General features: G+C 46.5%; 3 protein-coding genes across 5 annotated transcripts; 2 read left to right on the forward strand and 1 right to left on the reverse strand.

Annotated features, from left to right (window-relative positions):
- Positions 1 to 283: 283 nt before the first annotated feature.
- On the forward strand, positions 284 to 17635 carry CNDP2 (carnosine dipeptidase 2). 3 transcript variants are annotated; one of them, XM_054723921.1, is made up of 12 exons: positions 284 to 337; positions 2954 to 3076; positions 4330 to 4473; positions 6321 to 6483; positions 7903 to 7991; positions 9477 to 9677; positions 11163 to 11247; positions 13440 to 13600; positions 14104 to 14268; positions 15637 to 15778; positions 16015 to 16162; positions 17012 to 17635. In XM_054723921.1, the coding sequence occupies exons 2-12, from the start codon at positions 3017 to 3019 to the stop codon at positions 17079 to 17081; spliced, it is 1428 nt and encodes a 475-aa protein (XP_054579896.1). In that variant the 5' UTR covers positions 284 to 337; positions 2954 to 3016; the 3' UTR covers positions 17082 to 17635. The 3 variants fall into 3 exon arrangements, with proteins under 3 accessions (XP_054579896.1, XP_054579897.1, XP_054579895.1); XM_054723922.1 differs by lacking the exon at positions 284 to 337 and adding an exon at positions 962 to 1112; XM_054723920.1 differs by lacking the exon at positions 284 to 337 and adding an exon at positions 1668 to 1850.
- Positions 17636 to 21477: 3842 nt separating this feature from the next.
- Positions 21478 to 48139, forward strand: CNDP1 (carnosine dipeptidase 1). The gene is made up of 12 exons (XM_028139336.2): positions 21478 to 21530; positions 31605 to 31730; positions 32353 to 32502; positions 33185 to 33347; positions 34264 to 34352; positions 37513 to 37713; positions 39271 to 39355; positions 42028 to 42188; positions 43151 to 43315; positions 45062 to 45203; positions 47331 to 47478; positions 47663 to 48139. Exons 1-12 carry the CDS (start codon positions 21507 to 21509, stop codon positions 47730 to 47732), a joined length of 1524 nt encoding a protein of 507 aa, XP_027995137.2. The 5' UTR covers positions 21478 to 21506; the 3' UTR covers positions 47733 to 48139.
- Positions 48140 to 58577: 10438 nt separating this feature from the next.
- On the reverse strand, positions 58578 to 63383 carry LOC114230030 (uncharacterized). Its single transcript, XM_054724296.1, has 3 exons — positions 63338 to 63383; positions 60906 to 61125; positions 58578 to 60448 (listed from the first exon to the last, which is right to left on the reverse strand). Exons 1-3 carry the CDS (start codon positions 63381 to 63383, stop codon positions 60043 to 60045), a joined length of 672 nt encoding a protein of 223 aa, XP_054580271.1. The 3' UTR covers positions 58578 to 60042.
- Between the last annotated feature and the right edge of the window lie 7042 nt (positions 63384 to 70425).

Consider the following 70425-nt stretch of genomic DNA (forward strand, 5'->3'; position numbering starts at 1 on the left):
ACCTCATTATAAGCCACCGGGTCAGATCCCAACATTGAGGCCCCGGTCCAAGGCGCCAAGTCAGGAGAGAGCCAAAGACACAGAGGGAGGTCACGCCACGGGCGGGCGCTCGCTCAACCCGGGATCCTGCCCTGAGAGGGCGGGGCGAAGGCGGGGAGGGGCGGGGCTACGCCTGTTCCCGGAAGAGTCCGGGGATTGGTAGGCGGGCCGCGCCGGGCGGGTGACGCTAGTCCTATAGAAGCGGAGATTGGTGAGCGGGGATTGGTGGGCGGGGCTAGCCCCGCCGGGGGCGTGACTGGGGCACGTGAAGCGGCCTAGGCGCGGCGGCAGCGGGCGGGTGAGGGTCCTTCCCTGGCTGGGCGGGCGGGCGGGTTGCCCCCGGGCCCCCGGGCCCCCGGGCCTCCGGGAGTCGCGCCTCGCTAGGCATGCAGAATGGGTGCCGAGGCCGGAACGGAGGGCTCCGGGCGCAGCGGGTCGGGTTGGGGGTTTGGAGGGGCGGCGCCCACCGCCTGGTCTGTGTAGCCGGCGGTGACTGAAAACCATGGTGTCTCGTTCAAACAGGGCCGGCGCGGAATCCGGGCTCCGCGGGCGGGGAAGGGCGCACCCTCCGTCCCTAGGCCCGCAGCAAACGGAAGCCTGTCTCTCGCCCGCAGAGCTTTTGGCGGAGGCTCTGGATGGCGCTGCATGGCCCGGCCCCGGGTCAGGGGTCTCTAGCTGTCGCCGGCATTAAAGGCGGGGGTCGCAGCTTGCGGGTCTGAGCAGGTCGGGCTCAGTTTCCTTACCTGAAACATGGAGGTGATCCCTGGTCCCGGGACACTGGCACCACGTCCCTGAGGCCTGGGTCTCGCAGACAGGGCCACCGATCCGCCCGCGCCGCCAACATGGGGTCCCGGGCGTCATCCTGGAGCTGAGTCGGTGTCAACTCATGGAGCACCCGCACCTGTACGGGGACCTTCCATTCACACCTTTGTCGTCCCTGGTGTTTGCACGGAGGAGTGAGGAAAGATAATGTGTAAAACTGTGTTTGGGATAAAGCTCTAGATTGGGCAAATTGGAGGTTCCTGCCCGTTTTAGTGGAGGGTTTTTTGCAAAGACTCGAAGCCATGATTCAGGTATTGATATATGGTAACGTATGCCGTGAGTTAATGGGGACAAAGATTGGTTTGTAGGTATTGTAGACGGTTCCAGGGGCTCCCAGGGTCACTCCTCCTTCCGTGCCCGCTAGTTTCACTAGTGAAGTTTTGTTACTCCCCAGGAACTTCAGGTTTCAAGAGGGAAGTGAAAGGGGTACTTATTTGGAAAGGATATTTGCTTTTGTTCACTCCAACTCAGCGCTTTTACCTTCACAGATTCCGATCAGCAGGTCCCAGTTAATGTGGGGGAGGGGAGGACAAGAAATACCCAGAAAGTGAGTGGGAGGGAGAAAGTAGCCCGGGGCCTCGCCTGCTTTGACTGGTAGTTCAGATGCTGCTTTTGGCCCAACCCTGGAGGGTTGGCTTTGCAATCTGGTCTGCTGACTCTCCTTTGATGAAAGGTGCAGTGTAAGTAGTTCTGTCTTCCAGTGGCTCTACTGGAAGGCCATGGGTTAATTTGGCTGCAAAGAGCATACTATGAAAGAGAAGATACCGCAGTGAGTTGGGGACTTGTGGTATTTGAGGACCAGGAACCCAAATAAAAGTGCCCAGCATAGCATGCTGTCATAGACATCCTCCTGTTTACATTTTTGGTGATCGATGGATGAAAATTTGACTTATTAACATCCGTGAAATCCCTCTGCGGCATTTGTGGACTGTCTTGCTGGGCTCTTTCAGATGAGAGCCTCAGCTGAAGCCATCTGAGTTGGCTGGGAGGTTTGTAATAATTTATGGCTGGTATTTGAGGAGGAGGAAGGAGGCACTGAAAATAAGCACTTTGATCTCTTCTCACTGAACTCACACTGCACAGCTCTGGCAACTTCCTCAGTTGCTGAGCAGCTTCCCGCTTCATGTCACAGCAGATACAGTCACTCCCCTTTCCAGAAATCACTTTGGAATCTGATACCAAACAAAACATGCTCTTTAACCAGTGTGTCGGTGCCCAGGCATCAGCACTCCTGGATGTGGTGGGATCTTATGAGTTTGCAGCTCCAGGTCTGAAATACTGCCTAACTCTGGGGTATAACAGCCCTTTCCAACCACTGGATGGGATTCGAATTGTCAATTGAAGGAGGGGACAAGCAATTTTGAAAGTCCCAATATATAGCAGAATCATTTTTGTTTCATATGCATTTCAGATTTTAAAGGTGAGGCATCAGAGGATCCTCCACCCCGCCCCTCGTATTTGTGGGGTGGAGTGGGATGTGGTGGGTCTCACACATGGGAAACTGGGTGTTAGAAAATGCACAGGGGGATGGGGTGCAGGTAGATGGAGCTGCTTATTCTAATCAGGCCTTCTTTCCCATGTTGCCTTTAGCAGTTTCTGGACTCAGATTGTCAACTTCCTTAAACAGGGCTTATCAGCCTGTCCTGGGGCTTTTTTGCTGTGTTGTGCCCTTGTGACTGTAAGGGGTAGGCTGTGACATTTTTGCTGGGATCCTTGGAGTGATGGTTGCCTCTGTGGTCATAGTAAGTGGAAAGTTCTCTATGTGCTTCAGGAGAGTAAAATTAAATTTTTAAGTGCTGATAAGTCAGCATTACTGAAAACTACCTACTTTTAGTTTTCATCAGATTGTCTTCAACGCAGGCCCTTGCTTCTTTATCTGCCATTGTGACATAATCTTGGGTACATTTTCCTTCTGAAAAAGATGGGAGATCAACCTGAGCCTCTCACTGCATCCCAAAGCTTTCATTTCTGCCTCTGCGGTCACTTCCTGGAGTCCTCGTGATGACTGCTGGCACTGCTGGCCAGGAAGGTGGGGTAGGAGTTCATGACCCTGAGCAGCCGAGTGACTTTTCCTCATTCCGGCCCTGTGTAGAGGCAGGATTGACAGGTCGCTCTTCCCTCCAAGAATCTCCAAGGCCTGCCCTTTGGTTGGAAGATGTCGGTCCTCGCTACCCTGTTTAAGTATGTGGATGAAAATCAGGATCGCTACATCAAGGTAAGGGAATATTTATTTATTCTAATGAACTTAAAATCCAGTTTAGTCCTTTGGGGCTCAGGGGAACTAATGTGAGTTATGCTGTTTAAATCAAGTATTAAAGACAGACAAACACTTAATGACCTCATTTCTATGTACAATCTGAACAAGGAACTCAGAGAAGCAGAGGGTAGAATGGTGTTTGCCAGGGGCTACAGGAAGTGACGAGTTCCTGATCCTAGATCCTAGACAAAAGGCACACACTTTCAGTTATAAAAAGAGTAAGTTCTGGAGGCTTAATGTACAGCATGGTTACCATAGTTAACAATACTATGTTGTAAACTTGAATCTGCTAAGAGAGTAGTTCTTAAGTGTTCTCACAGAAAAAAAAAAAAGTGTGTGTGTCTGTGTGTGTGTGTGTCTGTGTGTGTGTGTGAGAGTGAGTGAGTGTATACAGGGTGGGGCAAAATAGGTTTATAGTTGTTCATATGAAAAATAATACAATAATAAATGATATGAGAATAAACTGTTTCCTTACAACTGTAAACCTACTTTTGCCCCACCCTGTATATATAAGTCTGGAGATCTTTTCCTTTACCTCCTCATTACAGTATAGAAGTTATAATTTTGGCTTTTGACAGAAAGTCTTAATATATGTTTCTAGAAATGGCAGAGCTAATTGAAATTTTTGTTTAATCTTCATCTATAATTTCTTGTAGTAGATTAAAGACCTCTTTTGCATTTAGGATGTTTTCAATGATTCAGTAGCATTATAGATTAATCTGTTACTTGAGTTTAATTTAAAGAATCATCATTTAAAGTTATTCTTGGTAGCCACATTTCAGATGAAATCTTTAGAGTTCTCATTCTAAAACTTATACTTTAGAGAACCTGCCATTATAAGGATGATAACTAAGCTAACCTGAACTGAAAATCTTGGGTAGTTTCTATACCCCTCATTTGTAATTTTGTTAGATTCAGATATAAAGGTATTTATGGACTCTGTACAATTTATATTCACCTCATGCTTAATGGTTAAAAATATGCATTCTGACATGTTTCTGTTATGCTATATAGTTCTTGCTACAGGGTCAGTAAAAGTAGGGTATCTGTTGATTGATCTGTTCTTCCATGTGTGGTCAACATGTGCAACATGGAGTGGCCACAGGTAGCAGGTCTGCGTTGGGTGCCTGAAACACGGCAAAAGTATGGATGCCTTTCTTCCTTTAGGAGTATCTTTTGAGAATCCCTTTTTGCTTATTGTCCACAAACAGAAGCTTGCGGAATGGGTGGCCATCCAGAGCGTATCTGCGTGGCCCGAGAAGAGAGGGGAAATCAAAAAGATGATGGAAGTGGCCGCTGCGGATATCAAGCAGTTGGGCGGCTCCGTGGAACTGGTGGATATTGGAAAACAGAAGGTATGAGTGTACGCTCAGATACCCTGCTTGTCTTTCACCAGAAAGGCCTGATTTGGATATAAATCTCTGTGTGGTTTCTTCAGTTGGACTGGGGCACAGGTTTTTGTCATTCTCGGCATTTCTCTCCAGGAAGGAGAACTGCGGAGGGTTACCCAGTAAGTTAGCGTAGAGGCTGTTCTTAGAAAATAACTGAGATTCACCATAAATCAGTCTCCTTTCAAACTAGGCAGCTACACTCTATCCATGTAAGTGTAAAAACACGAAGACTCCCAAGGTCCCCACACTCTGTCTCCAGCATCCTGACTGCAAGGAATAGCACTTTTTCTTGAAAAAGAGGAACTTTGTGTGTGAGCTGGATTCTGACAGGAAATTGGTTTCTTTCTAACTGGAGTGAACAGTCCACTCATGCTCAGTCATTCCAATGATTTCAGTCCCATGTGAATTACATGTTTCATGCCATGTATTTTCGAAGATGCAGTATCATTTTCTATTGCAGGGTGTGGCGAGGTTAGCTTTATCTCACTTTTCTTGCCTGATGGTGTGTCAGTTGAGGTCATTGTCCCTGGATTGTACTGTGGACATTTAGCTCTTTTCATGAGTGGAAGCACCCGAGGCCCAGGTGGGCTTTGCCTCCACTGGGAACCACACCAGTTCCCAGTGGAGATAAAACCTGGGCCTCCTGATTCCAGTCCAGCAGTGTTTGTGAGGGCAGCACAGGGGTACCTGTGGGGTTACTGAGAGTTACTTACGCTGAGTATTTATGAGTGGAGTTTACTGGAAAGACAAATCTGAGGACCTGGAAAAACCCCGCAGCCTGGTGCATTCCTGAATATATGGTATGCCTAGGGGTGCTCAGAGCCCCTGGAGCTTGGGGCGGACACTTTCATCAGCCCATCACTCATCCTGATAGGCTCGTCATTTTTACTAGTTGCTCATTTACCTCTTGATTATAAATCGTTAGTTTAGTTTCATTACCAATTTAGTCTGTGAGTTTATTAATGTTTATTTCACAAAGACTGTGTTCTAGTAACTAGACGTATGTGATGGTTCTAGCATGAGTAATCCTTACCCAGCAGCGACACAAAATTATGTGAACTTTTCACCCTCCTGCAACCCTTACCTCCCCCCCCCCCCTCATTTTCTGGTGGTACTTTGTAATGGTGACAGTTTTCCCTGTTGGAATAGAGGAGCTGGGAGAGCTGTTACAGGGTGCAGGGCCGGATTTTAAAGTGTCGGCTGGAGAGTTGAGCTGTTGTAGGCGTAGGAGAAGCACTGAGCCTGCCTTCGCTTCCTGCATTGCTATTCTAGAGAGAATGCCGTGGTTGATGCATTGGCCCCGTTCTTACGGGATCGTTGGAGACCAGAAAGCCTTCCAGAGGACCTGCTCCAGTGCCTACTCGTGCAATTTCCTGGGACTTACTCACTGCATCCTGGTCTACAGCCCTTCTGTGCAGAACTAATGTGATTTGCAAACACCCATCTTCTGCTTTAAGATTGTAGTAGTTTTTATCCATTATTTAGAAAATACTGAACTAAGTTGCATCCCAAACTCACCTCTCATAACATGTTTTGTTGTATAAGAGTTAAAAACAACAACAATCTGCCTTTAAAAATCTACCAAATTGCCTGCAATTGGTGAACATAATTCAGTCTTTGTACTCTGGGTTATAGCAAAGTAATTTCTTGTTAATTAAATTACTCAGTTGAGCAATATGATCTTAAACCCTACAATAGAGGGAGGTTGATGAGAAGGGATAAGAACACTTAAGGTATTTTAATAATATCTGCCATAAACACCAGGTTTTTAAACAAAGGCTGTCTTCATATGCTTCTCTTTCCTCTTGCAGCTCCCCGATGGCTCAGAGATACCACTTCCTCCCATTTTACTTGGCAAGCTGGGCTCCGACCCCCAGAAGAAGACAGTGTGCATCTACGGCCACCTGGACGTGCAGCCGGCAGCCCTGGAGGATGGCTGGGACAGTGAGCCCTTCACCCTGGTGGAGCGAGACGGTAAGGACGCTCTCCTGGCAGAGCAGCGCTTCAAATCCTGCTGCTTCTTCACCAGCAGCATCCCCGGCACTCCCTTGGCCATCCTCCCAGAACAGGCTGTTGGGACCTAATGTAGAAATCGGCTTCCAGAAGTTTACACGTGTGCACCAGACAGGAACATGAGAAAGCCTTGCCGTCCTGTGGAAACGGGGGTTTTGGCCTTGGGTCAGTGAGGCTTCCCCAGTTCTGAACTGAGGCAGTGCAGCCCTCACATGCTGAGTCTCCACTTGACAACTCTCTGGAGACTTGGTGGCACTGGGACCCCTTCCTCCTTGAGTTGTCTTCCTCATCACTCCTCCCCCACCTGCACCGCCAGCTTAGAACACAGCCCCTCCTGATCGCACCAGACAGAAGGCTCCCTCAGCAGACTGGGCATCAAGGATGCTGGAAGGAGCCTGGGGGGTGCATGCCTCTTTGTCTTGTACACCTCTGTGCAGCGTGGTCCGCACACCCCCATCACCTCATCAGCATTCCTCACAGAACAGTGATGCTTTTAGGAGAGATCTTTAGCTTTTGTGAAAAGTTGGGTTCAATTTAAAAGTAAATTCCCAGGGTAGTGATGGCTTTAAGCCTTGTACTACTTTGGGGTGGGTCATGTTAAAACTGCCAAACATTTGAAAACAGTCTTAGGAATGAGGAAGTCAGAGAGCTGACCAGGACAGAGGGAAGCTGAGCCCCTGGCAGGCATGGCCATCCGTGCTCTGCCCTGGTCGCCCTCAGGTGCTCTGTGTCACATGACAGCAGGCCAGGGGGAGGCCTTGTTTCCCCAGGAGGGGTCCCAGGAGCAGGGGTGCAGAGGGGAGGGACTGACTCCCTACACTGAGGGGAAGCAGTATTGTGCTGTTAGATTTCAGTGATACCCTGGAGAAATCAAGGACAAGCATAAGTCCCATTCTTAATCAGATTAGATGTGAAATTGGGGTGGGATGAGATTTGTCATTCTCTTGATAAGGGTGTATCGTGCTTCCCGGCCCTGCCCAGGTTTTCCACCCTTATTGATACCAGCTGGTTATGGAAGTCGATTTTAACCACTGGCCCACTGATAGTAAGCTCCTGGACCTGGGTCTGAAGTTTGTGCCCTGAGTCAGCAGGATCGTGAGCACTGGCTAACTGCCATATCCATGGGGGACGGGAGAGGGACTTGGAGGCATCCACATGGCTGCCTTCAGTGATGGCAAATTCTCCCATCATTTTAGCAATAGTGCCGGGTAGAGACTTGGGGCTCCTGATAACAGGCAAATGGGCTTCCAATGTCAAGAGACGTTCTCAGGGCAGACGTATGTGGTTTCGCCAAGATGTTACCAGATGTTCACCGAGGGTTTACTCTCCATCTGTCTCCTTGTCATTGTAATGCTATGAATTTGCTGATTGCTGTTCCAGGCAAACTGTACGGGAGAGGTTCGACTGATGACAAGGGGCCAGTGGCCGGCTGGATGAATGCCCTGGAAGCCTTTCAGAAAACAAGTCAAGTATGTCACCCTCCTTGAGCCTGGTTCACCCCGTTCCATCTGAGCGTAACAAGGCCGGGCTTCTCAAGATCAAAGATCACTAGGATGTGAGACAGCAGGCTCCCCGCAAAGTGTCAGCCCAATGACTCAGATTTTAGATGAGAGGTTGTGTTCCAGCTTCAGGAAACACTGCAGGTGTAATTGTTTTACAGTGTTCAAGGGCCGCACTATTGATGACTCGGCAGGAACCCAGGCCACACACAAATGGCCCTCCCACCTGGGCTGTGATAGCGGACAAACCCCTTACTTTCTCTGCATGGTTTACAGCCTCCTGAAAATACATTTTATTTTTAGAAATATACTTCCTTAACTAGGAAATCTCCACTCCTTGTTGAAAGTTTGTAAACTTTAGAGAAGTAGAGAGAAAAAGTTGCCTAGAATCTCAACCCTAAGAGACTTAATGTTTTGGTACTTACCAGTCTTTTCAACTGTTTTTAACCTAATTGTGATCAAGTGTACAGATGGTTTTTGCATCTTGCCTTTCTCTTGTATCATGATAAAATAAGAATTGTAAGACAAGCATGTTTGTTAGAGCGTGAAATGGTAGATCCGAATAGGGCCCAGGGGTCCATTTTACACAGGAGAAAGCCGCAGCCCAGAACCACTGGATGGCAGTGCTCCCATGGCCGCCACATGCTGGGCGCAGGGACTGAGGGCAACTGAGAGAAGGGGTGGCCGTGTGCAGGGCAGAGCCGCCCAGAGCACCTCCACTTACCTGTTCCATATACCAAAGTCCCCAGAAGGAATCCATCTGAGGGGCAGAGGAGGGGGGTGTGCCTGAGCAGTGCCATCTGGGGGCAGTTCTGAAAAGGACTCTGCAAACTTCAGTCCCAGTGAGGCCCTGCCATGCCACAGCCTTCATTTTCTCATGTGTGGAAGGCCACCTGCCTCACCGCACAGCGCTGGGGAGACCTGGTAAACTGCAGAGAGGAGCCGGATGGACAGACGGCAGCATCCACTCTTTAAGAAAAGGTACTTTAGTGCGAGCAGGAGGTCATAGTGCAGGAGTACCTTCTAAATTAGGAAGAGGCTTTCCCTCTCTCGAGGGCCCTGGTGGTGGCCACAGGGTGCAAATGAAGACTCCTGTGGTTTCTTTGCGTACAGCCTTCAGAGAGCAGCTCAGGCCTTAATGGAGACTCCTGACCTGCGCTGGGTGAGCACATAGATCCCTGTGACTCAGAAGTGTGGTCACCTGAGGAGTTGCTGGCAAGGAGCTCTCAGTGAGGATGTAGCTGTGGCTGGAGCCAGGCTTGTCCCCTGACACAGCCCAGCACCTGGGGACTGAGGGTCACTGGGAACCGCACACCTCCTGCCAGAGTGCTTGGTCTGGAGGAAGTTGGGTATTTGAAATTGGTGATTTCACATTTGGTGACTTCCTGTCTGTTGTCTCTAAGAACTAAACGTATGTGAAAGCTGAATGCCTGCGACACTCTTCTCCTATCACAGGAAATCCCTGTTAACATCCGATTCTGTCTGGAGGGCATGGAGGAGTCGGGCTCCGAGGGCCTGGATGAGCTGATTTTTGCCCAAAAGGACACCTTCTTTAAAGACGTGGACTACGTCTGCATTTCTGACAACTACTGGCTGGGGAAGAAGAAGCCCTGCATCACCTACGGCCTCAGGGGCATCTGCTACTTTTTCATCGAGGTATCGGCCGCGTTCCCCCTGTCCCATGGTGATTCCCCTGTGGTGCTCCATGCCCAGTGCCATCAGAGTCAGCGTCATCCACCTTCACGCTAGGGTGTATTCTTTGCAGGATTGTCTTGTGCAGTTGAGAAAAGATGAAGTGCTAGTCCATGTAGGAAGATGTGAGACTTATGCAGAGCATTTTAGGAAGACTTCCTTTCAAAAGTGACAGTGTTCGTATTTTAGCCCCTAAGCTCTTATCCCATGACTGAGTGATCTTAAGGGAACTGGGACGTTACCCTCAACACAGAAGCTCAGGAGGATGGACGTACCACTCACTGGTGGGCTGAGTCTCGGTCTTCTCCTCTACACAGAAAGGTGGGGGGTTCCTACCGCACAGGTGACTGATGATTAGTTCCTGCATGTGAGGGTGGTCTATAGACTCAAAAGTTCTGGGAATGATCATAGTTGCTGTACTGAGCACTCACCCTGTGCAAGGCACCTTTCTACCTGCTGTATGAATAACCAACGGGGACACAGTAGCTGGGAGGTGAGCGGTCTTACTCTGCTACAGGTGAGGAGGCAGAGGCCCAGGGCTGTTACTGCCTTATCCTGGTTACATAGCGTGGCAGCGGTGGGGCGGACACTGACCCCAGGTCCTTGGGCTTCAGGTCCCTGCTGGCTCTTTTTCCTGGTTGTTGTTGCCCTTTTAGTAGCTCTTGCAAGGTATCCCTGAAACCACTGCAAAAGGCTCTGAGAGCTGGGGGAGTTGCCCTGCTCAGTACTGCTAGCTCACCTGTGCTCAATACTCCTAGTTCACCTGTGCTCAGCACTCCTAGTTCACCTGTGCTCAGTACTCCTAGCTCACCTGTGCTCAGTACTCCTAGCTCACCTGTGCTCAGCACTCCTAGCTCACCTGTGCTCAGTACTCCTAGCTCACCTGTGCTCAGTACTCCTAGTTCACCTGTGCTCAGTACTGCTAGCTCACCTGTGCTCAGCACTCCTAGTTCACCTGTGCTCAGTACTCCTAGCTCACCTGTGCTCAGTACTCCTAGCTCACCTGTGCTCAGCACTCGTAGCTCACCTGTGCTCAGTACTCCTAGCTCACCTGTGCTCAGTACTCCTAGCTCACCTGTGCTCAGCACTCCTAGCTCACCTGTGCTCAGCACTCCTAGTTCATCTGTGCTGAGAATTCCTAGCTCACCTGTGCTCATCAGTATTCCTAGTTCACCTGTGCTCAGTACTCCTAGTTCACTTGGGGTCAGTATTCCTAATTCACCTATGGTTATATTCCTGGTTTACCTGTGGTTGGCATTTCCAAGGGTATTTTCTGTTTTTTCAGGTTTTATAATTTAGGAAATGCCTTGCTTTGCTCATTGAGGGAGCAAATTTTGATTTTAAAATTGCCTGTCAGGTCTTATGAATGTTCTTGGTTCAATTTACTGTCACATGATAAAAATAAGCTCCTGCTAAGCAGCCCAATAGAGTGGTCTTTGTTCCTTCCAGGTGGAATGCAGTGACAAAGACCTGCACTCTGGGGTGTACGGGGGCTCAGTGCACGAGGCCATGACGGATCTCATTACGCTGATGGGTAAGCCGGGTTTCAGTCACGATTTGGTGATTTGGGAGACCAGCTGGTGGGCTATTTCCAGGCTGTCATCAGCATTTGGTGCATTCCAGCATTCTTCATGAACCACTTCCCTGTTACTCTGCAGCTCCCTTGCTCTGCTCACTGTTCCCTTTAAAAGATTGGGTCTGGATACCTGGTTTCTGCCTTCCTCTTCCTCACACCCTTACCTCCCTGTGTAGCTAAACTCTGTCTTGCCTCCAGGACCCAGCTGGGCACCCCTGGCTCCTCAGCCCTGTCTGGCCCTGTCCAGCCTGTCCCCTAGATTCCCACAACTGTCCTTCCTCTGAACACGTACTAGGTGTACCAGTTAATAATGCAGATTTTTTTCAATAGATGGAGTTACACATATGTTGATATATATGCGATGTGATTTGATATATATGCTATTTTGTTGTATTGACAATAAGCTTCAAAACTTCATATGTCAAATTTTCTGAAGGTGTTAACATCACAGATATTTTTACACTTAAAAATGTCGAATTTCGTGCCAAAATAAAGAGCATTTGCGGGAAGTTTTAATTCATTACTTTATTTTGAAGAAAAGTGCTGCTGAATACTTTGGGAAGCTTATGGGGAACATGCTCCATTTCAAGATACTTGTGAACGCTGGATTAAACGCTTTAAAAGTGATGCTTTCGATGTGAAAGACAAAGACGTCTAGGTCAACTGAAAAAGTTTGAAGACCAACAATTACAAGCATTATTGGATGAAGATGCGTGTCAAACTAAAAACAACTTGCAGAAAGATTAAACGTTGCTCAGCAAACAATTTCTGATCGTTTACAAGCAATGGGAAAGATTTTAAAGGAAGGAAAATGGGTGCCACATCAACTGAACGAAAGACAAATGGGAAACAGAAAAGTCATCAGTAAAATGTTGCTTCAACGGCACGAAAGAAAGTCTTTTTTTGCATCGAATTGTGACTGGCGATGAAAAGTGGATTTATTTTGAAAATCCCAAATGCACAAAGTCATGGGTTGATCCAGGTCAACCATCAACATCGACTGCAAGGCCAAATCGCTTCGGAAAGAAGACAATGCTCTGCGTTTGGTGGGATCAGGAAGGTGTGGTGTATTATCAGCTTCTAAAACCAGGTGAAACCGTTAATACTGATTGCTACGGACAACAAATAATCAATTTGAACCATGCTTTGATTGTGAAACGACCAGAATGTTCCAGAAGACACGGCCAAGTAAGTTGCTTCATGATGATGCACCATCACACACTTCAAAACCAGTTAAAGACACGTTAAAAGATCTTGCCTGGGAAGTATTAATCCACCCGCTGTATTCACCAGACCTTGCTCCTTCAGATTCCTACTTGTTCTGATCGATGGCACACGCACTTTCTGAGCAGCACTTCAAAACCTGAAGAAGTGGAAAATTGGATCTCTGAATGGTTTGCCTCAAAACAAGAAAAGTTCTATTGGGATGGTATGCACAAATTACCGGAAAGATGGAGGAAATGTGTAGCTAGCAATGGACATTACTTTGAATAAAGCACCTTTGATGTTTCTCTTGAAATTATCGTGTTTTCTTTGATTACAAAATCCACTATTATTAACCGGTACACCTAGTATGTCACATCTCTCAGACAGCATCTGCTTCAGCCCGTTTGACATTGTAACTGGCCATAGTGAGGGGTCTTGCATGGTCGGCTCCTTGAGAGTGAGACCCCAGCTCACTCTCCCTGGCATCCTGTTGCCTCACCATATGGTTTGTTGTGCTGTTTCCTTCCCAGATGGATGGTGGCTGCCATCTGTGGAGTCTATTGCTCCTGGGACTGGAGTCTACTCTGTCCCTCTCTCTAGTTCTCTCTCAGCTTGGGAACAGCTATTTTCTTGTGGAAAGTGCATTGAAAAGGCAATATTGGAGAGTGTCATGGTTTTTAGAGGAGGCCTGGGACCACTCTGCTCAGTGTGTCCTGGTCTGTGACTGTGGACAGTTCACCTGCCCCTTTGTATCTAAGTCTCTTTGTCTTAAAATGGGAAGATGGTACTGCTCACCTCACTGGGTTATTACGGTAGTTAACTGACGTATGAGCACAGGTACCCAGGCGCTCACGTGTGCCCAGGAAAGGTGACCACAGGGCTCTTGTGCCACAGGACTCCCTGCAGCCTGTGCACTGGCACCCACCGTTCCCTTTCTTCTCCAGGCTGCTTGGTGGACAGGAAGGGGAAGATCCTCATCCCCGGCATCAGCGAGGCTGTGGCACCTGTGACGGAGGAGGAGCTGAAGCTCTACGACCAGATTGACTTTGACCTGGAGGAGTACGCCAAGGACGTGGGAGCACAAACCCTGCTGCACAGCTGCAAGGTGCTGCCTTGGCCACGCCAAGACCTGTCCATCCCCAAGCCTCCCAACTGCAGGGGCCCCTTGGGAAGGAGCAGAGGGGCTGGCAGAGATCTGGGCATTTCTGTGGGCACCTGAGTCATCAGAAGGTGCAGACCATTCCCGGGCTGGTTGCTGAGAGGTTGTTAGAAATGTCAAATATTGACTGATGACCACTTGGGCCCTGGAATACATGCAGAGAAAACCTAGAAGCAGGTAGCTCTCGCCTGTTTACGTGTGTGGGATGGTCTCTAGGACAGGCCAGAGACGGTGTAAGGCCTACCTGGCAGAGCCCGCTCAGTTCCTGGTTTATGAGGTCTGTATGTAAGCTCACATTCAGGTCAGCCAGCATTAACTGAACTCCTGCGGGGTCTGCATCTCCTTCCTGTGCTCAGGAACAGGCCAGCTGTGACTAAGAGGGACCTCCCAGACAACATTCCTGTCTCCTCTGAAAGCTGTCCCCTGAACTTCTCTGTCATTTTCTCCAGAAAGACATCCTGATGCACAGATGGCGGTACCCGTCCCTCTCCCTCCACGGGATCGAAGGTGCCTTCTCCGGCTCAGGGGCCAAGACCGTGATTCCTAGGAAAGTGGTTGGCAAGTTCTCCATCAGGCTCGTGCCCAACATGGCTCCTGAGGTTGTCAGCGAGCAGGTACACGGGCAGTGGGACTCAGGGAGGGGGCTGCTGTGAACCGGCAAAGATTCAGGAGCCAAAAGGTTTTCCTCTGAACAACTGAAAAACACAAACCCAAAACCACATGTCCCCACCTCTTGGCTATGGCCAACTCAGTAATTACTAGAATAAGCAGTTCAGAAACTGATCGAAGATAAAGGCCACATAAAAAAGCATTACGTGTAAGTGACCTTTGTCAGTGCTGAGGCATGCCCAAAGCTGATCTCTGACTTCAGGTCAGATGCTGACTTTGGGTCCAATATGTTATGGTGAGGATCCAAGGGAGCACCCTCTGGGCAGGGGTGAGAAGCGGAGGGGAAGACTCCTGTCAGGGAAGATTTCAGAGGGGCAAATTCTGATTGCTGCAGGCCCGCCAGGCTTCCCAGGAGCAGTCACCCAGACGGGAAGGTTTGGAGGATAGAAGCTTCCCTATGGGGAGAGAATGCTGAGGACTGGCATTTTGTCATCAAGAGGTCTCCCTGGGCCAGCACCTGGCTCTGTTTTTAGTCTGGATGTGATCTTTTTGATAAAGCAAGTCAAAGAACAATTTTGAAAACTTGGTTTAAATATTATCATTATATGGGAACATCTATATAAAGGGTGAATTGCTTGACATAAAACATTACCTTTTACCTGCAAATAACTGGCTTTTGATTCTTGATAAAATCCCCTTTTCTATTAACACAGTTATGCAGATCAGCATTTAGCAGCAGAAAATTCACTATAGACTCACTCTAGACCCATTGTAGACCTGTTATAGTCTCACTGTAGATTCATGGTGGACTTACCGTAGGCTAATTGTAAACCACTGTAGACTCACTCTAGACCAGTGGTTCTCAACCTTTCTAATGCCGTGACCCTTTAATACAGTTCCTCATGTTGTGGTGACCCCCAACCATAAAATTCTTTTTGTTGCTACTTCATAACTGTAATTTTGCTACTGTTAATGAATCGTAATGTAAATATCTGCGTTTTCCGATGGCCTTAGGTGACCCTGCTAGCGGTTCTCAACCTGTGGGTTACAACCCAGAGGTTGAGAACCGCTGCTGTAGAGCCTAAAACCATCGGAAAACACAGATATTTACATTACGATTCATTAACAGTAGCAACGAAAATAATTTTATGGTTGGGGGTCACCACAACATGAGGAACTGTATTAAAGGGTCGCGGCATTAGAAAGGTTGAGAACCACTGCTCTAGACCCATTGTAGACCTGTGTTGAGTCTCTGTAGACTCCTGGTAGACTTACGGTAGGCTACTTACAAGCCATGTGGACTCACTGTAGATCTGCTGTGGGTCAGGTGCAGAGCTTTATAATACTTTGTGTCTCTTCTGTTTGTGGTTCAGGTTACAAAGTACTTGACAAAGAAGTTTGCTGAACTGCAGAGCCCCAACAAATTCAAGGTGTACATGGGCCATGGCGGGAAGCCCTGGGTGTCTGACTTCAACCACCCTCATTACATGGCTGGGAGAAGAGCCCTGAAAACAGGTCAGACATTCTCCTGGGGACGATGCCAGGGCCCTCAGCGTGTCTGCTAGGGCTCTGCCGTATCATATTACAGGTAGCTATATAGTCATGCTCTAAGGAGCATCGACGCTCAGGCTGGGCCGCACCACCAGCCATCCTTGAGAGGGGCTGCTGTCCCAGGGTCCGACCCAGGTAGTAGGTATGCGGGGGAGCCTCAGCCCCCAAGCTAACTATTTCTTTTATTTCATTCCCTCCAGTGTTTGGTGTTGAGCCGGACTTAACCAGGGAAGGTGGCAGTATTCCTGTGACTTTGACTTTTCAGGAGGCCACAGGCAAGAATGTCATGCTGTTGCCCGTGGGGTCCGCTGATGATGGCGCCCACTCCCAGAATGAAAAGCTCAACAGGTGAGGCTCTGGATCCTCAGTCCTGAATCTGGGTTAGTTTCCTTGTGGATACCAGTGAGAAATCCTGTGAAAGCCAGGGCGTCCCCTGCAACCCTTCCTCCTCCACACCTGCCCCTTTCCTGCTGCTAAGAGGTGATTTCTGGGGTCCCCTCCTCCTGTGCTCTCTACCATCTGTCCTTGGTGGAGGGAACACTGGTGGGAGGTAGGGAAGGAAGCCTGTGGGAGGTGGCGGTTCTTCAGAACAAGGTTCACCCAGTGGTCTGTTGATCTCTGTGCTTCCCCGGCGACTCCTGAAGGACCCCTGCACCTTCCTGTTTGGAAGTCCTCATGTCATTACTGGCTCCATAAGCTACTTTTCTCCTCCCTGGCTTATACAGACGTGATGGGGTCTTTAACCAACAAAGACGGAAGTTGATCTCTGAGTTGGAAGCTGTGAGGAAGGACCCAGGAAGAGCAGAGGAGGATAGGAAACTGGGGTCATCTTGGGGTCAGGGACTAAGAGGCAGAGTCCCTGCATGGAGGGTGGAAGGGAGGGACAGAGACCTGGGTCCTAGGACACCAAGTGGTGGCTTCAGATCCAAACAAATAACGGGAGGGCCATGATCAAGGCAAGGCCTTTTGTAGTCGGGGGCTAGGTGAGATCCCGTCTATTCGATGAGTCCAGGGCCAGGACTGGTCCCTGCTGGGACACTTGGGCTGAGCCTACATTTGAGAACTAGGTACCCAAATTCTAAAGGCAAGCAGAACTCAGGGCCCGCACACCAGGACGGTGGGATGCTCCCAGAATGCCACATGTGTGCCTGGACCTCGGGACACCAGCCAACACCATGACTTGTTCCTCTCCATCAGGCACAACTACATAGAAGGAACCAAAATGCTGGCTGCGTATCTGTATGAAGTGTCTCAGCTGAAGAACTGAGAGGCCCCGTGTCCTATGGAGCACCTCTGAAGGCACCCGCCCTCCACCTGCACCCTCTCTGATCGCTCCAGAAAGCAGTCTGTCTTCCTCCTCTCTTGTCAGACCACACACACACATCCAGGAATGGACACAGGAGCACCAGCCTGTCCCTGAATGACATGACCTACACTGGGCAGTTACACACGTTCAGTCCTGGGGTATCAGTGACCCCGAATGTCAGCTGAATTCTCCGAGATGCTCAGCATGGCTTCGTCTCCAGGACTCACAACAAGAGTTCTTCTGTAGAAGGTTGTGGTTGACATCTAGTCAGACTAAACAGAGGCCTTGCTGATCCTGGCCCTACCTCTGCCTCTGATTCAGGGTCGGGCACACGGATTATCTAGGTGGGGCATAGGACGAGTGAGGGCCTCCCTTTCTGGTCCCTTGCTGCCCTGTGGTTCTGTCCTTTACTGAACACTGTAACTCTCCTGTCTTCTTGCTAACCCTCCAAACCTGAACCTAACTGGAAGGATCATGTAGTCTGTCTGTGCCAATGAATAAAAAGTACAAATGGAGCCTCTGGATGCGTCCCTGCCCCCTGACTTACCTAGGAGCACCCTGCGTGTGGAGGGTGGTATGTTGTGGGGGCTTCAGGTGGGGGTGGGTCTTCTCTCCCAGCCCCCCAGGAGGAGTGGGGACTCACGGCCCCTCCATAGCTGTTAGGGAAGTGTCTGTCCCCATCCCCATGCCTTATGCTGCCTAGACACCAAAAATCAAGTCAGATTGGTTTAAACAAATGGAGAGTTTATTGGCCCCGCTGGTAAAAAGCCCAGAGTAAATGGGAAGCAGGGCTTAATTCATTTCATTCAAAGTCTATATAGTTTGTCCACATTGCTGACCATCTTAACTCAGATCAGAACTGGGATGTGAAAAGGGGCTGCTATATATTGAGCCCTCATACCCATACTGATGGAACAGAATGATGACATTAAAAGTCTTTGTTTTAGCCCAGCCAGTGTGGTTCAATGGTTGAGCTTTGACCCATGAACCAGAAGGTCATGGTTTGATTCCTGATTAGGACACATGCTCGGGTTACAGGCTCAGTCCCCAATAGAGGGCATGCAGAAGGCAGCTGATCTATGATTCTCATCATTGATATTTCTCTCCTTTCTTCTCTGAAATCAATACAAATATATATATATATATATATATGAACACTCATTGTTTTGGCCCCCATGCCCTCTCTGACACCTTCACTCCCCAGGTCCTCCCTTGCCCTGGAGTCACCTCCACAGCGTCCTGAAGCCTGTGTTCTGCATTCTCATCTTCCTAACCAGCCATCCTTGTCCTCAGGGAGGCTTACCCTGGGAGATGGTGCTCATCAGGAAAGTACTGTGCGCAGCGGAGGCCTTCTCAGGATTGCCTATTTTAAAGTTGTCCAGGATTGCTTCCCTGTTACTCCACCAGGAGCTGGCCATTGACAAAAATACAGCTGCCTGTTATTTGGAAAAAGGCAGAACTGCTGGGCTGAGGAGAGGAGGGGCTGAGAGGAGCTTTTGGACCTGAGAGAGAGAAGTTCATCTGCTCTTGTTGGTATCTGGGTCAGAAAGGTGATGCTAGGCATGTGAGGATCCTTAAACCACAACGTGTTCACTAGTGAGGATATAGCAAGGTTAATGTGCCTGAACCAACCAGGGCTTTCCCCATTTCTCTGCTACACGGCCTCGCAGCCAGGCCGGGGCTGGAGTGGGCGCCTCTGCCCTCAGTGTCATGGCCCATGACCTCTGCTCCGCACCTTGCAACCCTACTGCCGTCTCACCCAGAGACCAGGAGGAGGCAATCCAGAATGAACAGATGTTTCTTCCTTTGGCATCTTACTCAGAAAGTGCTCCCAGAAGTGGGCAATGGACCTGGCTGACATTCCTACCGCTCTGCAGGAGGGAGACAGATCCTAGGGAGTCAACCTTTAAGTCTATTACACCATGATGATACTATGACATTTGTCCCAAGGAAGACTGAAAATAATAAATAAATAAACAGTAGGTAGCATTAGCTAAAGGAAGGACTCGTGGGACTTCGTTTATCACTTTTCAGAGAAAATTGTAACATCTGCGTCCACCCTGGGGCTTTGGGGAACACCGTGAGTGGTGAGGGAGGCAGTATTAGTCCGAAGTAGGCCTTTTTTGAAATGTTGGTTATTTTAAGCTGGGTATCTTCAAGAAATAAAAGACACAGGAAGAACCTTTACCTTCCCCCTAACTGCCTTTGACCTTCCCCCTACCTGCCTATAAGATTTAGACAGGAAGGGAGCTAGCATCCTGGGCAACTACAGTTCACTATGAACTAGATGTGATAGACAGGAAGGAACCTGGCAAGCCCTTTACCAAAGTCCTCTCAGTGTTCCCTTGTTGAAGATGGCCCAGCAAACATTTACTTACCAAAGTTTGCTCTTCCATCTCCTTGTGAATTACTTCCCTGCCCTTTGAAGTTCCAAACCCACCCCTCCTCTGCTCCTTAGCTCTAGAGGGCACACAAGCCTGAACTGCCCGATGTAGCCTCAGGTCTCATATTCTTAGGAGACATCATACATACCTAATAAATATGCTCATTTAGTCCAGCCCAAAGAACTTAGAAGGGTAGAAGGAAAATTAATTTTCTGTCACTTTGGGACTGTCAGATGAGACCCTGGGCATCTGACATAGGTCGGCACATGGTGAGTAAGAGTTCTTCCTGTCTCAGCACCCCCAGAATCCCCGAAAGTGGGGTCCGTGGAGCGAGAGGGGTAAGGATCTTTTCTTCCCCTCTTTCTAAATTTGGATTAGCAGGAAAAAATTTGTGAAAGAAGTTTCTTGAGCAAACATGGTTCCGGTGAAGGTTTGAATACTCTTGTTTTCTGCTGGTCCTGTTCCCCCTAGAATGGTCTGGTTTTCTTTGTCTATGCCATTTGTCTTGTTTTAAGAGCTTGGTTTTGATCTTGTCTTTGGTCTCTGGCCTCAGAAGGTGCATATATCCGAGAGCATTTGGCATCCAGTCAAATAGCCTGGGGCTTCCAGGCAGCTGTAGCCAATTAACTGTCATCTTTTCGCCTTTGTGCCCAACTGTGCCAGCTCTTGGGGGAATTGGTCCTGAGGGATCCCAGTCCATAGGGGCCTTTGCCATCTCAACCTTCCTGTGTTACAGCTTGAAGCAGCAAAGGGCTTTTACTGTCTTAGACTATCCTGGGAGTGAACCTTTGGGTCTTGTGGAAATGTCTTGCTTCCTTGGTTAAAATAAAAGGCTAGGGCAGTGATGGGCAACCTTTTGAGCTTGGTGTGTCAAACTTCGCCAAAAAACTGAGCATAACTCGGGTAGTGTGTCACTTTGAGGAAAAAACATTATTTCATGATATTTATAGTTTAAATAACATAAATGTTTCATCCTTGGCATGCGGCCACCTCAGCGGCCGCGTGTCATCAGAAATGGCACTGACACGCGTGTCAGAGGTTCGCCATCACTGGACTAAGGGATTTGGAAGTTCACAGCCTGTTGGGGTTGAATTATATCCCCCAAAATTTGTATGTTGAAGTTCTAATGCCCATCACCTCAGACTGTGATGATTTGGAAATAGGTTTTTGCAGGTGTAGTCATAATGAAGCCATTCTGAGTAGCCTAGGCCCGACTCCAGGATGCCTGGTGTCCTTGTGAAAGGGGGAGTTTTGCACAGATTAGAGATGCCATGTGAAATGAAGGCAGGAATCGGATGCATTTGAAGACAGCAAACCCAAAATTGCCAGTGACTGCCAGAAGCCAGGAGGGAGGCCAGGGACCGGCTCTCCCTCACCGCCCTCAGAGGAACCGGCACTGAGGACACCCTGGTTTTGGACTTTTGGCCTCCAGAATGTGAGACAATGGGTTTCTGCCCCGCTTGTGGCAGCCTGAGCAACCCAACAATGGCAAGTAACCCTGACCTAGCTGCTAGGTGGCATTCCATCACGAGGGCCCAGCCATAGAGCAGGGCTCTGCCAACTGCTCAAGGTAACAGTGAGCATTCGCATCACCTCTATCTCAGCTGTGCTGGCCTGGGCCTGTGCACCCACTCACTCTTAGGGTGACACCTGCACACATGCACAGTGATGCTCCTGGGTTGTCATGCACAGCCTGAGCGGCCCCGATGGCCTTCAGTAATATCAGATGACTTCCAGGCCACTGCCTCATTACATGCCTGTGCATATGAGACTCATTGTTTCTCCTCCCCCAAATTGGCTGACTGCCTCTGAAGCGTCTTTGTTTTCCAGTGTGAATGGCCCACTATCCCAGCCTTGTCTTCCTTTGAGGCAGATGGTGGAGCACAGACAAGCATTTGCACCGCGGTATATAATGTGACCGCTGAGGGCCTTGGTGAGGTTTTCTCTTCCGCTCTTCATTGAGGTCCAGAGGAACTGCTAGAAGCTTCAGAAATCCTGCTCGATGGACCCCAAACTGGGAAGAATGGTGAGTGAGCCCTCCGGTGTTTGGAGAGCAGGGACCAGAGTGCTGGACGTGTATTCGCCCAAAGAGTGGGGGTGACATGCGGGAGCCAGGCAAACAGAGCAGGTGCTGCATGAGGTCCATGAGCTGCTGCTGTTTAGAAGTGCTCTCAGGTGCCACTGTCTCTCCTGAGAAAGCAGCCGTGTGGAGGTGGTTTACAGTGCGCTCTGGGTGGCTACCTGTTCTTATAAACACGTGGCTTTCTTTTCAGGTGGTTTCCTAGTGCTGGAACGCAGTCATGCTAGGTGGATGGTGGCAGCCAGAGTGTGGACTCGAGGCCCAGGCAGATTCTCTGGTGCACTGGGACCTACCACAGCACACTTGTCTGTGCTCGGTTTTTCTTCACACAGAAAGCAATATTATTAGTAAAACTGTGGCAGAACCTCTAGCTGCTGAATACAAAGGGTGAGGTATGACTTAGAGGAAGAGGTGGAGAATAGTATGCATGCAGGTACAGTTGGTGCCTTTCTCACTAAACCCTGAACTCTGCTCCCCAACCCCAATCCCAAACATTAGTGTGAAGAGTTTGGGGTGGGGCCCAGGAATCTGCATTTAAGTGTATGATTGCATCACTTTTACCCATTCACAGATGTATGCAACCATCACCATGATTGATTTTAGGATATTTCCATCTCAGAAAGGAACCCAGTGCTCTTAGCATTACTTCCCTCTTCATCCCTGCTCCCAGCCCTAAGTGACCACTATATCTCCCTGTGCTTCATTTAATAATAAGCATTTAATGAGAAGCATTCCCAGGGAAGCAAAAATAAGCATTAATGATTAGAACAGACTCCAGACTCCATTTTTTAGTCCAGAGGGCAGTTGGTCAAGATTTCTAGCCCTCACCAGGTAGTTCAGTTGGTTAGAGTGTCGTCCCGATATACCAAGGTTGTTGGTTTGGTCCTGGTCAGGGCACATATAAGAACCAACCAATGAATGCATAAATGAGTAGAACAACAAATCCATCAATTTAAAACAAATATTTCTAGGTGTTGGGCTTGAAGCATCTTTAGACAGTGGTGTGAGGGTGATTGATGAATTTCCCGGTTTGTGGGTTCATTGACTCTGGGATGTCATGGGTGTTCCAGTGAACGTCCCGAGTGGCCCTCACAGCAGCAGGGCCTCCGTTTACGGTTGTCCCTCCGTGACCCATTGCAGTGACGCCTCTGGACTTTATATCCAGTCGCCCAGCTTCAGTGTGGGCTTCAGGAAAAGGGGCAAGAGAAGACTGGTAACATTAGTGTGGAGAGTTGTAGCCAGACATTGGAGGAAGCTTGAAGACTCCAGGACCTAGTCCAGTTTACAGGCAGATCACATTGCCTCGCAGACAGTGAGAGGGCTGAGATCCAACAGTGGTGCACTAGAGTTTCCAATATGGCCAAAGAACACATTTACTAACAGACCAGACACCTTTAGTCTCTGTAATGAGAAGCCATTAATGTTTCAGTATTTTATCTTATCTAGAAATGATCTGAACATTTATCGAATGCCCATCATTTAACGTAACTGAGTATAATTTTAAGGTTTCAAGTTACCAAAAATATTTCGAAACTAATTTTAAGCAGACATATTTTATGAAACATTATCATTGTTTGGGTGACTGGTGCCAGGAGGGGGCTCCTGGAGATGTCACCGGTAGACACGAGATGGCGTGTGTCCAACCTCAGTCCTCTGACCCTGTCTGGGCACCCAGACTATAAGTGGGGTATCTTCATTTGGGGGCAGGCCAGGGAAATGTTGGAGCAGGACCGTAAGGACAACCCTACCCCACTCCTGCCCTAGTCCTGCGCACAGGACGTAGGTTACACCTACACATCAGGATGCTAGGCGTCTGTCCCCAAGCACCTCTCCCTGCTGGCCCACAATGCATCAGTGTCCACCCTCTCAATCGCTCTTTCAGGCAATTACAATCCGCCCCATTCAGAAGCTCTTTGGTTGGGACAGAGGTGCCTTTGGGAGGCATGGCACTGACAGGGAGCATATGCAGCTCCCAGCAGCAGCACAGGAAGCTGGGGGACTGTCCCCATGGACCCCTAAAGAGTGGGATCCAGAACACCCAGAGGGATTAGGGACTTTGAGAAAGGAGAAGAGAAGGGAGGGATGAGCAGAGCTGGAGCTTTTGGAAGATTGTGGGAGCAGGGAACCCTGCATGGCCTGGAGCCCCGTTCTAACAGGTATCAGCCTTCAGTTTGCCTGGGGCATCCTGTTCCCTCACAGCACACTCTGCCCTGCAGGTGCGCTGCTGGAGCCCAGCGCCTCTCCCTGCCTCGCACCTGGGTCCCGATCCTGAGCTCACCCTGCTGGGCCCCAGTTTTCTATCAGTCCTATGTCCTGGTCCTAGAGCCTGAGGATTTCTGGGACTTGGGCCTATATGCCGGTTAAGGTATACTGGCAGGACACACAAGCTTTTAAGGGAGATTTTCCCCTCTTTAAACTAATCCTGCTTCCCCTCATTTTGGGAAAGTGTGTGGGACACGCGCGCGCGCGCACACGCGCGCACACACACACACACACACACACACACACACGAGCTTGTACACTGCAGCTGGCTCCGGGCCCAGCCGGGGACTTTGCCTCCCAGAAGGGAGGTCACTGCAGGGATTTCAGATCAACGCTCAGGAGTTCACTCTCAAACCTCCCATCCACTTCCATCAGCACAAGTACACATACTTTAAATGTCTAATTAAAAAGGTAGACTCAAAAACATAATAAATATCTCTACTGGACAAAAGCAAAACAAAAACATTCAGTGGTGAGTGGGATGGGGGCAGGGCAGAAGCATCTAGAAATGAGGCTGCCACAGGGTCACAGGGACCCAGCACAGAGGGCAGCGGAGCCGGCACCACTGCCGGAACCAGGACTGGTTGGGTCTCCCGGCGGGTGACAGCTGGGCGCCCACAGCATTTCTCCGCAGAAATAATGACCGAGAGGCGGAGAACACAACTGGTGTTCAGGTAGAGCCTGCAAGTTACTAGTAAAAGTATACGTTAGACTAATAATATCAGACTAGCAATAAGAAAGCTCACAATATTAATTGGGAAGTGAGTTTACTGCCACTGAAATGCAAACAGTAGAACATGTTTAAATGGATGTGAATGAAATATGTTTACAACCTTCATGGGATAAATGAAGGACTAAAACCATAGAGAAGAGGCAGGCAGATGTGAGTGGAGAATAGGTGGACACAGAGCACAACCAATGAGAAATCCTGAAAATGAAAAATCGTTATTGAGAAACTCAGTAGTTCATGTGCATTCTAGACCAGCCATAATCAAAGAGAGAATGAATCAGCTGGAAAACATGACTGAGGAATTTAGCCAGAAAGCAGAGAAAAAATGGACAGAAAGGATCAGAGAATAGAAGGATACATGATAGATCAAAAGATTTCAACTGTAGTAGGAGGTCTACAAAAGGAGAAATAGTGAAATGGTGGAGAAGTGACATCAGAAGAAAATTACTAAGAATTTCACAGAATAAACAGACACAAATGAAAATGGGTGCTGAGGACTGAGTATATCAGTCAGACCCATTGTGACGAAGCTGTGAGCATCAAGGAATAAAATCTGAGATCAGTTAGGGAAGAGGGTAGTTGAACAGCTAGCCCAGATGCTCTGAATTGTGAGACACTGGTGTGAGCACCAGGGAATGTGTGGGATTGGAGGGTTGGGGGGCGGGTGCAGAGAGGCTGCTGTGCTTTGTTGATGAAGGACTTGGGGGCCAGGAGGCTTTGGGTGGTGGAGAGAAGCAAGGACTCCAGGCAGCAGCACAATGAACAAAGCCCCTGTGGTGTGTTGTCAGGAAGCTGGAGCCTCCTGAGACTGCTAGGAGGAACAATCATCTGACTCACTTAAATTTTGTGGGTTTTTTCCCCTTATCCATGCTTACAGCTCAGATAGTTTTGTTCATCAACACATTTTGCATTTTCTGCACAATGTTGAAATAGAAAGCATTACACTGGTGAACATTAGCTACTCCTGGTGTCTCTCCTCAGACTGTGCACTTAGCAAACACCAATTGGGATTTTAGTCTAGGACAGGCACCTCTCAGGACGTGGGAATATGGAGAACACGGCCTGACCCTGATCCAGCTTAAGTTCAAGTGAGTGAGGCGGAGAATATTAAGTGAACAAATAATAGAATATTAGTAACGACAAGGAAATAAAGAGCAGGGTGTGCTGGGGGAATGATACCCCCAAAATGCATGTCCACGTGGAGCCTCAGAACCTGAGCTGACTTGCAAGCAGGGTCTTTGCAGATGAAATAAAATGAGGTTGTACTGGATTGGGGTACTCCATAATCCAGAAACTGGTGGTGACCTTCTAAGAAGAAGAGAGGACACAGGGACACACACAGGAGGAGGCCAGGTGAGCTGGGGCACAGACCTCAGCAATGCAACTCTGGGCCAGTGAGCACCAAGGACCACCGGCCACCACCAGAAGGTGGGAGGGAGCTGGGTTTTGGTACCTTTGCCAGCTGGACCAGCCCGCAGAACTCTGCCCACCAATTCCTCTCTGACTGTCCTCTCCCTGCCACCCCTCCCCTGTCCCTGTCTCCAAGTCCTCTGTGGCTCAGTTCCCACTGCCTTGCCCCTCCCCCCAACTCTCCATGTCCTCTCTGTTGTTTTGCCACCTGATTTTATCTGTTGTCCCCTGAGATCACTCAGTCACTCCTGCAGGTATCTTAGGTTTATCCTGCTAACCCTTTTACACCCAAATCACACAAATGAGATTTAAAAGAAGGAAGCAAAGGCAGTGGCTGTGGCCCAAGCATGGTTAGAAGACCTTGAGTTGGCCGTGGGTCTTGACTCCAGGGTCTGCACCCAATCCATGGTTTGGGGTTCACACCTCTCACCCCTCGAGAGTGAAGGGTGTCCCCTGTCCCAGGCTCAGAGCCTAAGACAATGCAGGCCTTGGAGGAGCTCAGGGTCCAGCCCAGTGGTGACACCTCTCTGTGTGACTTCACCACAGTTAGAGACCTGCCTGTGGGAGGAGCAACAGGCACCTCTGGCAATGTCACTTTTTTAAAAAAAAAAAGATGGTTAGTGTGTTTTTTTAAAGAAACTCTTTTAAAAATATATATATTTTTATTGATTTCAGAGAGGAAGGGATAGGGAGAGAGAAATAGAAACATCAATGATGAGAGAGAATCATTGATCAGCTGTCATCTTCATGGCCCTCACCGGGGAATAGAGCCCGCAACCCGGGCATGTGCCCTGACCAGGAATCAAACCGTGACCTCCTGGTTCATAGGTTGACACTCAACCACTGAGCCACACTGGCTGGGCAGATGATCAAGGATCTTGATGAGAGGTTCAAGGAACTTAGTGAGACTTTCAAGGATCTTAGTGAGAATTTCAAAAAACATGAACAAGGGCCAGTCAGATATTAAGCATACACTAACTGAAATAAAGAATAATTTACAGGGAATCAACAGTAGAGTAGAGGATTCCCAGAATCAAATCAATGATTTGGAATATGAGGGAGCAAAAAAGACCCAATCCAGAAGAGCAAAAAGAATTTAAAAATATGAAGATGGTATAAGGAGCCTCTGGGACAACTTCAAGTGTACCAACATTAGCATTATCTTTCTGGGCCTCCCCAAATCATCGATCGGCTGCCACTGGCACACCCCCTACTGGGGATTGAGCCTGCAATGTGTGGGCATGTGCCCTGATCAAGAACTGAACCGTGACCTCCTAGTTCATAGGTTGACGCTCAAACACTCAGCCACACGGGCCGGGCATCACTTACACTTTTTTGGTCAGGTTTGTCATGTTTGCAGATGACATTAGGCTCCGGAGGTGGTGCAGAGCCAGGGCAGAGTCTGGGGAAGCCCAGATCACTGGCCAGTATGGAGGGAAGCAAAAGGATCTCAAGAGTCCTTTCTAGGTGACACACACTGACATTGCTGCTTTCTACTTGCCTGCACCTGTGCAGTCAGGGGCATGGTCCTCAGACCAGCTGGCTGCCCCTAGGATGGCGCACCATCCAAGCAGGGTCCTCGAAGGGCCGGATGCTGTGCATGCATGACCTCTGGCCTCCTGCTGCACAGGGCAGTGCTCTGTGCCTGTGTCCAGCCTGCAGCTCCGGACCAGGGAACACCAAGCCAGCGGTCAGTGCGAGCTGAGCCTGATTCCGAGCCCTACCTGCACCCAGGATTGCGCTGGGCTCCTCCTGCACCCCTTTATCCGGTGATGTCTTTCTCCAGCCATCTGCACCTGGGGAGTGGGCTTCACCTTGGGTTTAGGAGTGAGCCTGAGCTAAGCTCTTTTTTTGGGGTCAGACTGCCGGTCAGACCCTGACTAGAGGATGGTGGAGAAACTCCTAGCTCTTGGGACTTTCTGGGGAATTCTGTTGCTGGAAATTGACCAGGCTGCTCTCCAAAAGCCACTCCCTGACCGCTCCCACTTCAAGACTGGCTGCCAGAGTTCATCTGCGCAAGAATGCTTGGCTCAGCCCAGCTCTGCGGGGGAATTAACAGAATCCAGAAAGGCTGTGGGGGGAGGGGAGGTTCAGCTTTTATTTTTAATCCCGGCATGGTGAGATAGACCAATAAGGCATTTTTCCTGCATTATACCAAACCCATCAGCTCAGTCCCGGGCAGAGCACCTTCGTAAAGCAATCCCATGGGACTCTAGGTGACTTGGTAAGTGGGGTCTTGGCATACAAGTTGACCCAGCACAAAGTTTCTCAGAGGCAGAAAAGGGTTTGGCTAAAGTGTACCGGAGGAACAGGCCTAGCCCAGGCCCCGTGAGGGGAAGCAGGAAGGCTTTCATTTGGATTCTTTATTCTGCTCAGCAGCAAACAGTGCAGGAGGGGATTTATCAACAGCACACCCCACCCAGCCTCCTGTCGGATGCCTGCTGCTTTCAGGGCAAGAGATAGAAGTGTCCTAAGTGTCATTGGCTCTGTGCCTGTGTCCAGCCTGCAGCTCGGTCGAGGCCACCATCAGTTAAGCACACAGACCATCTAACTGTCCTGGTTGTTGCTGAGAGCTAGGAGAGGAGGAGACCCCGAGGCCAGCCCTGTGGGAGGAGAGGCTCTTGGGATTGAAGCTGAATTGACTGGGAGAAGGACGGGGTGGGGGTGGGTCCACTGCAGAGGATGTGGACACGCCTTCAGAAAGTCTTAAAAGTTAAAGTATTTAAAAATAAGGCTTAGTGTAGGGGCACTTAGGGCTTTTGTTCCAAATCTAAGAACAATGAGCAGGAATTATCAGAATCTTATGGGGGGTGGGGGGTTCCTCTGTGAGGGTCCCGAAGCGGGGCTTCTCCAGCTGGGCTGGGTTACCTGCCCCGCCAAGATAACACTAGGACCGGGCCTCCCGATCTCCCTGCCCCCTTCACCTTCCTATCCTCCAGCAACTTCTTTTGCAAAGGCAAAAGCCAGGAATAACCCTTCTCAGTCTCCAGGTTGCTGCTGTGCAATTAATTCTAAGTCAAGTGTGACTGTAACCCAAGAAAAGAAACAGAAAGAGAAAGGGGTGTGGGAGACTGGGGAAGCGAGTGTGTATGCAATGCGGGGACCCCATCCAAGATCCTACAGGCAGGATCAGTGTCCTCAGCCCATCTCTGTGGCAAAGGGACACAGGTGCTCCGTCCACTCTGCGGGCACTGCGGGGAAGTGCAGTCCTGCAGACCCTGTGTGAGGACCCACCACCAGGGACAATCCTTCAGGAAGCTGGGCCCTGCCTGTGCTGTTCCTGTTGGGAGGGGAGGGGACTCCTGCTGAAATACGAACCATTCTTTCTCCTTAAAATTGCTGTTTTCCTTCTTTTCTTGTGGCTTCCTTTTCTTCAAATTTCCCCATTTTAGTTTTCATTGGAGTGGAGCACCAAATTGTTTTTTAGTGGAAATTGAATGCATGAAAAGTAAAAGTAACAGCTCACATATTAATTTAGATGGATGGCCTACAAAAAATATCCTACTTCATTTCAAAGAGCCTTTCCCGGGCATCCAGAGCTTTTTTGCTGCTGCTGTCAGTCCTCAAGAGTCCTTTCCTCCTGATTTGTTTGCAGCCCCTAACCCTAACCCTAACCCCCCAGAGCTTAGCTGGATCCAGCCTCATTTGGATCAGAATGAGGCAAAGGGTGCTCAGGGACGGCTCATTAGCGCCATCTTCTGGACCAAGTTCTTAACTCGCTTATGAATGAGCAGGGTACACTTTTACCTGAAATTTACCCACTTCTTAGCTTCCTTTTGAGACATTTTTCATATTCAATAATATATTTATACTTTTGAACAAGTGTTCATATTTATGATGATTATTTTTATAGTGACCATATTGCAATGTAATTCACGGAACTTACAATTTACCAATTTAAAGTGTGCAATTCAATGGTTTTTAGTATATTCAGAATTGCACAAACGTTGCCAAAATGAACTTTAGGACTTCCATCATCCCACAAAGAACCCCTTACTCATTATCATCAGTCACTCCCCTCAATTCTGCCAGCCCTAGGCCACCAATATACTTCTGTCTCTCCGATTTAACTATTCTGGACATTTCACATAAATGGACTGATACCATATGTAGTCTTTTATGTCTGGGTTCTTTTACTCAACACAATGTTTTCAGGGTTCATGCATGTTGTAGCATGTATCAGTGATTCTTTTCATGGCTGAATAATATTCCATCTTATGTATACAGCACATTTTGTTCATCCATTCATCCACGGATGGCTGGGTTGCAGCCATTTTGAATAATGCTGCTGTAAACATCCCTGTTGAGTTTTTGTGTGGACACATGTTCTCATCTTCCTTAAAAACATATCTGAGAGGAACTGCTAGGTCATATATTTAATCATTTGAGGACTGCCAGACTGCTTTCCAAAGCATTTGCACCATCTTGCATTCCCTCCAGCAATGTACGAGGGTTGCAATTTCTCCACATCCTTGCCAACACTTATTGTTACCTGACTTTTTTTATTTTAACCATAGGAATAGGTGAGAAGGTATGAAGTGGTGACTCATTATTTGATTTGCATTTCCCTGATGACTAATGGTGTTGAGCATCTTTTCATGTACTTAGTTCATCATTTGTAGATTTTCTTTGGAGAAATGTCTATTCAAATTTATTTTATATTATTGACTTGTATAATTCTTTATAGTCTAGACACACATCTTTACCTTGGCTCTGTTGGTGCCCAGGGCTGGAGGCCTAGAAAAGAAACTGCCTAAACCTAAAATGGCTCCAGAAAATAAAGTCTAGCTTCGAAATGTGCAAAAGTCCACAAGGAAGAGCTGGTTCGGAAGAAGATGATGAATTAGTTCTGAGCCTGGAAGTCCTGCCCTCTGGTTTTCTGCTCTGCACCCAGCCTGGAGCTACCGCGGGGTGGAGGGATGAGTAGGAAGAGGGTGTGGGGGAGGAGGAGGAAGCGGAGAGCGAAGATTGGGGTCATGGACAAGTCCCACATTTATGGGCCAGGAGAGGAAAGGAGCCATCAGGGAGGGAAGCAGAGGCCAGAGAGGTGGGAGGAAAGGGAATGTGGCCAACAGCGCCTAAATTATCTTTAGTTCTTCCATGTTACCTATCACACTGTGCTTTTATGTTTCTTTTTCAAGTGCTCTAGCCTCAGCAGCTGATGGAGGAAACCCCGCACGCTGCCCGGGATTCTAGGCAGTCCTTACAAAATATTCTTTCTAATAGAGTGGCAAATCACACATACAAATTTTATTATTTTAAAAATTACAGCACACTTCTCTCCCTTACAAACATTGCCCTTCACACCATATGTGTGTGTTATGACGTAAGGGGAAGTCAACCAACGGGAAAGATGATCACAGGAACAGACTGAGGAAGGCTGCTTCCAGACAAGCTCGTCAGCCTGCTTTCTGTCTTATCGCAATCCGTTAGCACTGAGAAGGCCGCGCTTGGGGAAACGGAGCACAACAGAGATTTCCCGTTCTGCTACCTGGTGTTGTTTTAGTCTGAGTGACTGCACGCAGCTGTGTCGGAGAACAGACTTCTTGAAGTATTTGCGAGGTCGAAAGTCCAAACCCTGGTACTTATTTTGCTTCCTCCCCTGTGCCTGCCCACAGGCGTCAGCTCTCCTTGCTCTTCTGCTGCTGCTTTTGGGAGGCATGTCCTCTCCATCCTCCCCCCACGCTGGGCTGCTTGAGAAGGTCTTCCGGTACATGGATCTGCATCAGGATGAATTTGTGCAGGTTGGAGAAACTACAGGCGGGACACTTGCATGAGATCCCTTTTGGTGTCTGAGTGAAAGGTGGTTTGCTGGGAGATGTGGGGATTTTTGCCTGATAACTTAATTCCATTTAAAATGCCTGTGGTTCTTCATTGAGTTAAAATAGTCACTATTAGTTAGGTTGAGGGAAGAGATCTCTCCAGGCTATTTTCTGGAAAGTGGCTCTCTGTTACTTTCCAGCACACTTGATCTAGAGCAGTGGTTCTCAACCTTTCTAATGCCACGACCCTTTAATACAGTTCCTCATGTTGTCGTGACCCCCAATCATAAAATTATTTTCGTTGCTACTTCATAACTGCAATTTTGCTACTGTTATGAATCGTAATGTAAATATCTGTGTTTTCCGATGGTCTTAGGCTCTACAGCAGCGGTTCTTAACCTGTGGGTCTCGACCCACAGGTTGAGAACTGCTAGCAGGGTTGCCTAAAACTCCTTTTAACCCAGCCAGCTCTGGCTTCTATGTTCCTGATTACACTTTCAGCTTGGCCAGTGACTTTTGATTATCAAGGTCAAATGAAGGACATTGGGGATTCTGTGCCTCCTGTGCTGTGTCATGCTAATCACCCTGTGGCCTGTCCTCACAGAGGCTGAAGGAGTGGGTGGCCATTGAGAGCGACTCCATTCAACCTGTGCCCCGCCTCCGACAAGAGCTCTTCAGAATGATGACTGTGGCCGCAGAGGAGCTCCGGCGCCTGGGGGCCAGCGTGGACCTCCAGGACTTGGGCTCTCAGCAGGTGCTGGCGGTCCCTCCCTCCCCCATGAGCTGCCACTTCCCTGTGCATTGGCCATGCCCTCCCGTGGTGGTGGCAAGATCCTCAATACAAACACCCATAGAATTCCTCCTCATCCCAAACGAGGTTGCCATGTTGATTTCTCATCATGTCAGGACTTGGGTAGGGGTGGGAGGGAACACAAGTGAAGGAGGTGAGCCAAGGCGACTCATCCTGGAAAGGCCCCTGCACGCAAGATTCAAACTTTCCCAAGCTCTAAGGCATCTTTCTGAGGCTCCAGCCTCTCATCAGAATCACTTCCTGTTACTGCCCCTCGGTCACAAATGGCAATCTTAAATCTTAGCGCCCAGTGCTGCCTGGCTTAGCATTGAAAGTCTCCCAACGGTTTGTTTCCAACACCCAATTCAAGGTAGTTGAGTCTGAGTTCCTATTGAAGAGCATGCTCAACTAAGTTTCCTATTTATCAATGGTATCTGAGGAAGTGCTTTGCTTTAATTACACTTCATGTTTTAATTAAAAGTGTCTTGTGATACCATGTTAAAGCTGGATAAAGGGTGATCAGAAAATTATATGGGCTCTGCCAGGACCCAGGGGTAGAAGCAGGACTCCCAACATCATGTCTTTGAATTGTCAGGAAGAACTAAACAGCATTTACTTAAAACTACAACCCATTGTCCTCCTGCAGCTGCCTGATGGCCAGACTCTCCCGATACCTCCTGTCATCCTGGCTGAGCTGGGGAATGATCCAGGGAAACCCACCGTGTGCTTCTACGGCCACCTGGACGTGCAGCCGGCCACACAGGCCGATGGGTGGCTCACAGACCCTTACACGCTGACGGAAGTAGATGGTTAGTGATGTGCTGATGCACAGAGCTGGTGCTTCTGTGGATAAGGGATGCTCACAGGGTTAAGGATTTAAGACGGGCCTCCCATCACTGGCTCCAGGTCTAACCTGTTGTTGTTAAGAATGAACTAAATGCCACTCTCATGGTCTACAAGTCGGTCCAATGTAGCCAATTTTATTTCTTTTTTTTTTTAAATATATTTTTATTGATTTTTTACAGAGAGGAAGGGAGAGGGAAAGATAGTTAGAAACATCGATGAGAGAGAAACATCGATCACCTGCCTCCTGCACACCTCACACTGGAGATGTGCCCACAACCAAGGTACATGCCCTTGACCGGAATCGAACCTGGGACATTTCAGTCCGCAGGCCGAGGCTCTATCCACCGAACCAAACCGGTTTCGGCATGGCCAATTTTATTTCATTTGGAAAAGAAACTTCGAACTTTTGTGCCTGTGGGTGAATGAGTGCCCCAGGCTGGAGTCCTTGGGCTGTGAGGAAAACAGTTGTCTTGGATAAACGTTTTCTTTTTAAAATTACCAACTATAATTTCTTTTTAAAGAAAAGAAGAAAGGTTAATGGAGCTACAGATACCCTTTGTCCATTCTTTTGCTAGTTGTAAAATCTCAGAATGAAAGGTTGTTACATGACCGTCTGTAACACAGGCCCTTTTCCATGAATTTGGATAAAATACCTCATAAAGGTTCAGTATATTTCAAGTGAGCTTACATTTCTGTCTAGCTAGTGGCCATACTGTCTATACATAAGAAATCACACTTTGCGATTTCAGTGCAAGATTTGTTCTTGGAAGCAGAAAGCCCTGTTCAAGCAATTACCCATAAAACAACGTTTGTTTTTAACTCACTCAACTTGGCAGAGGTACCCATGCTTTTCTGAAAATTCTTCCCCCATTTTTCAAGGAAAACTTTACGGACGAGGAGCAACAGACAACAAAGGTCCTGTTTTGGCGTGGATTAATGCTATGAGCGCATTCCGAGCCCTGGAGGAAGTAGGTAGCCAATGGTGTTGGGGAGGGAGCTCGATGATGATGACTGACAATGACGGTGATGGTGACAGTGATGGTGACGATGATGATGGCACAGGCAGGATGCTTTGAGTCCCTCACTGTGCTGCAAGCTTTCACCTGAATTTTTGTCCTTTCCTCTTCCCAACAGTCTTCTTAGGGCTGTACTCTTATAATCACACCCATTTTATAGATGAGGAGAGTGAAACTTGGGACAGTCAGGGAACTTGCTCAAAGCCGCCCAGCTGGTCTGGGGCAGACATGGTACCTTGAGCCTGTGCTGCTGACCACATGGAAAAAACAAACAAACACATAACAAAAAGCATGATGAGCCTGTGGCTAAGTTACTCTCACTGGGACTTGCCTTTTTCACCTTTATCTTACTTTGACTTGTATTATTTATCTCCTCCTCCTTCTTATCACAAAGTTTGATTTTGTTAATAGATACAAACATACACTTTAAAACAACACATTAGCTATTTTATCAATGATCAAGTTAGAGATCCCTGGCATGTGACATCCTGATTGAATCTTTAGGCCTCTCCATTCTTGTGAAATGTAGTTTTCATAGGTGTGCCAGTACAGGTACTGGAAAGGTAGGGGGCTGCCTCTCTCGGGCCATCAGAGGACATGTTGGTGGCCCAGGTTTGAGTCTTTTACTGTCCCACCTGATGTTCTCACAAGGGTGGTCTCATCTCACACCACCCTACCGTCTTCTGATGAATGCACTTAGGCTCCTAGCAGAGGAGTCGATCTGTGTGGCCCTGAGCAGGAGACCTGGCCTCTCTGGGCCTCAGATCCTGTCCTGTAAAAATGAGGGTGTTGGCCCTTGGCTCCCTCCGAGGATTTTATGGAGCTAACCTTAAGGTTACGTAGCCAGCCACCTTCTCCTTCACATGACTTCCCTGAATCAAGCACCTCTGTACACTGGAAATTGAAGAAGGAGGTTCAAGGTCAGGGTTCCTGCATGCTGGTCTCCATCCAGCCTCTTCCAGGAAGAAGCAGGGAAGCAGTGCTCAGGCCCGGGCGCTGTCCCAGTCCAGGTCCAAGGCTTAGATCTTTGATGGCGTCCCTTGCTCCCAAATCCTGTCCCTCAGAGCAGGGCCTGACTCTGTGGTGCCTTCCCCTGGAGGAGATTTCATTGGGCTTCTCTTTCATGAGTTTCTTTTCTCCCAGACATAAGCAGAAGGTGGGGCGGCGTGCGGGGGGTGGGGGTGGGGGGGTTGGTGGGAAACATGTGACTGCTCTGGACTCAGCTGCTTTATCTCACTGAGAAAGAGAGTTTGAGTCAGGATAGTTTGCTGACAGGCCCTTCAACCACTGAAACGTTGCCTTGTGATTCTTGACACTCACATTGGTCAGCCTGAAAGTTTAATGTGGCCTTGGTTTCTCCTCTCTCTTCCTCTCTGTCTTGAATTCTCTCCCTAGACTTTCTTCTCTGTCTCTTTCCTCCCTCCCTCCCACCTTCCCTCCCTCCTTCCTTCTTCTCTCTCTCTCTCTCTCTCTCTCTCTCTCTCTTTGTTTTTTTCCCCCCTTCTTTCTTAAGAGGAAGGAAGCAATATTTATATGATAATTCCTATATAAAGGCCAAAATCTGCTTTGCTTTTAAATTTCAACTCTGAAGCTTACATACTTACAAACAGTACATAAGCCAGTTAATTCTCTCTAAGCCTCTTTTTCCTCATCTGTGAGGTAGGAATGATCACTTCTCCCACGGGGCATTGAGACGACTAAATGAAGTAACAGTCAAGGGACTCCAGTGCCTAGAGTGCTGGGCCCTATGACTGCTGGCTTCTTCTTTCCTGGTGCTCTCCTGCCCTCCGCCCTCTCACCCCCTTTTCCTGTATCTTGTTCAGATCACTAGCCGTGCGTCACCTCACCGGCCCATCTCACCCAGAGCCAGATCGGCTGTCAGTGCCCATACCGTACAGGGAGACAAGTGAGCTGCCTGGAGGTGGACTAGCTTGTGTAGGTCCCTTGGGTGCCAAGGGACAGAGCAGAGACCAAAGCCCCAGCCGGCCTGCTGGTCTGCCACCCTCCTCCAACACTTAGTAGCCATTGGCTTGGATTTTATTAATCACCTTTTGCCAGAAAATCTTAGACTTTCCAACTACCTCTCAGTCATGTTGACTAAGTGTTAATAAAGAGCTTTTGAATATTAAGATTTCAGAACTATAGCTTGACTTCCTAAGACACATAGAAATGTACACAAATGATACGTTTGAACAAATCATTACCCCCACATGCCCTAAACCAACAGAATGGCCGAAGGTCATATTTTCTAATACATAATCCTCTGCTCATCCTGCCTTTGTTCATCTTTGGCCAGTCGGTCCTACTCATTAGAGCTAATTAGTATGTATGTGCTGCCGTTTGTCTGCGTATAATCACTTTTAGAGTCTCCTACGTGTGTCTTCTGCTCCGGGAAGAGACTTTGACCTCTCCTCTTCATGTGGCTCTCAGAGATAGGAAGTTATAAATTATAGAAATACAATAAGATCAAAACCAAATGGGGGAAGGGCACATTGTAAAAATTTTAAAGGAGTGATTCTGAGCCCTAATATTAACTGGAAAAAACTCATGTTCCATTCTGCTGCGTGATCAAAGCCTTTGAATAAGTTAAAAGGCAGATTGAACTCATAGTTGAAAAATAACAGATACTCGAAATAAAAATTATCCTAGGGCTTAAATATTAGCCAGTCTTTCAAAGGAAAGAGTTCTCGTTTATCATGCTCAGAGTTATGAATTCAGAAAGGAGATTTGTAATAGAATAACCTTTCTTGAAAAATTCGTTTTGGGAAGAAGGAAGAAAGGGCCTCTGTCTGGGGCAGCCCCGCAGAGCTCTGTGGTGTAGATGTCGCTGCTTTTAGGAATTCCTTCCCCAAATCCTTCATCAACATTAAATTGGTGGGTCTTGCTGGAATGTGTACACTGGGCATAAACTTGAACTCTCCTTCACAACCGTGGTTGAAACTCCTTTGCTGTAACAGAGATGTTGGGAACGTGAATAATTCGCATATTGAACACATGTGATAATTACTGTACTTACATTAAATACGCACTGTCCCTGGGTCTTACAAGGTGAGTGGGTGACTGTGTGGTTTTTGACAGATTGGTTTGTCCAACTTTTGACTTGTTAACTCAGGATCTCCCCGTGAACATCAAGTTCATCATTGAAGGGATGGAAGAAGCCGGCTCTGTGGCCCTGGAGGAACTGGTCAGGAGAGAGAAGGACAGGTTCTTTTCCAGCGTGGACTACATTGTGATTTCAGATAACCTGTGGGTGAGCCAGAGGAAGCCAGCACTCATTTACGGAACTCGAGGGAACAGCTACTTCACGGTGGAGGTATCGGCAAACCCTGGTGGCCTGCTGGGAGGAAGCCAACCTGGTGTCTGGGAGGGGCAGAGACAAAGCTGTGTGAGAGCACAGCGTTCTCCCAGGATGCTCACCTGCCTCTGGGAGGTCCTGGGACGGGGTGTGGGGTTCATGAAGCCCCCACTGTGAGCCTGTGAATTGTGCATCTTTCTGCAGACAGGATTGAGAGGGCTTGTGACTCACAAGCCAAGAGATTTAGGGACTGCAGCTGTGCAAAGTGGAATCTGGAGGCAGGCCCAGCAGCCTCCGGGGAGTGGGGGGAGGTAAGAGCCTGCTGATCAGGTGCTGGGGCTCCTGGGAGGGCAACAGTACCTAATCCATGGGGCCTTCCTGCTTCTGGGACGGAGGACCAGGGGCACTGGCATTGCGAGGCCTGCATCCCAGTCTGGCTCAGTGATTGCACATACAGCCTGTGTAGGCCCCTTACCCTCCAAGTCTTGGCGTCCTTACCTCTAAAGTGAGCACAGCAAACCCTCCCACAAGCCCCTAGGGTTGTGTGATGGCTAAATGTGACAGCTAGTCAGCTTCCTTCTCCTCTTCCATCAATACAGACATCCTGGGACAGAGCACACAACTCAGAATCAGAGAGTCCCTCCTGGAAAATCATCTGTTATTCAGCCACTTTAGTCTATTTTCTAATGTGACAAGGTGGACACTAATAATTGCACCCTGTGGGAACCCAGTGGTACAGGAAAGAGGAAACACTCCTGGTCACACCTTAAAGGTGCACTGGGTAGAGAAAGACCAGCTGGGCAGGAATGATGGGAGGGGCTGAATCAAAGAGACAATTTAAAAAAACACCTCACTGGACCTAAGTCCAGGTTAGATATGGTGTGCATAGGAGGAATCCAAGATAATTTTAAGGTGACACATTAACAGGACTGGGGACTATCCTTGTTCTGGAAATGAGCAAGTTGGTAGGAAGTCATCGTAGCAGAAGGTGTTGAGTTGTCTTCTAGACCTGAATTTCAGAAAGTAGTAGCACACCAGGAGGATCAGACATATAGGTGTGAACATGTAGGAGTGTGGGGCTGTGAATGAAGCCCAGTGAGCTAGTTCTTGGGGCTCTGTGTGTAGAGGAAGAATGTGCCCCAGAATAAGTGGTGGGGGTGGGAGACAGAAGAGAAGTTATGAGGGGAGACATTAATAAAACTATCCTATAGGCAATAAAAGAATACAGAGGAGAAACTTGCTCAGAAACCACAGGAGGAGAATTTTCCTGGAAGGAGGGTGAGCAACAGATGGGGGTGAAACCAAGAGGAAGACGATAATGTAGCCATCAATAGTTTGGTGATGTTGGATAGAACCATATTTGTGGAATAGGTGGGGGCTAGTCAGGCTCAGGGATTCAGGACACATGGGGAAAGAAGACATGGGAGCCATGTGACTGGACCGGAGAAGAAGCGATGTCAGGGTGCTCACCTGAGTCCTGAGGGACACTGGTTGGGTGTGTTTCCCACCATGTGAAAGCTACAGCTACAGCAACAACAGTGGTAGCACCTGTCTTCTCTTCTACCTGTCTTACAGGTGACATGCAGAGATCAAGATTTTCATTCAGGGACCTTTGGTGGTATTCTTCAGGAGCCAATGGCTGATTTGGTGGCTCTTCTCGGTAATGTCTTATTTCATTTCACTTTTTAAACATCAAGCAATCTCCTAAAATATAGTTCTATTTGACCCAATGTGTCTCTTCTTCCTTGGTCCAAGCCAGCTCTGAATAGAGGTGCAGTAGAAGAAAAAACATATTCTTAGCTTCCCCCTTGTCTAAATGTTCCTTGGGCTTATTAAGTCCATGTTACTTTTTTTTTCATGGACTGAACCTCTTCCTGAATTTGTCCCTTTTACTGGATACTGTGACACATCTGGCCATACGCAAAGACAATGGCATAGCATCAAGAGACTTCTAGGGAGGCTCTCAGAATGATGCCAAATATCCTGGCACCACTTGGCTTCCTTTTTCCACGTTGCTGTGCCCCCAGGTTGCACAGAGACTCCAATGAGTTTGCCAATTACACCTGCTTCTGACTTCCTGTGGATACCTGGTGTGCGCAAGTGAAGTTAGGGTGTGTGTGTGGTATTCCCCGAGAGCCCATTTGCCCACCTTGATTCACCCCGTGGCTCTTGCCTATATCAGGACTGCCCAGCAGCTGGGGTGGATCTCTGGGAACTGAAGGAAGCTTCATATTCAGGGGCCTTGCTTGCAGGAGCCCGTTCCACAGTCCTGTCAGGGATGTTGCTCTTTTGTGTTTGAATGTTGGTGTTCTTTTCAAACAGAGGTTCTCAGGCTACGTAAGTTCAGGCCACAATACCGGGGTCTGCCTCACGTGGCACAAAGTGCACCTTTATACAAATTTTACAACATGCTTGGCAATTTAAGACAGAATACAACAAGCCATTTTCCTTTCAAGTGTCTAAATTGTTTCCAGAAGGATTCAGAGAGCATGCAACTTAATATTTGGGGGTGGACAAAGGCCAGTTCTCTTTTTTACTAGAAATAATTTTTTTTCTTCCCTAGGAGCAACACCTTCATATCTTTATAATGCATTTCAATCTCCCTCTCTCTCAAATGGAATGAAAAGGGTTTCCCTTTTTTAAACTTTGAAACAATCCTCAACAAAGTGATACTGGATTGTGCCCACCATGTGGTTTTCATCTGCTGTGTATGTAAGGACGCAGGGTTGAAGCTCTATGAGGTCCAATGCATCACACCTAGTCACTGGGCACCTGCTGTGTTCCAGCACCTGGTGAATGCTGGGATGTGACCATACACAGACCCACCTTCTGTGAATGAGGGTACTGTCTCTGAGCACACGAGGCTAACTAACCAGTGTGACCCCACATGAGTGGACCAACAGGTGGCTTAGCTCTAATTAAGCCAAGGAAAACCCCCTATGAAAATCGACTAGCACACGGATGGCAGTAGTGCAACGTGTAATGGCATTCCCAGCGCTTTAAGAGGACCACAGACAGCAAGGCCGGAGGGTTGAGAGTGTCAGGAGCAAAACGTGAAGGGAAGATGTCACTGTTCTGGTTTTCAACCACATCCTCCTCAGCCCCTCCCCTTGTCCCCCAGGACTTCACCCAGAATGTGTCACTGCACTTGGGGTACAGCACCGCAGATTGCTGTACAGCATCCATGGCCCTGAGTTATGGAACTTCCCTCATTTAGCCCAATACAATATAGTATGTTAAGGTCATGATACAAACCCAGTAGTAAAGTTGAAGTCAAACATTAAGTTGGGCACCGAGTGACTGGGACTGGCTGTCATTGATTTGCAGTCACCCTCACCAAAGTCAAAGCAGAACATAAGTCCACCACCAACAGTAGACTCACTCAGTGTCCCTTTAATGAACGTCCCCAAACTTCTGCTGACATCCTCCCATGCAAGGATAGAGCTGCCTGTGGACCCACAACTATTTCTTTACCGTGTGCTTTGTGATTGTCGACCTTAATGGAAAGATTTGAAAATGTAGTGCCTCACAGTAATTTTCTGGCATTGTCAGGTTATAATCACATTAGGAATGTGGACATAGTTTTATGAAGTGTCTTTACTTGAATATAAGTCCCTAGATGGACTAAGGACAGATTTGGCTGCCCAGAGACGTTTTTCATCACTTATGTTCTCTACTTTCTGGTTGCATTGTATCTTTGATAAGTACTTTCTCGAGATAGTGAGCAATGTCTACTAAATCTCGAGTCTGCTTCTTTTATAGATATTCTTTGATGATTTCCCTGATTCCTATTAATCCCAAAAGTCTTTCATAAATAACAGCCCAGTTGACTGCTCATCACCACAAAGGCTCTCATGGTCCTGATGGATCTCACAGACTAGACCCCAATATTATGCTTTTGATTAATGATGAGTATTTGCTATATTATTATGTGTGGAGGGGAGAGATGTTGAGAAGGAATGATGATTTTCAGTTTCTCAAGTATTATGTATATGCATACACATATATATCTCAACATTTTTATAATGAATACATTACTTTTTAACTCAGGATATGAGAAAACTTTTAAAAGTTGTTATGTTTATGCTATAACAGGTAAGAGTTGGGAACTTGAATGTAATGCAGGTGAGTCAAACCCCATTTAATTGATTGCAAATCCATGTTTTCATCCTTCCATCCACAAGATAGACATTAAAGCAGGTCTGGCACAGGCTGAGTTGGCCTGGTGACCTGCTCCTTCCTGTACCATCCCCCTCTAGGGGTCCCGCTGCCGGGCCTGAGCATCAGCCCAGAGGAACATCTGTCTGGCTTTGTTTCCTGTGTGTCCTGTAGGTAGCCTCACAGACTCGGCCGGCCATATTCTGATCCCTGGGATCTATGACCACGTGGCTCCTCTCACAGAAGAGGAGAAAGAACTGTACGGCGCCATCGACCTGGACCTAGAAGAATACCGGAACAGCAGCCGGGTTAAGAAATTCCTGTTCGACACCAAGGTACAGCCACCAGCTGACGGCTCTCTGAAAGGAATGACGATCCTAAACCACTTTTCCCATTGCCTGGTCTGCGCGCTGCTCATCTCCGCATCTTGGAACTTGACAGCAGTTAATTCTGAGGCTTGTCATGGTCTAGATCCAGACCTTCATCTGGGGGCCATAACCACAGAGCATTTCCTTTCACAGCCCAGCCTTTCCTAATCCGTTTACTAGACTCAATCCCAACCAGCTGGGCTTCCTATTCGTTCAAAGAGTGAGAACAGCCTGCAATTGTTCAGCTCCAAGACCCCTCACTGTTCATTTTTCTAGACAAAACCAGGAGCCTCAGAGCTCCCTGTAAATGGCTGCCTCGCTGCCTCAGTGTAGTCAGTAAGCCCAGAGGCAGAGGCATTGTTAAGGGCAAATTCGGACTTTTTCCTTTGCCACCTCCTCCTGCTGTGGAGTGTGGGCGCTCGGCTGCTTCCCGGGGGGAGTGGCAGGGGGTGATGCGGAGAGCCAGGAGCCCTGCTGGACGCAGGGGCGGAGTTTACTAAGAGGCGGGGTCTGTTTCCTCTGAAGAGCTTAGGTGGCCACAGCCAGAAAGAAAAAGGCTGGGACGCCTGAAAAATCAAAGGCATTTACATGCAAGTTGTCACTGCGATGATTGGGGATGGAAATTTATAACTGAACTCACATTTCTGAAAGGGCCCCTTTGCCATCTATCAACTGGAAACTTCAGAGCTCCAGTGAGGAGGGGCCTTTGCCATTGGAGTCACTTGGGGAGGTGACAGCCGCGCAGGACCTCATGTCCTGAGGGAGAAGGTCACTTGTGTTATTAGTCCAGACGTAGCCAAGCAGGGTGATAATGAACTTGTCATCAACGGTGTCGCTGATGTACAGAAACTGGTGATGTAAGCAATCTAACTGAACTGATTTTAATCAGGCTTTCTTGTACATAATAAAATAACTTTATTTTAATTCAGGAGGAAATTCTGATGCACCTATGGAGGTACCCATCTCTTTCCATCCATGGGATCGAGGGCGCGTTCGATGAGCCCGGAACTAAAACAGTCATACCTGGCCGAGTTCTAGGAAAATTTTCCATCCGCCTGGTCCCTCACATGAATTTATCTGTGGTGGAAAAACAGGTAAGAAACCTGCATGGTTCTGCCTAGGAGCACCCTCCCGAGAGCCGCACACCCCTGTGGAGTGAGCAGTGCAGGTGTTGGCATTGAAGTACCATTTTTTTTTTTCCAATATAAAAGGGACTGCAACACATGTAAAAAAAAAGATATAATTTTTGTTCGCTAAAAATCTCTTTCTCGATTATATTGAAATTACAGTAGTCAGATAAATAACCATTTGGAGTTGGAGTGATGGAAAAATTTAAAGAATTAAATGGTAGCTATAAAGGCGAGATTGGTTTTGTGCACAGATGAAGAAGCTAACTGGCTGGTTGGATGGAGCCAGAAAATCTCAAGTGCCCATTGCTTGTCCACCTGTCTGAAATGAACACTCTGACAGGAGCCATTTTAATGAAAATGTTATCTGGAAGGATTTGTATGTCTACATTATCCACCTGTCATCAGTAAACTTCAAGTTTAATAGGAGGTAAACTCTGAACAAATGAGCTCAAGAAATACCTCATTCCAACTCTCTCTACCCCATATTCCTCGGTTACTGTCTTCTAGGACAGTGGTCGGCAAACTCATTAGTCAACAGAGCCAAATATCAACAGTACAACGATTGAAATTTCTTTTGAGAGCCAAATTTTTTAAACTTAAACTTCTTCTAACGCCACTTCTTCAAAATAGACTCGCTCAGGCTGTGGTATTTTGTGGAAGAGCCACACTCAAGGGGCCAAAGAGCCCCATGTGGCTCGCAAGCCGCAGTTCTAGGATATAATTACATTCTCAAGTAGGGTCCCCGCCCCAACTGCCTCTCCTTCTCCCCTCCCCCATTCTCACAACACTCATTCCCTGAGAGCAGGACCTTGTCCATCTTGCTCACAGCTATATCCCCAGCACCTAGAACAGTTCTTGCCACACGACAGGTGTTCTATAAACGTTAGTTGAAGGAATGAATGGAAGAAATATCTCAGGCTATGGAGTTTTCCATTAGAGGATTTCCATAGTAGCAACATATCCAGGGGCAGAGAAGGATGCTAACAGGCCCTTTCCCAGCTCAGTGTGGGATTGCTCTCAAACGAAGTCCAAAAAGAAGGATTTTTAAATTGAGAAGTTATACTTGTATTATCCTACATAATAAAATGGTAATATGTAAATTACCATCACTCCGCTACGCCCACGATTGGGCCAGCGGGAGGTGCAGGGGGCGGGACTCAGGGTGGCCGGGGTAGCTGATTGGGCCAGCAGGATGCTGAGCTCGTGGCGCCGCGAGCTCAGCGTCTGCTTAGCGTCTGCTCAGCGTCTGCGCCATGGCTGCGCCGGAGGCTTTCCAAAGGCCTGGTGCACCAGCGGATAGACAGCCAGCTGGTGCACCAGGTGCATGATTAAATCATGCACTGGGCCTCTAGTGTTACATAATCACTCAACATTCATAATGTTCATATTATTCATGTTGTCCATAATATTATTCAAGGTTTCAGTTACCAAATTCATAACAAGCAAATATTAACAGTCACTGTGGTCAGGATGGGGAGCGGAGGGACTGGGGATAGAAGAGGGTGAGGGCAAGTGTTTCTCCCACTGGGTGAAGCTCCATCCTAGAGACCTGCTCACTGTGTCATCATCCCTCAGGCAGAACCAAGGTCAGATCACAACCCTTGGACTTGGCTTGGTTGGGGTTTCCAAGTTCCTTGATGGAAGACTATAGTCATTGTCTGAGGGAGTAACTAGAAATTTTCTCTTACAATTGAAAACATTACCTTTTAGGTGCAGCAGTATCTCCAGTATATATTCTCCCAAAGAAATAGTTCCAACCAGATGGCTGTTTCCATGGTGCTGGGACTGCACCCGTGGATCGCAGATATTAAAGATCATCAGTATCTTGCAGCAAAAAGAGCCATCAAAACAGGTTGGACTTAAGATATTTCGAGTTTCCAGTGTCCAGTGGGACCGAGGGGTGGTGCCCAAGGGTGGGAGATGTGGATAAAGCAGACACATTTAAAACTCCAAATATCGACCGTCCTTTTTACACAGGCTGTATTACTGTGCAGGGGTCTTTATATACACTGTCTCATCAATGTGGTCTCTCAAACATCTTATACTGTACTTACCCTTCTTGTGATGATGAGATGAAGTGAGGTGAGTGATGTAGGCATTGTTGATTTCTGGCTGTGGTTGACCATGGGTAAGTGAGATTACGGAAAGTGCAGCCATGGATAGGAGGTACAGATGGGGCCTTAGGCCACACCCCTGAGGATGCCAAAGCTGGAGTTTGAGGTCCAGACCTCCTGGGAGGACCAAATCTCTGTGAGGGTTGTCAGGACAAGGGACGCAGGCATGAAAAATCGGAGAAGAAGCCCCATCCCAATGCCTCTAGGTGCAGCAGTATTTTACCAGTAAAATTTGGGAGTGAAGAAAAGAGGAAGATAAGTCAGGCAGATAAATGTAATGCCAGCTGAAGAGAGATGTGTGATTGACATGTCAGGGTCAATGATAAGACCTGAGATGCTCTTGCAGGAATGCAGGAGTCACCTTTTGGTCTATTTGTGTGATAAACCACCAAGTACATCAACATTGTTCACATTCATGCCTTGCTCTGTGGATAAAGACTATGTGGCATGTTCTCTTTTCTTTTCTTCTTCTTTTTTTTTTTAAATATATTTTATTGATTTTTTACAGAGAGGAAGAGAGAGGGATAGAGAGTTAGAAACATCGATGAGAGAAACATCGATCAGCTGCTCTTGCACACCCCCTACTGGGGATGTGCCCGCAACCAAGGTATATGCCCTTGACCTGGAATCGAACCTGGGACCCTTGAGTCCGCAGGCTGATGCTCTATCCACTGAGCCAAACCGGTTTCGGCTGGCATGTTCTCTTTTCTGTCTTTGTTTTATTTTTCATTCCCACTCCATCACTGGCAACTTGTCCTCTCGCCTGGAAGGTTTGAACCCATCTCTTTCTAGATCTTAGACCATTAAACTATTTCATGGAATACATTGAAATCTGAGTACAAATATTCAGACAGTCAGGTGATAGTTGACTATAGGGTTTATTTATATACTAGAGACCCGGTGCATGGATTTGTGCACCAGTGGGGTCCCTTGGCCTGGCCTGCAGGGATTGGGCTGAAACTGATCTTGGGGTGCAGGTGAAGCAGATTCGGGGATGACAGTGCCCCAGCAGCAACCTAACCCATGGCAAATTCTGTGAGGACTCAGGCTCCCTTCTCTACTGGTCTGAATGTCTGCCCCCTGGTGATCATTGCATGTCATAGCGAACAGGCGAATGGTCGCCGGCTAGGACGGTCACTTAGGCTTTTATATGGAGAGATTGATTACAAAAAACAAAACAAAACAAAACACAAAAACACAAAGTCCCACTTTCCTAATATTTAATTCATGAAACAACCATAAAAGTAGGTACGTCTGTGCTGCTCTTTCCAAAAATGCATGCCCTCTTCCAGTTATGAGAAAACAGACATACCCAAATTGAGGAACAGTTTACAAAACAACCAATCAGTACTCTTCAAGAGGGTCAAGGTCATGAAAGACAAGGAAAGACTGAGAAGCTGTCACAGACCAGAGGAGATGGAGGAGCGGTGACAAACGCAGTGTGGGATTCTGGACGGGATCATGGCACAGAAAAAGGGGAAAGAGTCATGACATTCCAATAAGGTCGGAGTTTGGTTAATAATATTCCAATTTTAATTTCCTATTCTTGATAACTGCACAATAGGTATATAAGTTGTTAATGTTAGGGGAAGAAGTGTTAGGGGCACCTGGGAACTGTACTATTTTTGCAACTTTCTATAAGTCTGAAATTACTTCAAAATACAAATTTTTAAAAAATATCTTTTTTTTAAGTAGGTAGCTGTAAAGAAGGCAATCACCGTTTTCTTCTGGATGCTACTGACTACTTTAGAATATAAATTGCATGATAGCAAGAAGCTTACTTACCCCATGCACCAAATGTAATGGTGATTACTGGGCGTAGTCTTGTCCTTATGTTATTCGAATGCCTTCTTTTCCTGTTTTAGTGTTTGGAACAGAGCCAGATATGATCCGGGATGGATCAACCATACCAATTGCCAAAATATTCCAGGATATTATCCAGAAGAGTGTGCTGATGCTTCCACTAGGCGCTGTTGATGATGGGGAACACTCTCAGAATGAGAAAATCAACAGGTAGGCTCCTGCGGGGGCTACGCCCTCACTGCCCAACCCCAGGTCTGCACACATCGGAACCTCCCGACATGCTGCATACTTTAGATTGAATTGATATCCTCAAATCTTTCTGTTCACATTGTAGACTAGTTTTCCTCCATCATTTGAACGGAAATAACAGTGTTTCTCTTACTTCTCTCATTAGGCGGAACTACATAGAAGGATCCAAATTGTTTGCTGCCTTTTTCCTAGAGGTGGCTCAGCTGCATGAATAATGGCAGAAACCTTCCAGCTTAGATCTGACCTGCTAATACCCTGGACAGGAAAGGAATCTCAATATCCAGAGAATTTTGGTCCAGAAAATAATGTTTTCCCTCCCATTTAAAATATCTTTGGACATTTGGACCAATAAGTATAGACATTAGGAATGGTCTAATGTCCCATAGCAAGCCTTTCTAAAGTCACAGCTTCCTTTACCAACCTGATCTCCCCAAGTTCAGCTGCAGTAGCCCAGGACTGGACCTCCCCTCACAATGATTGGCGTAGTCACTCTAGCTTGCTTTCTAGGTCCAGAAGTACTCATGACACATAATCATTCCATGCAGTGACTGTCAGTACTCACCCCCAACCTTGCTTGTACCATATCTTTCTTTTATCTTATTAATAAAAACCTTGGTCTCCACCACTGACTACCATGATTTCCCTGTGGGTTCATTTTTAGAGGAGTTACTAGAGCTTGATACCATGTTAACCTCTTGCTTCCCCTTCATTTATTTTTCCTGCTCTGAAAAGTTCTGAAATAGAAATGATCACTATGCATAGCCTCATGTCACTTGGGATTCCTTGTGTGAAGATGAGTACATTTTTATCCCAAGCCCCTTTACCTTTGTTGTGATGGATGCCAACAGACCACCTGATTCCTGCTCTTTCTTTCTCCCCATCAGGAAAGGCCCACTCGTTCTTTCCAACCTCTGTGCATATGTAAATTTGCTACAGCAGAATCAATCCTGATAGAAGTTCACTCAGCCCATTGGAATTTTACTCAATGACTACATCTAAATTGCTCAAAGCTTTTAATAGCACCAGTGATAGATAGAGAACTAATCAACCCTGACATCAGTAACACACTCTATATTTAAAGCCATCAGCTAGTGTGCATCCATTAATCATTTCAGTTAACCATCTTGTTTGCTTGATTGGATTTGATAGTGTACACAAACAAACAAGAATGTAATTTTTCTAAGGTTGAGAATGTAAACAAATCAATTCAATCTGTATGAATTCATTATCTAAATCACATTAATGGAGAAGAATTTAAGGGTTTATTAAAAACGTTTCTCTTGTGATTCAAAATAAACCAAAGCATAAGGCATTCCATCTCTTTGTGGGTGGGTCCTTGAAATGTCAGTGTTAAAATTTTCACATCTGAAATGGCTGGGTCACGGGGCCAGTGATCCACTTACTCTGACTCGGGTCACAGAAATGGGACCTCACTTAGGCTTCAGCCTGTGTGTGGGGCGGGACACACACAAAGGGTTCACTTGTCTGAATGAAAGAACATCAAGTCCTGGCAGTTGAGTGTTAGCAGGTGTTTCATATTCTTCAATATTAAGTTTGGTTTGTGCTTGCTGGATTACATTGAATCTTGTGACATTTGGGATTTTGTGGGACCTACCTGACGTATCTGGCAGAGTTCCCAAGAACTAATTGTACTAGAGGTCTATGATGTTAACTTTATTTTTAAAAGGGTGTTCAGATAAGTCAACTTACCAAAGCAGATTGTAAAATACTATATGGTCACTACTTCTGAGCAATGTAACATCAGTTTTACCAAGTTACTGAATAATAAGATGTATTCTTTGATCTTCACTCCTGCTGAATCTGAGACCTGCAGTGTCTTGGTTAATTATTCAGCTGCCACCAAGTGAGAATGGAGGAGGACGAACAAGGTCATTGAATCTAGAGATTCTAACCCTGGGATGCCTGAATCCAGAGCCCATGTCTTTCCGCCTCCCCATCACCCCAGCTCTCATAGGTCTCTCTGGATTGTCCACCTGCCTTGAGCCATCTAGCTGCCCCGGTTCTGCTGTGATAAGCATAATCTTCCAGGTTGGTTACATTCAGAGGTAAGAGAAATCTACCCAATTACTGGCGAGGAGACAAATTAATCAATTGTGAGAAGACAAAGAAGTTGAGGATAGGGAAATTTAAATATTTACTTTAAGAATTTCATTGAAGCCCTAACCGGTTTGGCTCAGTGGATAGAGTGTTGGCCTGTGGACTGAAGGGTCCCAGGTTTGATTCCGGTCAAGCACATGTACCTTGGTTGTGGGCACATCCCCAGTAGGGGGTTAGGGGGTGTACAGGAGGCAGCTGATTGATGTTTCTGACTATCCCTCTCCTTCCTCTCTGTAAAAAAATCAATTATATATATAAAGAATTTCACTGAAGAAAGATATACACATGGGTGAAAAGATCACCCAGTGTACTTGTTGGGGTATGTGGGGACAGCTCGATCAGGAAGGAACATAATTGGACCGGAGGAGGGCAATGTGTCGGGGTTAGGGGTTATGACCATCAGTTGGATTTGGTAGATGCTCTTAAGGAAAACACTGAGGACTGTGGATGTTTTTGGCTTTCTGTTGTAGTCATAAAGTGTACTGGCTGGGAAACCTGTGTGCATGTGCACTGGACAGTGGTACACATTGCCTACTTCCTGCCTGAGGAGGGCAGTGGACAAGCACACACAGAGGACCTGCTCCACGCCTCTTCTCACTCCACAGCTCATCCCAGTGCACCCCTCCCCAGGCCTCTGTGTCAGCCAGAAGCCAGGGACATCCAGCCCAGACCCCTCTCCTGAGAACCAGACCCAGATCCTCCTGCATGTTTCATACCAAGAACTCGACTCTTTCTACATGGAAACTTTCATCTATCCTCCCAAACCTGTTTACCCTCTGAAGTTCCCTGCTGTGGTAAATGGACTGTGAGAATCTTGAGTCTTTTTGAACACTTTCGTCTTTCAAATCCAATTCAATATCAAGACCAAAATCCACCACTTCCTTCCATCTGCATTGTTACCTCCAAGATCCTGTGAGCCAAATCCTCTAACATCTTTTATGGTGGGTTATTATAAAAGCCACTACCTAATCTCTGGTGGGTTATTGTAAAAGCCACTACCTAATCTCTACTTACCTGGCAAACCTCACCAGTGTACCTGTCACACAGCCTGTGTGTCCCTCCCACTTGCTTAAAACCCTGGAGTGGCCGGCTGGTCCTAGGGTGAAGCCCCCATCACAACAGGGTCTACAGAGTGGCCCACTCTGTTCTCCGCTTTCTTTGCTGGCCTTACTCTTGCCTCACTACTTAGGCCCTTACCTGCCCCAGATCCTTCTGCTACCTCTCCCTGTCCCAGGCACTTGACCTCTCCTCTTGGTCTGGCTCATCCCCCACCACCCTGGACTCCATGTTGTTCTTCAGATCTCAGCTTAGTTGTACTTTTTCAGAGAAGCCTTTTCTGATTCCCCTAGTGAGTTAGGTGTCCCTATTCACCATCATATTCTCTGTAGTTCTGTTGTGCCGTTTGTTACCATTGTATTTAAGTACATATCTGTATAATGAAGAAACAGCCAGCCGCGCCCCTCACCCCCCGCCTCCCCGCCCCCCCCCCCCCCCCGTGCTAGATTGTAAACCTTTAGGTTCTGTCTATTGTGGATTCTCCAAAATTCCAGACGTGTCATGGGTCTTCAGGAAACATTTACATAATAGATGAAGATCTCCATACTTGTGTGACCCATCTACATGCTGCCATGTTTCCCATCATTTAAGCAAACTTTAAGCTCCTTACATAACATCAGATTCCATTTCCAACCAATCTCTGTACTTCAAGGCCCAGCAAAGTGCATTGCATACAGTAGCTACTCCTTATTTCTTGCTAAAATCATCCTTTTGATTCTGCAGTTGCAATTTTGGGGTGTCCCTGCCTTGTGTCCCACCTGAACTTCTATATTTTTGTTGTTGTTGTTAATCAAGGATATTTTTTCCATTGATTTTTTTCTTTTTTTTAGAGAGAGAGAGTGGAAGGGAGGGAGACAGACAGGAAGAAACACCGATGTGAGAGAGACACATCAATTGGTTGCCTCCCGCACGTGGTAGGGGCTGGCCAGGGATTGAGCTTGCAACCGAGGTTATGTGCTCTGGGCCAGAAAAGAACAGGTGACTCTTTAGTCCATGGGCTGATGCTCAATCCACTGAACCAAACCGGCTAGGGCTGGACTTCTGTCTTTATGCTCTTCACCTCACGTGTTCCTTGTTGAAACCATCTTGGGAGCAGCTAATCTTGGGAAAAGTACATAAAACAAGTCATGCTGAGGTGATAACAGCTCATGTGTACCTTCCCATGCATCACCTGTGTCTTCACAGGGTCATGCCTTAGTTCAGAGGCCACAAACCAGCAGCATGAGATCCCAGAAGGCTCCTCACTGTGTCTCATGTGGTCTTCACAATGTCCAAATTGCTTCTGAATTGAATGCCAGCATTTCAGAATTGGCAGGCTTCAAACAAATGATTTCTCTCGTGCAATCAGAAGGTTGGGCAATACTGACCTGTGGTTCCTGCAGGGTGACAGCCAGCTGAGCTGAGAGCTTGTGCTGACTATGCACAGTGTCTGGCCCATAATTTGTGCTCAACAAACATATATATTTTTTAATAATATATTTTATTGATTTTTTACAGAGAGGAAGGGAGAGGGATAGAGAGTTAGAAACATCGATGGGAGAGAAACATCAATCAGCTGCCTCCTGCACACTCCCTACTGGGTATGTGCCCGCAACCAAGGTACATGCCCTTGACTGGAATCTAACCCAGGACCCTTAAGTCCGCAGGCCAATGATCTATCCACTGAGCCAAACTGGTTAGGGCTCAACAAACATCTTAGAAATGGACTAAGAAAGCAGGTCAAGAAAGAAAAAAAAGCTATCTATTTGGCTTTTCACTTCTACTGATAGCTACTTTCACTTAAAAAATAAGTCCCCAAACCAACTCCATTTTATGATAGGGCCAAATGACTTTTAAATACTATGCTACTTTAAATATTTAGTTTTAAATGTATTCAATGTCATCTACCTATCATTTTTTATGTTACTTTTTAATTCAAGTTTGAATATTAATTGAACATGTAATAGCTAAGTAATTAAATAATGATTTGAGATCTTGATTATATATTTGTTTCTGTGATAATGTAACTATGGTTAGATCTAGCATAGTTATGTTATCTGTCTGTAATACCATTCCACTGCCTTATATGATGAGCAATAAAATTTACATTTTTATTTATTTATGTATTTTTAGAGGGAGAGAGGAAGGGAAGAAGGGGTAAGGGGAAGGGGCAGGGGTGGGGGGAAGAGAAGGAAACATGAATTTTTTGTTCCACTTATTTATGCATTCATTCCTTGACTCTTGTATGTGCCCTGACTGGAGATAGAACCACAACCTTGGTGTATCAGGATGATGGTCTAACCAACTGAGCTACCCTACCAATAAAATGTAAACCAAGGCCTAACACTTGCACATTTTCCTTCTGTTCTCCCACTGACCAACACAGTAACACCTACCTTTTATTTCGTAGAGTACTTATCATGTAAGAAAGATAACCTTTCTCCTTACTGCCTTGAAAAGAACTTTCCTCTCTAGGAAGCAAGTCCTGGGAGGCAGTATAGTACATTCTATACTTTGCTCAGCTATCAAAAGTTCAGTCAATTGATGAAAGACAAAGGCAGAAATACAGAAGATTTTCTGCAGCAAAGTGATGTTTCTTTTCTTTTAATTTTTTTTCAGCATGATGTGAAAGAGAATGGATGGTAGGTGTAATGACTATAATTTCTTAACAGTTATGGTAAGTAAATAAATGCTTCTGAGCTTTTTAAATTTGGGTAGTGTGAAGAAAAAAATTGTCATTATGTGGAAAAATTATACTTAAAACCACTGTTCTAGTGTAATTTCTTATTCAGAATGAGAAAAGATGTCAGATAAATTATGCCTTTGAGTATAACAGAAAATATGAAGTTTTAAATCATTTCACCTCCCACACTGAAATTCACCAAAAGACATTTAAAAAGAACTTATATTTAAAATTCTAGTGTGGGTGGTTAAGTGTTCACAGCATACCATCACTGTTATTGTAGGTGGGCATTTGAATGTAATGACAGAAAATGCTAATTTAAAGGAAATTAGAACTTCAAAAGACACTATTAAAGTAAGTTAGTCATCAAAAATTAGTCACCCCAAATGACCTCAATGTTTCATTTCAAATTTTATGTAATTATCCTATCTAATAAAGAGGTAATATGCTAATTGACCATCATACCCTCACAAGATGGCAGCACCCAGTCCCCTCAGCCCCGCCTCATCCAGCTGGAGTCCCCCAGTCCCCTCAGCCCCACAGGGGAAGGCAGTAGGGGGCGATTGGGCTGGCAGGGGAGGGCAGTTGGGGGCGATCGGGCTTGCAGGGGAGGGCAGTTGGAGGTGATCAGGCCAGCAGGGGAGCAGTTAGGCATCAATCAAGCTGGCAGGCGAGTGGTTAGGAGCCAGCAGGCCTGGATTGTGAGAGGGATGTCCGACTGCCGGCATGATTGGAGAAGGTGCAGGCTGGGCTGAGGAACACTCTCCCGCCCCCTGTGCATGAATATTGTGCACCAGGCCTCTAGCAATCAAATAAAGGAGGTTACCTAACTTTGTTTAAAACCCCATTTGAAGAACCAGAAGGCAGAGCTCTGGCCTATTACATCAGCACAAAGCGAGGGAAGGGAGTTTTAAAAAGGAGAGTCCCAGAGGGGAAGCACCAAATTCTGCATATTCTGCCTAAATCTCTGGATGACTTCTAAACTATGGATGTGTGAAGCAGATGAAAGCCTCCCAGCTAAGGCTGAGGGAGGATGAACACAGCCCAAATAACTGTCTGTTAGAACAGTAAGTACAATCAGCCTCTTTGGAGGAACATAACTGAATTCAGAATCTCTACCGATTACTCAGATGTCTAGGATACAAATCAAAATTACTAGACATTTAAGAAAGAGGAAAACATGATTCATAACCAAGAGAAAATCAATGTAGCTTAACCACAGAGAAATAAGGAAAAAAAACCTAGCTGCTTTGAATAGATGTTTGGAGAAGAATCAGGGAACATATAAGATAGATAAACAGAAATGATCCAATCTGCAGGTCTGAGAGAAAATAAAAATAAAAATAAAACAAAAGACAGCTTCAATGCGCTGTGTATAATATCAAGATGTGTAATATGTATATTTTATTGGCATTCAAGAGAAAAAAATAGGGACAGCTCTCTCCCTCCTCTTAAGGAACCTCTTTACTGGGACTACATCCTAGCCACAGGACCAGATTGGTAGGAGCAGTCTATGTGTGAATTTGGGACATTGAAAGGGGGAAATAGTCACCAACTTTACCCAATATGGACAGAACCAGAGACCAACCTGCTACTGTAAAAATGTTTACTACTCATATCTAATAGGAAAAATGACATATACCTAGAAAATGATATAAATCTATTGCTTTACTTCCTCAAATATGATAGTGTATACATATTTTACTTGTGAAGTTTGAAAAGGTGCTCTGAGTTTTTCCTTTATACTTTCTTAGACTGCTACTATGATAGATTTGGTAATAATCCATCTGTATCATTTAAGTTGCTTCTTGTTGCAAATGAAAGAAAACCTGACAGACAATAACAGGACTTTTTTTTTTTTTTTTTTGGCTAATGTGAATGGAAAGGTCCCAACAGGGATGGCTTTGCCTGAGTCCTGACCCAGGCTGACTGTCTGAGAGCCCTAGGCCTTCACCAGGTGTCTGTGCACTATTCATGTCAGATATGACTCAGCCAGAGGAATCCTTGCTCTGAATTTCACCCTTAGAATCAGAAAACTAGTCCTTAATCAGACCAATGGAAACTCCCAACTGGAAATGAGGGACATTGGGTGGTTGGAGAGATGATCTATCTATATAAAAATCCAGCGACCGTAACGCCGTAACGACCTGAACAACGAGTCGCTATGACGCCCAGTGTGGCCAGCGAACCGGCCTGATCAGGGGGTTGGGCCGCTGGCCAACCTCCTGTGGCCCCTCCACCAGCCGGCCTGCCCCTGATCAGACTCTCCCACCCCAATCAAGGGTGGGACTGGTGGCCAAACGCCCTCCTTACCCCCTGGCCAGCCCCGCCCCCAATGGCACCCCCCACCCCAATAGACACGGGGCTGGCCAGCCAACCTCCTGCAGCCCCTCCCCCCAGCTGGCCCCGCCCCTTACATGCTCCCACCACCCTGATGGGCCTGCAGCCCCTTCCCCTGGCCAACCCCAACCCTGATCTCCCCCCAATCTCAATAGGGGGCAGGGCCAGCCAGCTAACCACCCATGGCCCCTGGCTCCCAATTGGCCCTCAACCCCAATCGGGGGTGGGGCCCAGCGGCCAATCACCCGAGGCCCCTCCCCCCTGGCCCTGATTGAGGGGGGACCGCCCAGAACCCACCTGTGCATGAATTCATGCACTGGGCCTCTAGTACAATTATAACAGAACTGAGTTGGCTTTCTGATGAGTGAATAGTAGTGCCTGTTCCATATTATATTAACTTTAATTAAAGACCAGCAGTTTTTTAAAAATATATTTTTATTGATTTCAGAGAGGAAGGGAGAGGGAAAGATAGAAACATCAATGATGAGAATCATTGATTGGCTGCCTCCTGCATGCCCCCTAATGGGAATCGAGCCCGAAACCCAGGCATGTGCCCTTGACTGGAACTGAGCCTGGGACCTTTCAATCTGAAGGCGATGCTCTATCCACTGAACCAAACCAGCTAGGGCAAGACCAGCAGTTTAAAACTAAATATGAGGAGGCAGTAACCAATGAGAAATTTGTATTCTTTATAATATTCAAGTAACTAATTTTTATGGTAGAAGTATTAGCATAAATATGAAAATTTAAATGGTTTAAACCATCTCTTCCACCAATTATGTGTGATTGTTGTTATCTTTCCTTAAAATTCTATTAGGTTCCTCTGGTCAAATATAAGTAATATCTACTCATTGGCCACTTCTCTCTCCATCGCTGGAATTGTTGATGGGCAGGGCCACTGCGGAAAGGCAGCATGGAGAGGGCATAATACAAACTTAGCACACCCCGATAAATCCACACATTTAAAAAATATATATATATACATATACATATACACATATATATACATATTATATATATATTTATTGATTGATTGATTTCAGAGAGGAAGGGAGAGATAGAAACATCAATGATGAGAATCACTGATCGACTGCCTCCTGCATACCCCCTACTGGGGATGGAGCCTGAAACCCAGACATGTGCTCTGACCAGGAATCAAACTGTGACCTTCTGGTTCATAGGTCAACACCCCACCAGAACCATGATGGCCAAGCAAATCCACACACTTGGATGGACAATAACTGAATGTCAAAACTGCAATTTTCTTTGGGTTAATTTGCAGCAAAGAAAGAACTATAGCCGAAACCGGTTTGGCTCAGTGGATAGAGCGTCGGCCTGCGGACTGAAAGGTCCTGGGTTCGATTCCGGTCAAGGTCATGTACCTTGGTTTCGGGCACATCCCCAGTAGGAGGCAGCTGATCTCATCGATGTTTCTAACTTTCTATCCCTCTCTTTTCCTCTCTGTAAAAAATCAATAAAATATATTAAAAAAAAAAAAAAAAAAGGAAAGAACTATAACCTAGACCTTCTTATCCTGTGGCAGATGGATTTGAGGATAATCCTCAACTTAATGGTGGTCCCACCCCTAACCCTTGGGAATGGCTCCAACTCTGAAAGTGCTGTGGAAACATTCAAGACAGATTATTGCATGTAAACTATATTGTAGAACATTACTTGTATCTCACAGATAAAATTCTCCTTGCTTGGAGCAGTCTAAGATGATGCGGGGAGGCATCAGGTACAGGTGCAAAGGTAAGTAGTGCTTTAAGAAAACTTGTCTGCAATATTAGAAAACATTAGTCAATGTAAAGAGCAGAGTTCAAAGACCATGGATGGGAAGCTGCATTTCAGAGAAAAGTGGTGGGTTGGGAGCTCCAACATTGGGAGGGGAACGAACAGCTCTGTCCAGTCAATGGAAGGAGTGGAACCTTGGAGCAAGCCACAAGGGCTCTATGAGTTTCACATAAACAGCCTACATTTGGTTGGGCTGCCATCTCAGTCCAGAAAAGCTGCTTGGCCTCCCATCACTGGGACCTCCATCCCTTCAAATGCTAAACAAAAGTTAGAGAAGTGTTGGTCTACTCTTGCTTTACAGCAATACTGCAAATATAAATTAAAAATTCTTGTCCTGTGGCTACATAAAAGTGTGGGGAGAAATAATTTTTTAAAAAGCCCCAAGGTTTTACAAACATTTACATGTAATGTAAATATAATTATAAATACAAGTAATAAAAATAATTATATAAATTTTATAATATAAATATATATATAAATTTTCCTGATGAGACAATATACATATAAATTTATATATATAATAAAATTTATATATATATTTCCAATATATATATATATAAATTTTCCTGATGAGACACACAAAACATTATCAAAATTTCTCTATATTCCTGGGTTTTTCTAGAGCCCTGCATGAAATATAGTAGATGCTTAATAAACAATAGCCATCATCACTATTAGTATTATCTAACAGAGCAAAGTCCTTTATAAGAGTAATATTATTATACCCTATTAGTATGATTTAGAAATTTTAGAGCCTCTTCTATTAATAGAATTTCAAAAAGGAAATTTACCCTAAATAACTCATTTTACACACGAGGAAAAGGAGGTTAAACTGACTTCCTTAAGGTGATATTATGATGTAAATGGTCAGGTCTCAGCAAAATAATGCATAATGGAACTGAAAAATCAACTCAGATTCTACTTCACTGCTCAGAAGATGAATTGTTAACTAAATCCTTAAGGTGAGAAAGGTAGCAAGATTCAGCACCTGAAGACCAACAGAATGCCTAATTCACATGGAGAATTGTGCTAGCTACTATTATTGTTGAGAAGTTTATCACCTTGTCATACAAGACTAACACTGTTAAAATAGATGGTAAAGATTTTATTAATAAGCACTACATTTTCAAGTAAATTTTAAGTACATTTCTAGGGAACTCTGAAGACAGAATCTAGTTTTAATTATCTTTCATTCAATAGGCATTCAGTAAATGTTGGTTAATGAAACAGATATAACATTGACAAGCTGGTCACCTGTTCTGAAAAACCTGTTTTCCAAGTTTTTATACAATTTTTAATGGACAATTACTGAGTCAGTATGTAGAGTGGAAAAGTCTGACTGTGGAGTTTAGAGCTAAGTCCTACTTTTACTAGCTGTGTGATCTTGGGAAGGTTGATGCTTCTAAACAGCCCTTTCCTACTGTGGAAGACACGAGAATTCATTTGGATTCTATTGAGAATTCAGGTAAGGTCTACAAGTTCTCTATTCCAGCGATTTACCTTTTTCATCTCATGGCACATATAAACTAATGACTAAAATTCTGCAGCACACTGACAAAAATATACATATAATTTTGATTCATTCACACCAGTCCTGGGTGTGCCTGCCGTTCTCTGGACCTTAGTGAGCTGGGCGCCTGTTGGCTGTTCTCATTTTTTAATTTGACAATCTAAGGGAAAAGAGGTCAGTGGCCCTGACTAGTCAGGTATTGCATGTTTTAAAAATTCTTGCCACACACCAGTTGAATCACGGCTCTATCCTAAGTTGTCTGATTTAAATAGCACTGAGCTGAAATTGGCCTTGAGAGATGATGTGGGTAGGAAGTCTATCATTTTAAGGGCATTATTTCAAAGCCTACTCACTTTATCTTCCTAAATACAATTCTGATTATTTAACAGGTGCCCCTGTGCCTACAAGAGAAGTTATAATTCTTCGCCATCTAACCCCACGTGGGGTACCGCTGCCCATCTCTAGATAAGGTGTTGCTTGTCCCTTCACTTTTCAAGTCTGGTCTTCCTTCCTGGGTCCTGAGTTTCCAAAGACAGGGTTCTGGACTCGAGGCCCTAGGATGTTCCCGCACAAGGGGCAGAGGGGCTGTGACTGGGGCGGATGGTGTCTTTCTTCGGCCAATCCTTGTACCGTTAACGTTCACAAACAGTCCACGCAGGAGCGTTTTTAAACACCCCAGGCGTTTTCGGTTCTGATTGCCCAACTGAACCACCACACTGAACTCCTTTGCCTCGGAATTCGGCTCCTGGCTCCCTTCGGCTTGTGACTGCGAGGGCCCCAATTTGAGTCACCGGAGAGCTTTTCCTCTTCATCTGGAGGGGCGCACGCGCCTGGCTCAGCAGAAGTATCTCGGTCCTCTAAATGAGGGCCTCGGCTGCGGCACCACTCGGGCCGGGTCAAGGCCCCTCAGGCCTTCGCAGCGCCCGGGGCGCGTCGGCTTCTCCCGCGTCACCCTCGGGGTTTTCCAAGGCGGGCGGCGAGGGGGTTGGAGGAGGGACGGGAGGCGGAGGCAGAGTCGCCCGGGAGGAACCCGCTCGCGGACCCTCTAAGTCCCAGGTTGCCCACCCCGGCCGACACCGCCAGCTTTCCAGCTGGAGCACTGTCTCTCCTTTAGACTGACTCCCTCGGCTTTCCGTTTTCTCTTGGGGAGGGGTGGGACTTCCGGCTTCATCTCCGAGCGACTTCCGGTAAGAGATGATGTACCGAAAACAAGACGGCACACGGACCCGTTGGCCATTCGAGGTAAAGAAAAAGGGTACTTGGAGTGGGTTTTACTAAACCGGTCCCGAGATCCTGTATTTTGGCTGTAGAGTCCGGCGGTCAGTTCGCGACGGAGTTGTCCAGGGAGCCGCCGGAAGTCGCTCAACGGAAAGGCAGGATGTCCCGCCCCTTCCTCCCAGAGGGAAGACGGTGAGCCGGAGGAGTCAGTCGTAGGGGCAGCAGGAGCGATCCTGTCGGCAAACAGGTAAGTTACAGTCTGGCCGGGGCGGGGGGTTTGGAGGCGGGGACCGTCCAGCGTCAGCGCGGGGCCTGGGGGCGGTGGCTTGCGGGCCGGGGCGCCGGCGGCTGGACGCCGGGAGCCCCGCCAGGGCCCTTCGCTCTTCCTCCTCCCCCTTCCCCCCGCCTCCGCCCCTCCCGCTCGTCGGTCCCTCCCGACGCCTCCCAGACTCGCCCCTCACATGCCCGCGGGTGCTCGCCACCGCCGGCCTCCGCTCCCTCCCGCCCCTGCTTGCTCCGCTCCCAGCCCGGGGCAGGCTCACGTGCACCCGCGGGCTTCGGTTTTCCCGCGGCGCCAGGATGTCAACGCTGAAGCGGCGCCCCTTACCGCCCGCTGGCTCAGGAACAGACCCAAACACGCCCGGTTTCCTTAGCCGCCCGCCCACTCGGCCTCCCTCGCTGCCACCCTACCTCCTTCCGTTAAGGACGCTGGGCTGGCAGCGGCCCCACGCTGTGATCGCCGTCGCCGTGGCTAACGCGGGGGCCCGGCCTCTTGGGGTTTCACCCGCCCCAGCACTTGGAGGGAGACCGCTGGCTGCCGCACGCCGCTGTTCTGGCTGCGCGTCTGTCCCTGCAGCTGCACAGCTCCCAGCCCGCCAGCAGTCCCGCGTGTGCCTGCCGCTCTCTGGACCTTAGTGAGCCCGGCGCCTGGAGCTGCTGACCCCTGTCGGTTGCGTTGCATTTTGAACAGCCCATGTATTTCATTGGGGAGTTCTGGAATAGGATATGTTGGCAGGCTGGACATCCATAAACACACATGTAGAATTTCTTCGTTTTATAGGTTATCATAGCCCTAATGGTGATTGAGGTGTAACTTTACCGTCTGTGCCGGTGGATCGCCTAATAGTGTACGCGTGCTTTGCGGTGAGGTGTTAGTCCACTTGGAACACCATATAGATATGTGGGGAAGGGCACTTGCGTGTGGATTAGAACATCATTAGGAGAGCACAGCAATCTTGTAGGAGTTAGTATTCCCTTTTTTTGCCAAATGAGAACCAGATTAAATACTTTGGCCAAAGTTAACATCAGGATTCAAATTTCAAGGTGTTTGTTACTCATTCTTTTTCAAGTTTGCTACATGTGATATTACAGACTCCTGGCACGTCTGAAAAATGTTAAGGCAGGGCTGTCAAGTAGCAAATGTCTTATTGCCTGATACCTAAGGCAGTTGTGATTATTGCTGTTAACTATTGCTACTGGTGCCTTAAAAAAAGCTGTTTAGGAATTTTTAAGATTTACAGAAAAGCTGCAAGATAGGACACAGTTTCACTGGTATTCAGTACAGTGGCTACACTTCAACAGAATTAGTTCCTGCTCTATTCCAGACATCATTCTAGGTGCCGGAGAGGGTGACATACTGCTCTAGAGGATTTCAAGGTCTGGTTGAGGAGACAGATACACAAACAAAGAGGATGCCTCTTGAAAGTGCTGAAATGGAGATACAGGAGCACAGAGGACAGTGTGTTAGATTGCCTCGAAAGGAGTGGTGAGAGCTTTCAGGATACCTGTTTTGAGTCTCAAGAATCAGTGGGTATTCATTTGATTGATGCGACATTTTCCCCAACATTCAACCTTATTAAGTTTGTTTTCTGCCAGGAGAACTCTCTAACCTAATTTGATTCCCCTCATCTCCGAGATTCGTTTTGCAAGTTGTGAGAAGAATCCCAGTTTATCAATCTGTGAGAAGGAGATTAAATGAAACTTAATGTTTCTTATGCAGTAATGGAGATTTCTAGATCTGTACTTTTTTAAGTTCTTTATTTTTCATACTTGTTAAATACTTTTAGTGGTCTGGTCACACATATTGTTTATGGGTAGGAGTTTGGAACTATAATTTGTGTTAAATTCCCACACCAGAGGCGACGTTTAAGTGAGTGTCTTAGTCAGCTTGGGCTACTGTAACTAAATACCATAGCCTGGGCGGCTGAGAAAGCAGACATTTGTTTCTCACAGTTCTGGAGGATGAGAAGTCCAAGCTCAAGGTGCAGGTTCCTGGTGAGGGCTCTGCCTGCCTTGCAGATGACACCTACTTGGTGTGTCCTCACATGCCAGAGAGCAAGAGAGAACTCTGGTCTGTCTTTCTCTCAAAGGATACTGATCCCATCTTTGGGAGCCAACCCTCAATGACCTTATCTAAACCTAATTATCTCCCAAAGGCCCCACCTCCAAAGACCATCACATTGGGAATTAGGTTTTCAACATATGACTTTGGAGTCTGTGGTAGATGGGTTTCTTGGAATTTTTGTTATGTGTAATGAATTCCTCCAAAATAGACTTGATAGAGAACTGAATAGGAAACTGTGAAATTAGCATTTATATGGCTTTTACTAAAGAATACACAGTGTTATTTAAGTTATTTTAGAGTTATTAAATAAGATTCAGAGACCAGTGGATGAAGAAATTTTGTTTCATTTTAACAAAAGAACTAAGTGGTGACCCACAGTGGTGCTCTTTTAACTTATAGGTCTCATAGGAATGAATGCCCTTACAGAGTTATCAATGAGGGCATGAGGACTGGCATTGATCTATTACAATTCCCTCATTGTCTGATAGAGAGGCTGAGCTCCACAGAAGCTAAGTGACAAATTTATCCCAGAGATTAGTGGCAGAGCAAGGATTAGAATCTGGCCTTCTGATTTGCTGGCTGGCTGTTCTGTTCTTTCATCACTGATTCTCAAACTTACAGTGCTTCAGGGTCACCTTGGGGGCTTGTGAAAAGAGGGTCCTTACAGAGGTTCATTCAGTAGTCTGGGCTGGGACTGAGAATTTGCATCTCTGACAAGTTCCTGAATTCTGTTGAAGCTGCTGGCTCTGAGACCACACTGTGAGAAACGTGGTCTTACACTTCGTTTTTGATCTCTTATAAGAAGACAGGAAGTAAACCTGCATGGGTTTATGCCAGCCTAACCTTTTCCCTGGTACTCAGAGATTCACATTTTTCTTTCTTTTTTTTCTTTTTTAAATATATTTTTATTGCTTTCAGAGAGGATGGGAGAGGGAGAGAGAGAGAGAAATGATGATGAGAGAGAATCATCGATTGGCTGCCTCCTGCACGCCCCCTACTGGGGATCCAGCTGGCAACCTGGGCATGTGCCCTTGACCAGAATCGAACGCAGGACCCTTTCATCTGCAGGCTGACCCTCTATGCACTGAGCTAAACCAGCCAGGGCTGAGATTCACGTTTTTAAATTTTGAGTTACAAACAGTGCACCAATGTCAAAATGATTAGGTGAAAAAAAGGACTAGAAATGGATTATTTGTCAGAGCGAGTCATTTTCAAGGATAATTTTTGTAGATAATTTTAGAGGTCAGAGCATGTTATTCTTGAAGGGGACACACTTGAGCTGTGAGGGTCCTCAGTCTTATCAACACTGACAGTAAAAAGAGTGTCCAGATCGATTGCCAGATTGTTTAGCAGTGAACATCAATTACTTCCAGTTTTGTTACGTGATGCATTTCTCTGTTATCTTGTGTGTTAAAATAGAGATCCTTTCTTATATATCAAAATCTCATGAGGCCCTAGCACAGTTACATGCCCATAGTAGATGTTACATAAATGAAAGTTGAACCCAATTAAAAAAGAGGAAGGGTGGGGACATAAGGTAGTTTATTTATTTGGAGAGATTTCAGTGCCCTAGGAAAGTTACTCTGCTCTCTAGTTATCCCAACTGCAGGTTTTTAGTGAATAAAAATTCCAACTTAAGCCTCATTTGTAATTATTGGAATTTTTTTAGAACAATTACTGGAGGAGATAGTGTATTTTTTTTTAAATATATTTTATTGATTTTTTTACAGAGAGGAAGGGAGAGGGATAGAGAGTTAGAAACATCGATGAGAGAGAAACACCGATCAGCTGCCTCCTGCACACCCCCCACTGGGGATGTGCCCGCAACCAAGGTACATGCCCTTGACCGGAATCGAACCAGGGCCCTTCAGTCCGCAGGCCGACGCTCTATCCATTGAGCCAGACCGGTCAGGGCGATAGTGTATTTTTTATGTTAGAGTTAATAAGTGGTAACCTATACTTTAAAAAAAAAATCATTCATCTGAAATGATTTTTAAAAACGTTTTACTTTGAAATAATTTTAGAATTACAAAAAGGTTGTAAAAATAGTCCAGGGAGTTGATATATACCTTTCAACCAGCCCCCCTTTGTTAACATCTTTAACCACTAGAGGCCCGGTGCATGAAATTCATGCAGGGGGCGGGGGAATCCCTTCAGCCCAGCCTGCACCCTCTCCAATCCGAGATCCCTCTCACAATCCAGGACCGCTGGCTCCTAACTGCTCACCTGCCTGCCTGCCTGCCTGATCACCCCTAACTGCCCCCCCCGCCCCCCCCCCCCGCCGGCCTGATCACCTCTAACTGCCTCTGCCTGCTGGCCTGATTGCCCCCACCTGCCCCCCCCCCCCGCCAGCCTGGTCGCCCCCAACTGCCCCCCCTGTTTGCCTGGTTGCCCCCAACTGCCCCCCCCGCTGGCCTGGTAGCCCCTCATGGCCGCCTCTGCTGGCCTGGTTGCCCCCAACTGCCCCCCCTGCTGGCCTGCTTGCCCCTCACTGCCCCCTCTGCTGGCCTGGTTGCCCCACGTAGCCTGCTGTTCATTCGTTTGGTCGTACCTCACTAACCCCCCCGCCAGCATGGTCACCCCTCGCAGCCTGCTGTTCAGTCGTTTGGTCGTCCCTCACTAACCCCCCTACCGGCCTTGTTGCCCCACGCAGCCTGCTGTTCGGTTGTTACTGTGAGGGCATCCTGACCAATTTGCATATTACCTTTTATTAGTATAGATAGTGTAGTCATTGAGACCAGGCAGTTGATAATCTAACATCTTCATTCGAGTTTCACCACTGATGTCCTTTTTCTGATCCAGGATCCAAACCAGTATTAGTTATCATGTCTATTAGTGTCTTCAATGTGACAGTCCCTTTCAGATTTCTTTATCTTTCAGGATCTTTTGAAGAGTACTGGTCAATTATTGTGTAGAATGTTCCTTGGTTTGGATTTGCCTGATTGTCATTTTTAAGTTGAGGGTTAAGCATTTTTGGCAAGAATGCCACAGTGGTGAGGTTGTGCCCTTCTCTGTATTATATTGGGATGCACGTGTATCATTGGTTGATCTCTTGGTTGAGGTGGTGTCTGACATCCTTCTGTGCTCTTAAGGGAAAAATTTTCCCGTTGTAATTAATAAGCCTCATAACTTCACTGATTTTGGTGCAGAAGTTTAAAAGAAATGAACATATAATGTTAGAATCCCTGGTGTGTGACCCTAACTGTGAACTATTTCTTTTGGAGGGAGACTTCATTATTTGTCAGACCCAGGTATAGCAGAGGTCGGTAAAAAGAATAGGCACTGGGCTAACAGTTATTTGCTCAACTTGGTTTTGAATTGGAAGCAATGGAAACTGTTTGCCCCAATTCTTTTGCCGTGGTTCTGCAGTGTCTCACATCTGTCTTCCAGGGTATAGCTTTCCATAACTGAATTTCTTAAAATTCACAGCTTTTCTTAAAATTTCTAGAAGATGAATACCCTTCAGTTCTTAGGCAGTTGCATAAGGAGTTGCTTATCCACTCGCTAGTCCGTAGAGCTGGGTGTGTTCTCTTTGTAGGCCATGCTGATGAAATGCAAGATTATTACATATGTACACATATAAAGTGTCTTCTTTCAATATGCTTGTGCCTTTAATATCCCAACCAGAGTAAATTGGAAGATATTAATTCTGTTCTATCTCCCTCACAAGCTCTTAAGCTCCTTGGAGGCAGGGAACAGATCTCTTTTTATTTACCAATGAGTTGCTTGGTACCTGGCACACACAAAGCACTCAATAAATGTTTGTTAATAAATGAATATTATGTGTCTCTTTTGTTATTTGCTTTTATAAGTTCCCTGAATATTGTGAATACCTTCCCACAGTAACACTGCAGTGTACTCTGCAGGGCATTGAGTCTGCAATGTGCCACAGCAGTTGTATCGCTAACCCATCCTGCACTGTTGGGTATTAGCTTGTTTCAAGTTTGTTCTCTTATAAAGAGATCTATGGTGAATATATAAAACACATTTTATCCAGTTGTTTCCTTAAGATAAATTCTGTGAAGAGTCATTGATAGCTCAAAGAAGATACATGTAAGGCTTTTGATATAGATATTGCAAAATTACTCTCTGGAAAGGTTGTATAGATTTATAGTTCAACCACACTACCCAATGTTTACCTGTCTTAATATTATATATATATTTTTTAGAATAAGACTAAATTATGGGTTTTTAATGTTTCTAAGTAATATTCCTGGAGTGTGATGGAGTGGGGAATCATAGTCTGGCTAATTTGATAATAACATTCAAAGTTTCACATTGAAAATTTCCACTTTTTGTTTGCTTCAGTGAGAGAGCCGAATAAACCTCAATAAAGTGGTTGACACCTAATCAGTATTTTACTTGGGGCACTTTTTGTATCTTCCTAAAGTTGCAGTTGGCGAAATCTGTGACCCTTAACAAACAGGAAACTTCGAGAATGGCATACATTTCTAATTCATATCATTCACAAAAATCAGCTACAAAAGTCAACAATTAAAGGCTTAGATATGGAAGGCAGAACTATGAAACTCTTGGAAGACAATGTAGTAGATCAGTAGTTGTATGACTGATGTATGGGAGAGAGTTTAAACACATCACAGAAGGTACAGACCATAAAGAAAAAGATCGGTATGTTTGACAACAGTATTGACTACTTGTGATTTTTTTTAATGGATTTTTCTAGCTTTTTAAAAAATTTTTGATTTCAGAGAGAGAGGGATAGAGATAGAAACATCAAGGATGAGAGAGAATCATTGATCGGCTGCCTCCTGCACGCCCCCTACTGGGGATTGAGCCCACAACCCCAGCATGTGCCCTTGACTGGAATCAAAGGCACACACCCTTCAGTCCGCAGGCTGATGCTTTATCCACTGAGCCAAACCGGCTAGGCAACCATTTGTGATTATTTTTTATTATTATTATTTTTAATAAATCTTTATTGTTCAGATTAAAATTGTTTCTCCTCCCCCCCCCCATATCTCCCCACCACCCAGTTCCCACCTCCCCCCTCCCCCGCTGTCCTCATCCATAGGTGTATGATTTTTGTCCAATCTCTTCCAGTACCCCCCACACAGACACCCCTTTCCCCCTGAGAATTATCAATCCACTCCCATTCTATGCCTCTGATTCTATTATGTTCACCAGTTTATTCTGTTCCTTAGATTTTTAATTCACTTGACTTTTAGATTCACTTGTTGATAGATATGTATTTGTTGTTCATAATTTTTATCTTTCTTCTTCTTCTTCCTCCTCTTAAAGAATACCTTTCAGCATTTCATATAATACTGGTTTGGTGGTGATGAACTCCTTTAGCTTTTTCTTATCTGTGAAGCTCTTTATCTGCCCTTCAATTCTGAATGATAACTTTGCTGGGTAGAGTAGTCTTGGTTGTAGGTTCTTGCTATTCATTACTTTGAATAATTCTTGCCACTCCCTTCTGGCCTGCATAGTTTCTGTTGAGAAATTAGCTGATAATCGTATGGGTGCTCCCTTGTAGGTAACTAACTGTTTTTCTCTTGCTGCTTGTAAAATTCTCTCTTTGTCTTTTGCCCTTGGCATTTTAATTATGATGTGTCTTGGTGTGGTCCTCTTTGGATTTCTTTTGTTTGGGGTTCTGTGTGCTTCCTGGACTTGTAAGTCTATTTCTTTCATCAGGTGGGGGAAGTTTTCGTTCATTATTTCTTCAAATAGGTTTTCAGCATCTTGCTCTCTCTCTTCTTCTGGTACCCCCATAATTCTGATGTTGGTACGCTTGAAGTTGTCCCAGAGGCTTCTTACACTGTCTTCAACTTTCTGAATTCTCTTCTTGCTTCTCTGGAGGAGTGTCCTTTGCCTCTTTGTATTCCAAATCTTTGAGTTGATTCTTGCGATCCTCTAGTCTGCTGTTGGGTCTCTGTATAATATTTTTTATTTCAGTCAGTGTATGTTTAATTTCTAGTTGGTCTTTTTTCATATCCTCGAGGGTCTCATTAAATTTATTGGCCTTTTCCATGAAATTCTTGAAAAACCTTATAACTGTGGTTTTGAACTCTATGTCCATTTGTTTGTTCTCCTCCATTTCTTTCGTTTGGGATCTGTTTCCTTGCCTCCTCATTTTCACTGCTTCCCTGAGTTGGTAGGGTAGCTTTGTGTACTAGGTGTCCTATTGGTTCAATGGGTCAGCCTCCCAGTTACCTGAGGTGGACACTCTTGGTGTACCCTTGTGTACTGTGTGTCCCCCAGCAGGAGCTACAGCAAGAACTAGTTTTCTCCTCCTTTGCTTGGGCGGTTTTGGAGCAGTCTGACTGGAGCTGCAGTTAATTTGGTTGAGCTGCCACAGAACAGGCCATTTATATGCAAAAGCCGCTGTGTGGAGCCTGGGCGGGTTTGTAGAATGTACAGGGCGGGGTCTCAGGGTGGGGCGGGGTCTCAGGGCGTCACTAGGCTAGGGTGTGGCAAACGGCGATGGCTGCCATGAGCCCTCTCTGCCTTTCTGCGTTTCCAAGTCCCTGCGTCCCGCGCTCCAGCGCAGTAAACACTGATTGCTGGGTGCACCTCTGCAAAAAAGTCACTCTTACTTTCCGACCAGATGGCCGAGAGTCCAGCTTCTCCCCGTAGGCGTCTGGGTCCCCTGCGTGTCTCCAGAAAATGGATTTCAGAGTGATCAGGAGCTTGTCTCCCTGCGGGTTGAAGAAAAGCCGCACGCCCAGTCACCCGCCAACAACCCGCTTCGCGCGCCTCTGTACCTCAGCTTTTCAGCGTTTGTGCTCCTTTCTCTCCTTAGTTGTAAATCTGCCACTCAGCCAGCTTTCCCGTGGTTCTGGGTGGTAGACGTTTTGTCTTTTAGTTGTATTTTTGAAATTGTTGTGCGAGGCAGCAGTTCAGTTGTTTAACTTTGCCGCCATCTTGGTTCTCCCTCCCATTTGTGATTATTAAACGAAACCTAGAAAGTCACAAGTGAGGATTAGATATTTTCAGTACATATTTTTGATAAAAGATTAGTGTCCAGAAGGGCAAACAACAACAAATCAATAAGAAATGGGCAAATAACCCAAATAGGCCTCTCACACAAGAGGAAACCTGAATGCAGAGATTCTTAACATCATCAGTAATTAGGAAAGGGCAAATTAGGACCAAAATGGTACGTAGTTTCATACACATTAGTTTGGCCATGATGTAAAAATCTGTTTGGGAGGTAGGAAACAGCTGGAATGCTACACACAGATGGGAGTATAAATTGGTACAATAACTTTGGCATTATCTAATAAAGTTAAAGATGCACATGCCCTTTGACCCAGTAATCCTCTCTCCCCCAAGGTCTTTCTCCTAGAGCAGTGCTTCAAAATTGTGTTCCCAGCATTTCAAGGGAATTTGTTGGAAATGCGAATTTTGGGATCCCACCCAGACCAACTGAATGGGAAACTTTGAGGGTGGGCCAGCTTTCAGTCTCAACTTTCTGTCCAGGTGATTTGCTAAAGTTGGCAAAGCACTGCACTAGAGAAATCCCTGCACAGGAGTGCCTGGAGATGTGGATGAGAATGCTCAAAGTTGCACTGCTCATAAAAGGAAAGCACTTGAAGCAATGTCTGATGGGGGAGAATGGATGAATTGTATATATTTCTGTAGTGAAGTATTCTATAGCAGTGAAACTGAATGGATTTCTACAACACTAAGGGTAAGTGGCAGGAACAGCATTTTTTTTTTTTTTTTTGGGGGGGGGAAGCTATTTCTAGAAGAATGCATATAGTTTTTTTCATTTTATTTTTTTAAAGTTTAGAAACATGCAAAGCAATATTGTAAATTGTTAGCAAACAGATGTGGTAAAGTAATAAACAGGTAAATTACAAAACAAAATTCAACTTACTGGGTAGCTCTATAAGAACAGGG

This window comes from Eptesicus fuscus, chromosome 12, assembly GCF_027574615.1.
Source record: "Eptesicus fuscus isolate TK198812 chromosome 12, DD_ASM_mEF_20220401, whole genome shotgun sequence".
NCBI classification, from domain to species: Eukaryota; Metazoa; Chordata; class Mammalia; order Chiroptera; family Vespertilionidae; genus Eptesicus; species Eptesicus fuscus.

What these genes read in the sequence shown, in the direction of transcription:
- LOC114230030 (XM_054724296.1), bottom strand. Translation starts at nt 63,383, where the DNA reads ATGCAGGTTTACTTCCTGTCTTCTTATAAGAGATCAAAAACGAAGT. An exon ending in TAAGAGATCAAAAACGAAGT is followed by an intron (nt 61,126 to 63,337) that starts GTAAGACCACGT and finishes GGGCTCACTAAG; the next exon opens with GTCCAGAGAGCGGCAGGCAC. An exon ending in AGCGTCCTTAACGGAAGGAG is followed by an intron (nt 60,449 to 60,905) that starts GTAGGGTGGCAG and finishes GTTTGCCGACAG; the next exon opens with GATCGCTCCTGCTGCCCCTA.
- CNDP1 (XM_028139336.2), top strand. Translation starts at nt 21,507, where the DNA reads ATGGACCCCAAACTGGGAAGAATG. An exon ending in AGGACTTGGGCTCTCAGCAG is followed by an intron (nt 32,503 to 33,184) that starts GTGCTGGCGGTC and finishes GTCCTCCTGCAG; the next exon opens with CTGCCTGATGGCCAGACTCT. An exon ending in CATTCCGAGCCCTGGAGGAA is followed by an intron (nt 34,353 to 37,512) that starts GTAGGTAGCCAA and finishes TTGTTAACTCAG; the next exon opens with GATCTCCCCGTGAACATCAA.
- CNDP2 (XM_054723921.1), top strand. Translation starts at nt 3,017, where the DNA reads ATGTCGGTCCTCGCTACCCTGTTTAAGTATGTGGATGAAAATCAGGAT. An exon ending in ATCAGGATCGCTACATCAAG is followed by an intron (nt 3,077 to 4,329) that starts GTAAGGGAATAT and finishes GTCCACAAACAG; the next exon opens with AAGCTTGCGGAATGGGTGGC. An exon ending in CAGAATGAAAAGCTCAACAG is followed by an intron (nt 16,163 to 17,011) that starts GTGAGGCTCTGG and finishes CCTCTCCATCAG; the next exon opens with GCACAACTACATAGAAGGAA.